The sequence below is a fragment of the Canis lupus genome, chromosome 21 (assembly GCF_048164855.1).
Source record: "Canis lupus baileyi chromosome 21, mCanLup2.hap1, whole genome shotgun sequence".
Classification (NCBI taxonomy): Eukaryota; Metazoa; Chordata; class Mammalia; order Carnivora; family Canidae; genus Canis; species Canis lupus.
In genome coordinates, this window is record NC_132858.1 from 51861862 (window position 1) to 51933950 (window position 72089).

Sequence of the window (72089 nt, forward strand, 5' to 3'; positions counted from 1 at the left end):
TCTTAGTAATCATTAAGAACATCTAGGAGAGAATGAGATTATCAGTAGCCTTCACCCTGGTAAAGGGAATGGAGGGAGAGTTCAGGTTTCTTGTGGTGGGCAGAAAGAGTCAGTGTGGGAGATGCCCAATGGGATGGCCCCTCTGGATGCTGAACTTTATGACAGGGATGGATACATGGGAATTAGGAGTGGTGCTTTGCAAAAATTTGGGGTATTATAAACAAAGTTACTCTTTTCCAGAAAACCATAATAAGCACTATCAGTGGGGAGAAAGGAGCATTCTTCCAAAATAAAAAGGCCCAAAGTAGCCAGGGCTAATACTACAGGGTCTTGAACAAAGTTTCATTTACTACTGCACTTAAAAAGGAAGCGATGGCAGTAGGACACTTTCCATGAAATTGGAAATCCCACATGCTCTGGTAAGATTTATAATTGATTTAGCTATCATTTAATTCAATTTTATTATACATGATGGCCAATTTTGTGGTTGCTGCTGTTGTTGCAGGATTAAAAGAAAGTACTAAGGTCTAGTTATTCAACCTAAAATTATGACAACATAATTTTTTGTGGCATTAAGAAACAAATGTATTAATAAGTGGTTATAAGAATGTGACATAACAACCTCAGAAATAGAGTAAAATGTAATTATAAGCATACTTGACAGAAACTTGAGTTTCAACTGCAAATTTCAGCATGCTACTGGCTTAAAGGAAGAAACAGATTGCCATGAGTAACCTCATGTCCATGAAAAAAACTCCCGCAAAGTAAATGGAGATCCAAATTTTTTATCACACTGCCTCCTGAATCAAAATCTGCCAAGAACAAAGATTTATTATACACTAAGTCCCTAATTAAGGGGCATTCTTTCAAATAGAAAAATAATTATACCAAGCTATTTTGTTAGTCATTCAATCAGGAACAAGTGAAGGGAGATGGACTATATTCTATATACGGGAGTAGATGAAGTGCCTTGTATATGTCACTGAAAGTCCTAATTGATTCATCTCAGGATAAGCTGCTGTCAACTTAATTACATGAGAAATGCTTTTAAAAGTCTAATCAGATTTAAAGTACTTGAAAATGCATTTAATAAATTGCAACTTTTGTCATGAAACAAAAAGCTTAATTTTCATTTATGTTCACATGAATGAGTTTAGCTAAACTATTCAAAGATTCTTCACAGGTTTGAAATTAAGAATACAAATTATAAGAACAAAGTTAAGAGAATAATACTTGACATGGGTTCATTATTTTAGTTATTAAGTGATGTATCAGATTTAAATAGAAAAATGAATTCAGAAACCAATATTTACTTTGTCAACCTCTTAGATAAATGTGCATTTGCAAGTCAGTTTCATGTTTACAGATCAAATTTGGTTAAGCATAGATTAATTTACAAATTAAAATATGATTGCAGGAACCGGTAGAGCTTTAATACAAACTACAGGCATACCTCAGAGGTATTGTGGATTCAGTTCCAGACCATGGAATAAAGTGAATATTGCAATAGAGTAAGTAATTTCTTTTTGCTTTCCCAATGCATATAATAGTTACATTTGCACTGTACTTTATTAAGTATGTAATAGCATATGTCTAAAAAATGTACATACCTTAGTTAAAAAATACTTTAATGCTAATTACTAATCATCATCTGGCCTTTCTGTGAGTCATACTCTTTTTGTTGTCAGTGGTGGGGGGGGTCTTGCTTCAATGTTAGTAGCAACAAACAGAAGTCCAAGGCCAGATGGATTCATAGGTGAATTCTACCAAATATTTAAAGGAGAATTAATACATAGTATCTTCAAACTATTCCAAAATGTAGAAGAGGAAGAAAAACTTCCAAATACATTCTATGAGGCTGGCATTACCCTGATGTCAAAACCAAAGAAAGACACCACACAAAAACATACTATAGGCCAATATCCCTACTGAAACATATACGCTAAAATCTTCAACAAAATAAAAGCAAATCACATTTCATGATACATTAAAAGGGTTCTTCATCATGATAAAATGGGATTTATTCAGGGGATGCGAAATGGTTTAATACTCACAAATCAATCAATGTGATACACCACATTAATAAAGGATAAAAATCATATGATCATCTCAATAGATAAAAAAGCATTTGAAAAAATCAGCAACCATTCATGATAAAAACCCAACAAAGAGGACTTAGAACATTACTCAAATAATAAAAGTTATATATGAAAAACCTACAGCTAATATACTTAATGGTGAAAAACTGAGAACTTTTCTTTTAAGATCAACAAAATGAAAAGGATGTCCACTCTCACAGCTTTTATTCAATATAGTATTTAGAAGTCCTAGACACAGAAATCAGACAGGAAATATAAATAAAAAAATCATATTGGAAAGGGGGAAGTTAAACTATCACTATTTGAGATGACACAATACTATACATAGAAAACTCTACAGACTCAACTAGAAAACTATAAGAAGTAATGAATGAATTCAGTAATATAGAATGCAATATAAATATAGTGAAATCAGTTGCACTTCTAAACGCTTATAATAAGGTAGGAAAAAGAGAAATTAAGAAAACTACTTTGTGTACAATTGCACCAGAAATAATAAAATATCTAGGAACCAATTTAACCAAGGAGATGAAAGACCCGTACTCTAAAATCTATAAAACATTGATGAAATCAATTGAAGATAACACAAATGGAAAGATATTCCATGCTCATGGGTTAGAAGAATGAAAATTACTAAAATGTGCATATTACCCAAAGTAATCTACAGGTTCAATGCAAGCCTTATCAAAAACCAAGGAATTTTTCACAGAACTTGAAAAAATTATCCTAAACTTTGTATGGAACCACAAAAGACCCTGAACAGCCAAAGGGAACTTGAGAAAGAAAAACAAAGCTGGAGGTATCACAATTCTAGATTTCAAGATACACTACAAAAATTATAATAATTGAAAGAATATGACACTGACACAAAAATAGACACAGATAAATAGAACAGAATAGAAAGCCCAGAAATAAACCCACACTTACATGGTCAATTGATCTACAACAAAGGAAGCCAGAATATATAATGGGAAAAAAAACATTATTTCCAACAAATCGTGCTGAGAAAACTGAACAGCTGCATGCAAAACAATGAAACTGGACCATATTTGAAAGCTATACATATAAAAAACTCAAAATAAATGAAAGACTTAAATGTGAAACATGAAACCATTAAACTCCTAGAAAAAACAAAGGCAGTAATTCCTTTGACATTGACATTAGCAGTATTTTTCTAGATGTACATTCTCAAGCAAGGGCAACAAAAGCAAAAACAAACTATTGGGGCAACACCAACATAAAAAACAAGGCATCTGTACATTGAAGGAAACCATCCGAAGAATAAAAATGAAATGCAAATTATTGAGTGGGAGAAGATACTTGCAAATGATATATTTGATAAGGGGTTAATATACAAAGTATATAAAGAACTTTGACAACTCAACACCAAAACACTCCAAATATTCCAGAATAGATATTTTTCCAAAGAAGACATATGGATGGCTAATAGACACCTGAAGAGATGCTCAACATCATCAATCAGGGAAATGCAAAACAAAACTCAATGAAACATCACCTTATACCTGTCAGAATGACTAGAATAAAAATACAAGAAATAACAAGTATTGGCAAATATATGGAGAAAAAGGAATCCTTGTGCACTGTCAGTGGAAATATAAATTGGTATGACCACTGTGAAAACTCCATGGTGCTTTCTAAAAAATTGAACATAGAAGCACCATGTGATCCAATAATTACTGACTATTTACCTAAAGAATATCCAAAAAAAAAAAAAAACAAAAAACAAAAAACAAAACTCACAACTAACTCAAAAAGGTAAATGCCCTCCTATGTTTATTGAAGCATTATTTATAAATAGCTGAGATAAGGAAGGAACTCAAGTTGGAACTCAAGTTCCACCAACAGATTAAAATAAAGTGAGATATATATATCACATATTCAGAAAAAATATATATATTCAGAAAAAAATAAAGAATATATATATATATATATATATATATATATATATTCAACCATATAAAAGAATGAGATCTTGTCATTTGCGCAACATGGGTGGACCTAATGGGTATATGCTAAGCGACATAAGTCAGGTAGAGAAAGACAAATACTATGTGATCTCACATATATATATGGAATCTAAAGAATAAAAAGTAAATAAAAAATAAACAGAAAGTGTAAACAGATTCCTAAACACAGAGAAAAAAACTGATGGTTACCAGAGAGGATGACAGTGGGGAGATGGGCAAAATAGTTGGACCAGAAAGGGAAATACAGGATTCCTTTTATGGAATTAATAAATTATGGGCATACAATGTACTTCCTGGGGAATATAGTCAACTATATTGTAATAGCACTGTTGGTGGCAGATGGCTACACTTGTGACCATTGGGTGAGCAAAATAAATTTGGGGAATCATTATTGTACAGCTGAAACTAATGTGACATTGTGTCAAAGATAATTCAATAAAAAAGTTATAGTGATGATTTGAATGAAATTGCACACACATACACAAACACACACTGAATCAGCAAATGGAAAAAAAATACTGATTTTCTTGACTCATTTCTCAAATAACTTTAAAAAAAGATATTTTATGTTAAATGTTAATGGAGAGTCTCTGGTACCAAGGACTAACTGGTATCCAGGGATGACAAAGCACCATCATCAACTCACATTTTACCTCTGTGAACAGATATAAAAAGACTGTCCTTGACTACTGTGCTTTAAATGGTTACACATTCCACACTTCATTATCTAAAGGCTTTTTTTTTCACTTCTCTTTTAATTTTGATAACATTCAGCTTATCATTATATTCAACATGCTGTCCCATGGTGACTCGGGTAATAAACAGCCTGAGTTTAATGCTTCTCGATGAATGGAGTAAAGTATCATGCTAGTCTCAAGGAACCAACCTGCTCTTTTAATCTACTAGGAAATAATCCATAAATTTAAAAAAAATAAAATAGGCATGCTGGTATGGTGAGGTGCACTAAGTAAATAAAAAGTTTATGCCCATGTGAACAACTTATTTTCTTGTTTCTTTTTTTAAAATATTTTATTTATTTATTCATGAGACACAGAGAGAAAGAGGCAGAGACACAGGCAGAGGGAGAAGCAGGCTCCATGCAGGGAGCCCGATGTGGGACTCGATCCCAGGTCTCCAGGATCAGGCCCTGGGCTGAAGACAGCACTAAGCTGCTGAGCCACCTGGGCTGCCCTATTTTTTTTTGTTTCTTCATTGCAGTTTGGTGTGCTTACACATATTGTGTATCTTCCTCAGATTGTTCTCAGGGCAATTATCCTGGAAATTCTTCTTTTTCACTCTAGGAATACCATAATGTTGTCCACATTTGTATCACTTAGCAGATAAAGTTGTTCCCATTGCCCAGACAAAGCAGTTTCTTTAATAATAACCATGACTATTTTGCTAATTTAAGCCCTTAATTTTAATGGAGAAATCTATGTACTGCTTTGAGAGTATTTTTGGTGTTTCTATTTCATATTTCTAAAGAGTGTCCCATTTATGCCCAGCTGCATCTCAAATTCAGTGTTTCTAAACTTAAATAGGTGACTTTTATACTACCTGTCCAAACCTGCACCTCCATCAGTTTTCCATACTTCAGCTGATGCAACGGTATCAGACAGTTGTGCTGTTCAGCAACATGAATTGCTCTTGTTACCATGTTTTGGACCCTTTGTGTCCAATCTAACACAAAGATTTAAAGAGAATATTGCCTAAATATCATTTGAATCTCTGTTCCTTACTCCATATCTATCAAAACTACCCATCAATAATAACATAATTATATATAAGCAATTATCTATATTTTCTCACAATAATTAACTATTTTTAATATTTACTCTCATCGGCACTGTTCTAAACATCCAAGATGTATCAACTCATTTAATACTCAAAATAATTATATCTACTGAAATACTATTATTATCTTCCTATTATAGATTAGGAAACTGAAGCACCGAGAATTTAGCTAACTCTCCAAGGGTTTACATGCAATAAGTGGTGTTATCAGGCTTCAAATTCAGGTGTCTTGTCCTGAACATTTGAATGTTTTTGCCACAAACCTTGTTTTAACACTTCTCATCTCCCTTAGGATAAAGTATAAATTCTAGAAAGAAAAGGAAACAAAGTCCTGTGGCTTCAATGTCTGATTTTCTATCTCAACTGGAGTGTCTCTTTAATTTTCTTCAATCCACTGAAATTGACATTTCCACAATTCCACCTGGCTACCAGCCAGGATTGTAGTCTTTTTCTCATCAGCCATGTTTCCTCAGCACTTTTTACACCGTGATGCCTACAACCGTGTATGATCACTCTCCATCGATTTCATATTTAACAGCAGGTCTGAACTTCAGCAATGGTAGTGTCAATTACTTATTATTCTATTCTATCACTTTCCAGCATATAGGGTTAGCTCTTTAGTATTCCAGTCCAGTAGTCTCTGCTTTTTAGTCCTTCCTATAGCCATTAACCTGGGAACTATTGATGGGCTAAAACTCTTGGAAATACTATTCAAAATATAGATAGATAAATGATGATAGAAGATGATGATAGAGAAAAAAAAAGAAAGAAAGAAAGAAAGAAAGAAAGAAAGAGAAAGAAAGAAAGAAAGAAGAAAGAAAGAAAGAAAGAAAGAAAGAAAGAAAGAAAGAAAGAAAGAAAAGAAAGAAAGAAAGAAAAAAAAAAGAAAGAAAGAAACTAAGAAAGAGAAAGAGGGAGGGAGGGAAATAGATATGTACATACATATTCAATTACTTTCTGAGCATAGAGAGTTCCAGATAGCCAAAGCTACAGAATCCTGAAAGAGGAAACGGAAGCCAGCCCACACCATATCCATAAACTTCCATAACTTCATCTATTTTTTTCCGGTTTTCCCTCAAGGGCATTCTCTCAGCATTTGTAGATTTAGACATCAACTCTTTCTTCTATAAGATCAGAGCTCAAGCAACTAGGCTGCTAAGCCACAGATTCTAAAGTCCCTCTGCCAGCTCTCTAACTGTTGCACGTCTTAGGAGCTAGATAGGATGTACCTCAGTTCCTCAATTAAAAGCTTTAACTAGACTTTAAAAAGCACACATTTCTACCCATTTTCAGGAATTATAAAGCTTTCTAAATGATGTGTTTATGTTGTGTTGTATTGTCACCCTAAGCTGTATTTTCTGCAACAGAAGTTCCCTCTTAGACTAATCGTCCTCAAGAGGTGCCTGATGTCTGTCTCTGAAGCACTCCTATTCATCCTTGGGTGCCTATCCTAGTTTTGTCTTTTGCCTAATTCCTCAGTGAAGAAGCCATGAGTATCCTTACACTCACTAATCACGGTTCCTAGTTTTGAGCTGACCCCCCACAGTGAGTTCCAGCACAATTTTTTCTATCAAAGCATAAAGTCATTAATAGGATATGCAAGCACCTACAGTATGTCTGTCAAGACAGCCCAGGGTCCCTAGAGCCCTCATGACACTGACCTTTCACACCACGCCACGTGTTAGTGTGGATAATCAAATCATCCCCACAGACTCTGTATCATATATGTCACACTTTTCCCTTCCAAAGACATATATTGTCCTGTTTAGTGCCTTCTGAGAAGAAAAAAACCAGGATGTAATTAGACATCCAAAAAATTTAATGAGGAATGTGGCTGTATTGTAGCTGAACTTTGCCTCCTCCCTATATGATGGCAGTTAGTCTTTGGGAAGTAATTAGGTTTAGATGAGGCCATGAGTGGGGTCCTCATGGTGAGATTAGTGTCCTTATGTGAAAAAGAGACCAGGCAGCTTGCACTCTCCTCTCTCCCTCCCAGTCACTTGAGGACACAAGAAGATGGCCATCTGCAGCTATGGAAAGGGCTTTACCAGGAACTAAATCAGCTGGCACCTTGGTCTCAGACTTCCCAGCCTCCAGAAGTGTGAAAAATAAATGTCTATTTTCTTTAAGCCACAACTCTCTACTATTTTGTTATAGCAGCTTGTACTAAGCTAGAAGTTGGTTCTGTGAAGTGGGCTGGAAGCAGCTTTGGAACTGAATAATAGGTGCAGAAGGAGACAGGAGGAATTCTGAGGTGCAACTCAGAAAAAGCACCTCCTTTCTGGGAAAGTTCTGCCAGAATGAAAATGGACATTTAAGGTGATTCTTGGGGGAGCTCAGAAGAGCTATAAAGAAAGCATCCATCTTCTTAGAGAAAACATGAATAAATCATATACAGAATCTTGGTAGAAATATGGATGCTAGAAGCAATTCTGATGAGATCTCGGAAGAAAATCATAAATATGAGCTGTGGGGTGATGCATCAAAGGAAAGAGGATTATGCTCAAGTGTTAAGGGTCTCATGGATATATTGTGCTAGGTTTGGGACTTAATTTGGATCTTGTCACTCCCTCCTACTTCTTCCTTTAGGAATAGGAATGTCTACCCTATGCCCGTCCCACTATCATATTTTGGAAACAGATAAATTTTTTGGTTTCATAGGTCCACAGATGGTGAGAAATTTTGGCTCAGGAGGAATCATACCTTGTGTCTCACCCGTATCTGATTTGGATGAGGTTCAGATATAACTTTGGACTTTAGACTTGAAAGTTGATGCTGGAATAGGTTAACACTTTTAGGGATGTTGGAATGGAATGCATGTGCTTTTCATGTGAGAAGGACATGGATTTTGGAAAGTCAGAGACAGAATGCCATGGACCAAATATTTTTGTCTCCCAAAATTTATATGTTGAAGTCATAATCTCCAGGGGATAATATTTGGAGATGGGATTGGGAAGGTAGTAGGGTTTAGATCAGGTCATGAAGGTGAGATCTTCAAGATGAGATTAGTGTTCTTATAAGAGGAAGACAGATCTGTCTTAGAAAACTCAGTTTTCTAAATTATAAAGTTTTCTAAAACACATGCAATGCACACACTCCCTCTCTCTCTTTCCATGTACACATCCCAGAAAAAGCTCATGTGCACACAGTGAGAACGCAGCTCTCTTCAACCCAAAAGAGTGTCCTTGCCAGACATTGGATCTTCCAGCACCTGGGTAGAGGACTTCCCAGCCTCCAGAACTGTGGGAAATAAATGTCTTTTGCTTGAGCCACCCAGACTATGAGATGACTAAGACAATCTATGAGTAAATATGAAGACAAGGCCAGACAATGCTGGGAGAACCACCTACCTGGATATTAGATAGATCTTAAAGGCTGGAAGGAAGGAAAATAAAAGAAGTTTGAATCAGAAGAGTTCCAGATGGCAGGTCAGTTCCAAGAAAATTTGTCAAGGCTGGACCATACCTGCATCGGCTTGCCTGCCATGCACAAATGGGGAGCAGCCTGCAAGAATGTGTTGGTACAGTCAGAGTGCAGTAGTCTAGGTCATCAGTCAACTGTCCTCTCCACAGTAGGAGACTCGAGGGACATACTTTCATGGATACCTAATGTGCATTGGTTCAGAAGATGATTTTTTTGAATCCGAAAACTCAGGGTTCAAGTCTGAAGTTTGATACTTTCTACCTGTGAGGCATGAAGCAGATAGGCTTTCAAAACTGAGTTTTCTTGTTTGAAAATGGACTAAAATGAAGTTCATCTTCTTGTGTTATTATTGTAAAGACACACATACATTTACATAGAGTAAAAAACAGTACCTGGTGCACTGTACAGATGCAATAAAGGCTATTAAGATTATTGACACACATTTTGTGCTATCAGTGCCTCAGAGTTTCATGTAAACAAGCAGAGTTCTGTTCAAATGCAAATGATTGCCAGTCCTGCTGGTGTCCTTTCATCCAGTTCCAAGAACCAGGTGGATTTTTAGCAGAACTACCCTCTATGTTTAGACACACACAGTTGCACAATTTTCACAGATAGGTTGCTTTCACCCCAGCCTATAGGTAAACTGAAATGCTTACAACTCTCTTGGTCAACATCAAATTCCTCAGAATTGTGAGTCCAGAGAGATATATTAAGACTCAATAATTAAGAAAAAAGTCCTTGGGGTGTCTGGGTGGCTCAGTTGGTTAAGCATATGCCTTCAGCTCAGGTCATGATCCCAGGGTCTTGGGATTGAGCCCCATGTGGCTCTCCCTGCACAGTGGTGGTGGTTGGGGGAGGTCTGCTGCTCCCTCTGCCTCTGTCTCTGCTCATGCTCTCTCGTTTTCTCTTTCTCTGAAATCAGTAAGTTTTTAAAGATCTTAAAAAAAAAAAGAAAGAAAAAAGTCATTGAATTTATTAGGGAGAAAAATAATATACTTATGCTTCTGAAGGCTAGATAGTGTAAGCTAGGCAACCAATGCTTTGAGGTAGATAAAGTTTGTGAAGTAAAGCAGTAAATAATAAGCTGAACATTATAGAATAGTTTATGAGATGACAACAGTCACAGTAGGATTCTAAGCAGAGGTTCACTTGTGGCTTAAGGCATCAAAATTGGCCATGCTAAAATCAAAAAGGTAAAGGACTCCATCAAATTGTATCTTCCCAACTGCACTTACAATTTTGCACAAAATTTCAAATAAGGAATTTGAGTTTTCCATGAATTATTCTTTTTAAATCCAAGAATAAAACAAGTCTTTTCAAACTCATTATCATAAAGGGTTCTCCAAGATAGCTGGTTGAAGTTTAAATCATTGAATCCTGTGTGATCCTTTCTGGATAAGGAGCAAACTAAGTGAACCGCCTTCCACTAAAAGCCCTAACTGATAATAGCAGATTCTGAGGAAGTTACCTAAGCATTAAATCCTTGTAAACTTGGAACCTCTCTAGATAAAACAATAGGCTGTAACACTACTCCACTGGAGATGTGTCTTTCCTGTGTGCAATTAAATGACTGTTTGGTTCCTTTGAAACCATGAGAAAATATATATATATATATATATATATATATATATATATATATATATATATATATACTTACATATGATCATATGGCTTTCAAACAACTCTATATAGGGCCTTTGGGCTATTAGGTCTTTTGAGCATCTTCTATGAAAGGATGAGAGAAGGTCATACATCTAGAATGAAAATCTACTGACACTGAGATGTTTGTGATGTGTTATTGGACTCGGAGTGAGAACTGGTCAGTTGGAGATGCCCACAGTGCCCAATTCCAATGGTTCAGTACTTCTGGAGTAAATGGAATTTTAATTTCAGATTTTCCACTTTTATTTCAGTACATAGCTGAGGAAAAACAATTATAGAATGTACAAAAATACAAGATAGAAGATATCCTCATCTGAAGATTTTTTTTTTTTAAAAGGAAGGGAACATAGACACATGCACACACAGCCTTCTCACTGCTACCAATATAATGAAGTTGATACTGTTGATAATTCTTGCCATTAAGATTCATTAGATGGTGGTTGTCTGAGGTCTGTACTAGCATATAGGTAAAGTTTTAAAACTGACTACTTCAAGCCCTTTTCCTTTTAATAGAGGGAAAGCTATGTATTTTACCATTTAAATTATTAAAATATTAAACTGTTTCATAATCTTTCAAAGACGTTCTGTGGTCATGAAAATGGCGATTGACCTATGCATTAAATTCCTTACTGTGAAAATATATAATTTTTATAAGCAAAAATCTTTAGTTTCACTGAGTGAATATTAAGCCAATATTTGAAAAAATAGTCTAAAGGACTGTCACAAGATTAGGTAGTCAAAGATTCTTAAGAATCTTTGATTGACCCTTGATGTTACAAGGACATGTCTTGATATAGGTGATGGCATATTCATTTCCAGCTCAGACTTCAAATACAAAATTATACTGCAAAGGAGGTTTAAAATGTCTAAGTTCCACTGTAGCATCAAAACACTAATTATGGCAGAGAATGAAGACATGAAAGAGAGGACAAGTTAAAGTTAAAATTGAATACAGAGGTTAGAGAAAACAAGAAAACCATTCTCTTATTATCTTAAGTAATAGTCTAGAGCCAACTCTATGCAAAATATATAAAACAAAGCCATTCAAAAAATTGTTAATGTCTGTATTTTAAAAACTGCTTAAAAAAGATTTTAAAAATTTTAAAGATTAAAATAATGCTTAAAAACTCTTACCTGTAGTCTTTGATTAGTAATAGGGTCCCTGCAGAAGGGGGTATGTGTTGTGAGACAAGACGAGGGCTGAAGTAATAATGCAGCCTGTCCAGCTTGGGGGCCACTTCCTGATACCACTGTGAAGTTTGTGATTCAATCCTAACTGACAGGGAACTAGAAATTTATAAGATTTCCTGGAGTGTCCTCCATAGTCTCGTATATATGTTGTTGTATTTATACTAAACTGTATGAGAGATCTTCATGATAATTCTCAAGAAAACTCTGTTTTCTTTGTAAAATGAAACTAAATAAATTTAGTTATATATGATTGTATTGGTATGCTAGGGATACCATAACAGAGTAACAGACTGGGTGGCTTAAACAGCAGAATTTCATTGTCTTACAGTTCTGAAGCTACAAACTCTAAGATCAAGATGTCAATAGAGTTGGTTTCTTCTCAGTCTTCTTTCCTTGGCTTGTAGGTAGCTGTCTCTCCTTGTGTCTTCGTGTGGTCTTCTCTATGTGTGTGTGTATATGTATATCCCGACCTTTTCTTATTAGAAGGACACCAGCTGTATTGAGATTAGGGCCCACCCTATTGATGTCATTTTAACTTGGCTACCTCTTTAAAGATCCCATATCCAAATACAATCACACTCTGAGGTACTGGGGTGTTAGGATTTTCAACATATGAAGGTGCAATTCAGCCTGTAGTAATAATTGATCTCTATATAACTTATATGTGTACACACACACACACACATACACACATATGTATAATCTATCTAATCTCTGTATATCTATATTGATATCTGTCTATAAGATGTATATATATTCATCTTGAAAAAAATAAGACTCTTCTTAATATTTATAAGATTTAGTGTGTTTTATAAGATTTACAATGCAATAGTGTCATAGGACTATTTTTAGAAATATAAGATTTATACGATTTTATAAGATTTAGAAGACACTAGTGTGATAGGACTATATTTCTAAAATAGTGTCAATGATCTTAAAAATCATAGATGATATAATTCAAGCTTAAAAAAGATAAAATTAGGTAATTTTAGAAGATAGAAGCCAGATTGCACAATTTATAAAGCAATCAGTTTGATGTAATCTATGGTTTATATTCTAGTTTGAATTACTAAAATCATATTTTCAGAACTCTCTATCAATTTATCATCTATCATCTATCTATCTATCTATCATCTATCTATCCATCATCTATTTATGTATCATCTATCTATCTATCTATCTATCTATCTATCTATCTATCTACCTATCTACAGTACCTAAATGTAAAGAGACATTTTTTATCACTAGGAACACATATGTATTCTTATACAAAGTACATTAACTTATATTTTTTATGATTTTGTAATCTGTGCCAGATAGACACGTATTTGGTGTACAAATTAAGTTCAGTTTCACTAAGGAATTGGATAAAATTTCTCTTCAAATCATGAGCAAAATGGAGGCATCCATGCTACATATTTTGAACAACTGGTTCATTCCTACAGTTGTAACTAGCAGATGTTAACCTCAAGGGGAAGGGCACAAATCATATTTTGGAGTTCTATCATTCATCAACCCTTCTTTATATTAGTGATTCAGTGCAGAACATTGATGACATTGTGTATTTAAGGATCATAAACTTGCCTTCTCCAGCAAACCAATTTCAAAAGTATGGGATCAAGAATACTTATAAGTGTGTCAAAGTAAGATGAAGCTAAATTAATATATTTCAATAGTGTGATGAGCCCATAGAATTTAGGTTATGTTAACACATAAAAGTATGCAGAAAAGAGATTTTTGGTTTCTCTTAAAACTTTGCTGATCAGACTGCATAGCATACAATATATTCAATTTGGCTTTGAATATGTTAAGAGTAATGTATAAAGATTTGTAAAGATTAAGAGAATGACAAGATTTCTTAAGACAAGAAGAAAGACTTGGGATTACTAACTCTGGTAATGTGAAGATACAAAGTCTATAGCTATTTAATCAGATTTATTTTCTGCCAAAATAAAAGGCTGAGAATGCTATGTGGGTAAAAAATGAAATTGATATTTGTGTTAGCTCAATAAAAAGATTTTATGAACCAAGTATCTGATAATAAAACATGCATGTCTGGGAGTATTCAAGGAGAAGATCTTTATAATGTTGTACAAGAAATTCAAATATTGATTGATTACATTTAAGTTTCCATCTAAACTTAAAATGTTATATTAATTTATGACATAGGTCAGAGTTGAGTTTTGATTAATATTTAATAGTTGCTTTCTTTAAATTTTAATGCATAAAAAAAAAAAACAACCTCAAGTTAAAACCCTGGACTTGCAGGATGATAATCAACTCTGGTCATTTTCATAATGCTCAGCTAAAGTTTTGCAAATTACAAATGTATGGCATTTATGTTCTAAGAACTGTATATTTTTAAAGCTTTTATTTTTGAATAACATTAGATTCAGAGAACTGCAAACATTGTACAAGTTCTCATGTAACCTGAAATCAACATTTTACATAACCATGACACAATTATCAAGATAAATAAATTAGCATTGACACAATACTATTATCTAAACTATAGATGCATTTGAATTTTATCAGTTTTCCCACTAATATCTTTTTTTTCTATTTCAGGAGCCAATCAGGATAACACATTAAATTCAGTCATCACATTTCCTTAGTCTCTTTTGGTATGAGAACATTTTTCAGTCTTTCCTTGTTTTCACGACCTTCAGAATTTTCAAGAGTATTAATCAGGCGTGTTATAGAATACCCATTAGTTTGGATCTCTTTGACATATTATTGTGGGTAGACTCGAGTTACAGATTATTAGGAAGAATGCCACAGGGATGAGATGTTCTTCTTATCACATCAAATCTGGGAATCCATGACATCTGACATCCATGACATCCGTGATGCTAACTTTGATCACTCAAGTTGTCGTGTGCTAAGGATCTCCAACATAAAGTTACTATTGTTCACTTCCTAAACTCTCCTCTTTGGAAGAAAATTACTAAATGAAACTCAAACTCAAAGGTAGAAAAAGTAAGCTCCACTTTGTGCAGAAGGGTGTATTTACATATGTTATCTAGAATTTTCTGTGAAGATTTATGCTTTTTCATATTTATTTATTCATTCAATAATCTATTTATAATAATAATATAATGGATACTTATTTTATTCTTTAAGTTCTAATACAATGCTTATTTATTTCTTTGCTCAATTTATTACAGCTTTGACCATTGAGGGAAATCGCAGGTTTTTGTCTTTTAGATATTTCTATGCCCTTATATCCTTCTTTTGTAGTGGCTGGAAACATTCCCTACTTTTTGATATAATGAGACACTCTCGGTTCATCTTGCATTTACCCTGTCTCAGCCCTTTCTCCAAAGTTCTTTGATTCTTTTTATTGCAGCAAGGCATTTAGAAACCAAGATCTAGACCCTAGGTGTGCTCATTGCTCTTGGGGGTTCACTACTTGTAGGCCCTCTCAGCAGACAGAGTTAAAAGATATCTATATGTATAAAAATCCATGCATACATTTATATCTGTATGTATTTATGTATGAATCTATCTGAATATATATTACGATAAATGAGCTCATACTGATACTTCCAAAACTAACCCAGCACTACAAGATTCATTTGATTCTTCCTTGCTTGTTTATTAGTAACTTCTTGCTCTGACAGTGAGGAATCTGGGTCCTTTCATCTATAATTTATTTATGTATTTGCTCAACACTGGCATGTATGTAAAATAGATTCAGAATAGGTAACCCACATCCCTGTGAGAAACCCATTTATTACAGCACAGAGTTAATGTACCATTCCTTTTATTCTTAGCCTTAAAGTATCTAGTCAAAACACACTTTTCCAAAAGTATTTAAGCAATCCTTTCTTCTCCCACCACCTTTGGGGACATTTTAATGAACTTAGGTTTATTAATTGCTGAGTGCATTCTACTCTAGGATCTCCTGTTGTTGATTTAAAAAAAAAATTGCACGTATTAACGTTCGCTATTTGTGGTGTACATTTCTCTAAGTTTTGACAAATGCATAAAGTCATGTAACCAGCACTATAGTACCATATAGAATGGAGTTTTTACCCATTTTAGATTTCCTTCTCTAAATTAGTCCATTCACCACTCATCTGTTTTTCACTCTCATTAAATAGACTTTCTTTATGTGATACAAATGTAATTAGACCACATGCATGGCCTTTGTGGTTTAGCCTAGGCTAAACCACTTAGCTAAACCATTTTGCTTTCCATTTAGCAAAATACATTTAATGCTCACCCATGTTGTTGAGTGAGCAATAGCTGATTCCTTTTTATTTTTGAGTGGTATTCCATTGTATGGATATATGAGTGTTTGTTAATTCACTTATCTATGAAAGATATCCTTGTTTTTGGTAACTATGAATCAATCTGCTATAACCATTCATGTGCAGGCTTTTGAAGAAAAGTAAGCTTTCAATTTACTTGGGCAAATAATTAGGAATAACACTGCTGGAATTTATTCTATTATATTTTATAAGAAATTGCCAAGGGGTGTCTGGATAGCTCAGTTGCTTAAACATCTGCTTTCAGCTCAGATCATGATCCCAGGGTCCTAGAATCAAGTCCCTCCTTGGACTCCCTGCCCAGTGGGGAGTCTGCTTCTCTTTCTCCCTCTGTCCCTCCCCCAACTTGTAGTCTCACTTGCTCTTCCTCTCAAATAAATAAATAAAATCTTAAAAAAAAAAAAAAAGAAATTGCCAAATGATCTTTCAAGGTGTACCGTTTTGTGTTCTCACTAACAATGAATGAGATTTCCTGTTGTTCTCACATAAATAGACTTTTTGTTTTGCTATTGATATATTAACACACAAAATATAAGTTTAATCAATATTACATAATTTTTCAAATAACAATAGGACCTTAAATCTGTTAAATTTATGTTTTGATTCTCTGTGAATAGAATGATCCGATCAAGTGTCATTGTTAGTTATTTATGGTGATATTCCCCCCAAAATGCAATACTTATAGTATAATGCTAATCTTAATACTACAAAAAATTTATTTGTGTTATATTTTCAGATTATGATTTTACTAATCATTTATACTATCAATTTATGTCCCCAATATGATTTTATAATACTTTGAATTTATTACATGTCCTTAACATACAATTTCAGAAACTGATAAGGGTAAACAAACTATTATCATTATAATCATTTTAAATTATTTAATCATCTGTCCCCAATTGTCAGTTTCATTCAATTTCATCACCTATCACCAAGAAGATACTCAGAAGTTAAATATATATTCATTTTTAAGGAATGAATGAATATATGATCACTTTTTCATGTGACATTTTTAAGGACTTAGACCATTTTCATGCAGTATCAATTTCACAATAAATCCTAATCCATAGTGCCAACAGGATCAGGTAAAAAAAAAAATGGGCTGTCTTTTTCTGTGTGATTCACAATTTATACTAACAATGGTTAGATATAAATCTTGCTAAGATAAATGTTTGTGTGCTTTATGTTGTTCTAATTCTGTGGTTGAAACTATGCCTATTGTGTGAGGAGAGATGGAGATAAAAGTTGCTAGGAAGACATTGATTGAGGTAGGAATTGAGCTTAAGATAATAGAGTATATTCAGGAATAAGGGCAATTTAAGGTTATGGAAGAAAATAGGATAAGATTAAAATTTTTAAATGGTTTTGAATGCTTTCTGAGAAGAATGACTAGAATGAAAGAAACATGGTAGTAACCAATGACATTTGTAGATAGATAAGATCAGGACCCATTGCTGAGGAATTTGAAAACCAGTTTTGAGATTTGAACTATACAATAAAGGACCTATATTAGAATAATTCTAGTTTCTTTTCCGCACTGATGTATTTATACTCTGAAATCACATTCCCTTCCTATTAATCAGCATGTCTCATTATTATACATACCATTTTGGCAGGAGGGATTTGTACCAGGCCCATGCAGCATTACACTTAATTCACATTAGAAACTTTGGGATGCCTGGGTGTCTTGGTTAGGCATCTGCCACTGGCTCAGGGCTTGACCCTGCGGTCCTGGGATCAAGTCCCACATCAGGCTCCCTGCAGGGAGCCTGCTTCTCACTCTCCCCATGTCTCTGCCTCTCTCTGTCTCTCATGGATGAATGAATAAAATCTTAAAAAGAAAAAAAGTCATTGCGGAAGCTTCTATGCTGCAAGACAATCAGTGGCCCCTCATCTCTGCTGACTGGCAGGACTGTGACTAGGTTTAAGAGCCAGCATCTGATGGCTAGTAGCATCATGGCCCTGATATGAGGGAAGACAGACTGTACACAAAAGGAAAATCTTGCTGCTAAAGTGGATTTTGGGAGACTAGAAGAGACAATGGTCAAAACAAAGTCACATGGAAATGCCTGAGTTGTCCTGGGAGATGTTTGAGGAAAGACTTGAGATTGAGAATGGAAATTTTGGAATGGATCTATCATGTAAGAACAGAAGATTCACAATTTCACGTTGTAAGAGAGGCCTCAGAGGGTGTACTGTTTACCAAAGCCATCACAAGTGCTCTAGACAAAGGACACCAGAATCATTAAGAAATTCAGGATCACTCTGTCCTCTGAATGACAGAGGTGGTAGTGTTAAGGCAGTTCTATTTCAGGGCTCAAATATCCATGGGGAAAATATGGCTTCAAAGTAGTTGAAGCCTGGTGGCAGCAGTACTTGACTGCCAGCACCCAAGACCTCTATGTCTCTGCTTCTCTCTGTGTCTCTCATGAATAAAAAAATAAAATCTTAAAAAAAAAAGAAATTAACTTTTTTAGAAGATTATTTATTTCTTTGAGAGAGAGAGAGAGCGAAAGAGCGAGAGAACAGGAGTGGAGTGAGGGCCAGAGGGTGAAACAGACTCCCCACTAAGTGGGAGCTCCATGCAGGGCTTGGTCCTGGAACGACCAGATCATGACCTGAGCCAAAAGCCTGACACTTAACCTGCCGTGCCACCCAGGTGCCCCTAGAAACTAAACTAGGTGATGGTGTAGTAGCACTATGTAGGAGAATAAATAGTTTACAGTGTTACATTAGTTTCACGTGTACAAAATAGTACAAAATTTAATAAACTATACATTACTCAGTGCTAATAAAGTGTAATCTCAATCACTTTCACCTATTTCACTCTTCCTCCCACCCACCTCTTCTCTAGTAACGACCACTTTTTTCCTCCATATTTGAGCCTATATTTTTATCTTTTTTAGTTTGTTCGTTTGATGGTTCTTAAACTTCACATATGAGTGATGTTCTATGGTATTTGTCTTTCTTTGACTGATTTATTCACTTCAGATTATATCCTCTAGATTCCCTCCATGTTGTTGCAAATGGCAAGATTTCATTTTTCTTTTTAACCAAGTAATATTCTGCAATATACATATATAACTGCAATATATATATATATATATATATATATATATATATATATACACATATCCCCACATGTTCTTTATCCATTCATCTACTCATGAATATTTGGGTTGTTTCCATATCTTGGCTATTATATATAATGGTGCAATAAACATAGAGGTGCATTTATCTTTTTGAATTAGCATTTTCATTTCTTTTGGGTAAATATCTGGTAGTGGAGTTACTAGATCATATGGTAATTCTAGTTTTAATTTTTTATGCTATAAATGCTTATATGAAGAAAAAAAGTTCAAATAAACAGCTTAACATTATACCACAAAAAACTAGAAGAAAAAGAAACTTATCTGAAATTTAGTAGAGAAAGGAAATAGCAAAGCAAAATCAGAAACAAATAAGATAGAGACCAGGATAAACAATAACATAATATTAAGAGTAATGAATGATTTTTTAAAAAATAAACAAAATGGCAATTCTTTAACTACATTAACTAAGAAAAAAAAGTAAAGAAGATTCAAAACCAAAATGAGAAATGGAAGAGAAAACAATTAAATTTCTTGAAAATTAGGAAAACACTGACTTTCACTTCTTCCTACTCTTTCCCTACTGATTTAAATTTTGAGCCAACCATAATTAACTCAAGGAAAAGTACAAATAAACAAACAAAAACAGAACTAGCAGAACTGAAGGACAGGGTGATTCTGAGGAGAGTTTACCTGAATTTTCTTAGCCACTGCGGCACTGCCAAAGGACTAATGGATCACCTCATTAAAACAATCAGGTTGGCATAGCAAAAGTGGGGGATTATTAATTTCCTTTCTCTTATAACAAGTTATCTTTGAGCTAAAATTATAAGGTTCACATATTATTATTGCGAACATAATGGCCACAGAGCACACTTAGGTTAAATCTACTTTGAGGATAACACCTGAGTGCACTAATCAGAATACACTTCCAACTGGAAGATTCAAACAGCTATGGGAACACTAGTAAAAGCAAAACATATTCAGTAAGTAATATACAAGATTTTTTCCTTAATATCCAGTTTGTAAAAAACACAGATGTAATGTGACTTTTTAAAAATTGGGTATAACAAAGCATCAACAAAAGGTTCACTGCACAATCTGAGTTCCATTGCTCTCTTAGTGAGGTGGAAAGTGTGTTTCAGTGTTTTTGTTAGGGCTTTCTTAGCTGTTTAACCAACAAAACCTGGAACGCTTATTACAATGGAAGTCCTTTTTTTTATCTGATGAAATTATAAAACCAAAATTTGAGAGCAGTGAAAAGTTCTTCTTTAAGTGATACAATAAAGACACATCTAGTGACTCTACCACTTGTATCATATGGCTACTGAGATTGTGAAGCAATTCTCACCCAGACAGGAAAGAGAAAGAAGCCAAAATAAGACAGGTTTACAGGTTAGCTTTGGAAGTGGTGCAAAAACTAACTTTAGGTCTATGTAGTCTTGATGTGTACTTAGAAATGAAATGAAATGGGATGGATATTTTTCCCTCATATTTAATGTAATTTTGATAGCAATTATTTTCCTAAAATTTTTTATGAAGTTAATCCAGCATTATTAGCCATAACCAGTAGCAATCAGTTTAGGCCCAGCCTTGATCAGCAGCACAGATAGGCCCCGCAAACAGATAGATCCTTGCTGTTAAGAAACCACAAATGAGGGATCCCTGGGTGGCGCAGCGGTTTGGCGCCTGTCTTTGGCCCAGGGCGCGATCCTGGAGACCCGGGATCGAATCCCACGTCGGGCTCCCGGTGCATGGAGCCTGCTTCTCCCTCTGCCTGTGTCTCTACTTCTCTCTCTCTCTCTCTGTGACTATCATAATTAAAAAAAAAAAAAAAAAAGAAACCACAAATGGCTAAATTCACTTTGGACCAAGCCAGCAAGGGAGAAATATCCCTAAATATGTTATGGTAGAAATTTCTCATATCCTCTTGGTTTTATTATTTGCCTGTAAATATCATATTGACTTCCTAAGGAAAGTCTTTTAACTGCACATGCATAAGTGGGATTCTCCTAGGGTTCAGAGTGTGCTCTAGAAACACTACCCTGACTCCAAAATGATAAAACTAAAACTAGTAAAATGTACATTTGTTCTCTATTTTATCTGCACTTATATCCCTGGTAAAGTGAAGTCGAAAAAAAGTTACTCTGGAAATGACACCTTTTCTAAAGATAAAGACAACATGTTAACCGTACAAGGAAACCTGTGTCCTTTTGCAACCAGTCAGAGCCCGAGTCAATCTTTGTATATGTGAAAAAGATCTTCCTAAAGAAAAGATCTTCCTAAAATGAATGAACAAGTTGAAAAGGTTCATGAATATACTGTACCCATATTCTGGTTTCCCATCCTCTGTATGGAGGGGCACATGAGAGGGAGGATAGACAAGGGCAGAAGTGGGCCCCTTTGATCCCTGCAATGACATCTGGACGACAAATCTCCTTGGCATCCCAAACCTGTTCTCAAACCATCCTGATTTAAAAATCAAGAAATTAAATTTCCTTTGTACTAGTCTGACCTTGTAAACACATCTCCAGGGTGATTGCAGAACTCCTGCATTACTCCTGTGTCACTCCCTAAGACATGGCCCTTGCAGCATTGTTTGTGATAACATGACATCTCTGCCACAAATTCTGATGTGAGTCATGCTTGACATTCATTTAGGGCAGAATGTGTTGTCCCTGGGCTGGCTCTGTGTTTTTTAAAGAGACACACATGATGACAGAGCTCCGGAATCTCAGCTCGTATATCAGACCTTTTCCTCTCCTCCTGTCATCAGCCCTCCATTCCTTCCATCATGCTTGTGTCTCGGAGCCATTCTGAGCTCTAGTTCAGGGAGCTGCCTTCGTCCCCATGAGGATCTGAGCCTTCTTTCTACAGTGGATCATGACTCTGAGTCCTGCTGTACATTCCTAGTCCCTAGCTTCTCTAAAGATAGATGGGACTGAGGGGGATTTCCTAGTGGATTGTTAAGAGCTGTCCTCTGGATCCCCTTCCATGAGTGCAGGGACTGTGGGTGATTATTCATTCAATCTGTCCACTCTCCTGAATCCTGCCCGCTTGACTGAATAATCCCAGCTCTTTGCACCTGGTCTTTTCTCTGTTCCTGAACACTACCTTCTGTTGGAAAAAGCAAGGGAAGACTAATTTTCAGGCTAATTCAAGGTATAAATATTAAACAGTTGGCTGAACATAGATTATTTGTGAAATTTCATCAGTTTCAAAAATAATGCAATAGAAAAACCACACAGAGAACCAAGACTGTGATTCTAGAATTGAAAAAAAAAAAAAAAAAAGGCACTAAACACAGGGATGAAAAACTGAAATGGGAGACATACACCTGATCTCTGTTTTCCCATCTCTAGATATAAGTACATATAGACCACCTCTCGAGCTACTTGGCTCTCCCCAAACTCATCCTATTATCTTCAGCCACTTCAAAGCAATGTCCTAAGATCAAAAGTCTCAATTCTCTGTATAGCAGTGATTTTCGCAAACTGCTAGATGTCTGAAACATCTTCATCACGGTGAATACACAAGCTACCCCTGCAGCAGAAGATCTTCTAGAGTTCTTACTGTGGTCTATTAATTATACAAAGAGTCAAATCATATGTAAAAAAAAAAAAAAAGGAAATGTTTTATATACCCTGACTTACTTCTGCAGGTTCTTACTTGGGTAGGCTCTTTTAACTGTCACTATGAATCATTCCAAGATGCATATCTATTTTCCAATAATGTAGATGGAATTAGTGCCTGGAAAGGAATGATGCAGAGATACCGTTTTGTCTTTCTCACCAAATAATTACTGATGTGGAAGTTAGACTTTGACAGAATGAACAGTCATGAGCTACTTGCTTAATTCACCCGAACAGGTAAAATCATTACAGAGCAGATGTTGTCTGTGGGAAGCAGCCCACTTACCAGTACAATTACATCCATGAAAGCAGGATCCTCAGTACATGGGGTCTCACAGAAAACAACACTCTGCAATATCCTTGCTTTTGATTTGCCACCAGCCTGTGGCAGTCATTGGTTCTCGTTCTCAGAACTGGAATTCAGCATGGGGAGTGCCAGGCTGCAGTTTCAGGGAGAAATGCTTCCTCTGTCTCCCAGCTCCTGAACCGAAGTATTGGTGCACATTAGATAAGAAACTGGAACGTCTTTGTACTTTATATCTTTATTTGTGAGATGAAAAGATTCATCTTTGCCATTTGCTTTACAAGGTATGACAGATAAATGAAATTTTAATATAGGTACTTTCATATTTTCCTCATGGGAATAGATAAAGTTCCTGCTAGCAATTTTTGTCACCTTTTCTTACATCTAAAAATGAATTTTAAGCACTTCAAAATGGCTATAAAATTATTAGAACTCCTTAAATAATGCAATATATACGTACTACTGTGCCTTTATATTCCATTTCATGAGTAAAATGATTAAATATTCCCAGCACTCTTAGAGTCATATAACAGAAAATATTAAATTTGAATTTGATGTACCACTGCTGCTCCCTTGATATGTTAGTGTGTGGTATGGACTTATAAATTAATTTTAATGTTTATCAGGGAAGCCAGTATTTAGGGCCAGTCTTTTAAGCTCATGTAAGCATACAGCAGGTGCTTAAGGCCTAAGACCCACAAGTGTTTACCTCACTATTGTTCTGTTTTCTTTACGACACCTCTGTTTCAACTTCTAGATGTCTAGGGTGTATTGGAAAGCCTGGAGCTGATGTATTAAGTTGAAAATATCTAGAATATAATCTGTTGAATGAGGAGGCACATGTCACCCACATGAGATCAACAAGTAGCTCTCCCAGCATCCAACACCCACTTTGGGAAAGTGAAGACCCCAAAGCCATTGTGAGTGAAGGCATCATTTCAGTACACTCACACGATGGAAATAAAGTCCCTGGATTATTACTTATAATTCCCAGAATGGGAGAATTGGGCAGTCTTTCATGCCAGGTCACAAGCGAGCAGGGCAGACGGTAGGGTAGCAAGAACCTACTAGTTATAAGGTGGCTGAGGCAGTGGTACCTAATTTTTCAGAGGCTCCACTCTGAATGGTCATTTTAGAGATGTTTAGAGAAGTCCTGGGAAAAGCAAGGCAGGAACTGATGGCAGGAATTTTAGGCTTGGGTCCTTGTCTAAATGTCTATCTAGCCCCTGGGTGTGAACAGGGTCTGTAAAAGTAAAATTTACTGTAAAATGCCTACACAGCAGCTCTAAATGTTTGTTTTCTCATCACACAGAGTCAGGAACCTTAGGCTGACCTTCCACTGGATTGCTAACATATAAGCAATATGTTCACGAACTTCTATGAGCTCCAAAGCTGCTTCGTTCCATAATGCGATTCACTTCCCTTCAGCCAAAATATTACCCTGGTCTCTCTCTTCTCAAGAAACAGAGGCTTCTCTTCATGGTTTTCATAGTGGGAGTAAAGTCCTTGATGCCACACTCAAACTTAAAATCAGCCAATTTCTAAGTATGGTCATTATATTAGGGGTCTCCAGATAAACAAAACTAATAGAATATATAATTATGCATACACACTTAGATCTACGAAAAATTTATTTTAAGGAACTGGTTCATGTGATTTTAGGGACTGGTATATATACAAATACACCTATAATTTAATTATGCTACTTACTACCAGGAAAATATAACAGGATATTATAAGAAAGATTAACAGGGTTGAAGAAATAAGGAGGGATTAGCTTTTATCTGGGTGAGCTAAAATATGCTTCTCTGAGGAAATACTTCCTGAGTTATAAAGAATGAATCTTACTCTATCTTCAAGTGTAGTTATCAGGGAGAGGCAGGTTAGGTCAGATGCAGGAATTTGGGATCCCAGAAGAAAGGTCTATATGAGGAGACAATCTGCAGGTAGGACACATACTAAATGACAATAGTAACTCAGGCACCCGGATGGAGTGACTTGAACTTCCTCCACACTGTTTGTCACTAGTATGGCCAATTTATCGCCACTATTAATCCCTTTCAGTTAAAAATCTCAACATGATTTTAAAGATTTAAAGCCATTTCAATGATAGGTCTATTGATTTAATATTTTACATTGGGGTTATCTGAGGTCAGCAAGATGTTCAGATAAATCAGTTTGGGAAAATTAAATCAAGTCATTCACTGTCTACATTTAGATTCACATACCAAAAATATCTAAAAATTGAGTAACATATTGAGTGCTAAATGCCTAAAAAGCTACTAGACTCCTTCTCAGTGAGTCCTATACTTTTCTTAAAACTTTATCAAATTATCACTGACAAAATAACTTTTCTAAAGGATGCTTTTTTTTTACTTTGCAACATTTATTTTTTAAAAAAAACTTATTTTTTTATTTATTTTTTTAAAATTTTCATTTATTTATGATAGTCATACAGAGAGAGAGAGAGAGGCAGAGACACAGGCAGAGGGAGAAGCAGGCTCCATGCACCGGGAGCCCGACGTGGGATTCGATCCCGGGTCTCCAGGATCGCGCCCTGGGCCAAAGGCAGGCGCTAAACCGCTGTGCCACCCAGGGATCCCTAAAAAAACTTTTTAAAAAAGATTTTATTAATTTATTCATGATAGACATGGTGGGGGGCAGGGACACAGGCAGAGGGAGAAGCAGGTTCCACGCAAAGACCCCGACGCGGGACTCAATCATGGGTCTCCAGGATCACGCCCCGGGCCCAAGGCAGGCACCAAACTGCTGAGCCACCCAGGGATCCCCTTAACTTTTTTTTTTTTAATTGAATGTAATACACATACAGAAAATCACATACTGTAACATACCCCAACCTAGTGGTACCAGTACCTACCTGGATGGATTTGCTGAAAAAAGCTCATTCATGCAACTAGCAGCAGATCAAGAGACAGACTAGTTGAAAGTAAACATAAGCACTCCCATCTGGACTGTAAGGACTTTCCTAATAGCACTAGTGAGTAGAATAAATATTACTCTTCCAAGTCGACTGGGTTATAAGTTTCATCTGTGGAAAACTCATTAATGCCGAGGAAAAAACCAAAAGGTCAGCCATGAATTAAAAATCAAAAGTCAAAAATCTTGTGATAATGCTGTCATATGAAATACGATGGTGAATATTTACTAGGAGCACTACTGAGGTTGAATTTTTGGGAAACTATTGTAGTATTGTCTATTTTTACCATTCTAGTAGTTCTTAAATGAAACACAGTGCAGTAGTCAAGGCTTTATTGTGCACATTTTTTCCTATAAAGGAAAATGCATTGTTTAACTCTACCTGCGGTACTTAAAGTTGAAACGAAATGCATACCATTTTTTCTGTTTATAGAGATGTTCCTAGTGTGCCCACCGCATACTGTTTGGCTTTATGTCAATTAAAGAAATTTCAATCCCGGTGCAAATAAGTTTGTCTCAGAGTTTCTGGAAGTTTGCCACGTTCCCTGTTCCTGTAATTGTGTGAATTTAGACAAGCTAATTCATCTTTCTGAGCCACTGTTTCTTCCTCTATAAAAGGACTAAGAGCACTTGCCTCCGATGGACTTTGAGAGTATTGGATTCAATATTACAGGGGCAAATATAAAAACATAAAAATGATATTACAAAGAGTTTATTAATTATTTTGTATTACGTGGTGCATATTTTTTCATTCAGAGCCAGGTCTAAATCAAGCCAAAAGGGGCATGATAAGACCTGGATTCGTAACATACATCAGGGGCAATTGCCTGGCTTATTTGTGATCCTACTGAGTGAATAGCTACATATCTAGTGGTGGGGGTGTAGACAACTGATGGAGAAACTGGCATAATTCCATTCACTCCGGGATTGCTGTCCTATCATTTGATTGCATAAATTCTAGTGCTAAGGGAACCATTAACTCTCATAACATGGATGTGAATCAGGATTATATAGCTGATACGAAGCCATCAGCACAAACCCAGTGATAACTTCCAGTTTCTGTCTTCTCTGAATTTAAGATAATAATATTTACAGCAGTATTGATTTTCTTGTGGCTGCATGAGGCCAAATTTCCTGCATTTTATTTCCACATCTTCCTGTTAATAAGCCTGCAGAACATTCAAGTTCATCTAAATATTCTGAATAGCCACATGGATACAGCTAGTCATTATTATTCCATGTTTCACTGGCTTAATATTCACAACTGGAGACAATGAAATCATAACACATTAGCTTAAAACATAAAAACAATTTTGTACAGTATTATTCAAAAGATCTCGGAGCATGGTCAAGTAGACATTAAGAGTTATTTGAATAGAAGCCTCCACCTGAAGAATCTGGCTCCTGACTCCAAGGCTATATGTCTGACTCCAGGACTCGTGCTCACATTACACTCCCCCTCCCAAACAAAAATCCTTTTTTTTTTTTTTTTTGGTCTAGGAATATTACTAGTGCAATTTAATTTTTTGTGTATGTGAGTTTTTGTTGTTGTCGCTTTATCTTTCCTGCAGAGGTAGTTCAAATGCTATACCTGGCCGATCTCATGGGAAGGCTGCTCTCTGCACACGAGGCTTGGTGCACAGCCCATACCCAGCCTATGAAGGAGCTACAGTCAAGGACTCGGGGGTGGTCTTTACATATGTGTCTTGCTAGTTGACCCTTAAATTCCAGGTCTCTTTATTTGAGGTTCTAGGTAAAAGGTCTTCTTCAGGCATCTCTGCTGAGATCTACTTAGGGGGCAGTCGGGAGAAACCTGGAAGTATTTTTCCTCACTCTGACTCAGTTCCAGTGCTCAGAGTCCATTGAACTGCAGGAGCTTTTTTGTTTGGGGTCCCTTCAGCAGTGAGACACCCCCACATCTACTTAGGGGTACTGCCATGGGGGAGAACAACACACGGGAGGCAGGTGCTTACCCAGTTTTAGACTCTTGTATATTCCTTATCAATGAGTGGTTAGAGGGTAACCACTCTATTATTGGTTAATTACTTTAATTAATTAATATTAATTAATATTTAATTAATATTGGTTGTTATTTTCAGGCCACTCTGAAACCTGACAGCTCAGACCTCTCCCAGCTCAGCTGAGCTCCTGACATCATCAGCTTTTCTTTCCTTTCTCTTCTGATAACTGGGATATTCTAAGGACATTTTTTATCAATAGTATGGATTTGCCCATGTGTAAACCAGTAAGAAAGTAAAAGTCAAGGCTTTCTTCTGATCTATTTGCTTCATCAAACTCATGATCATTGTGAGAAATCATCAAATGGAAATAAGAAAACAAAAGAGACAATTCTAAGACATTTAGAAAAATACATTTAAAATAATATTTTAAAGGATTTTTAAATTTTTAAATTTTAATGATTCTTTTAACCTAAGTTCATGAAATTAATATTACTAAATTTTAATATATGGGTAATAATTAATAATGTTGGAAAATTAATAATGTTGCTATTAATAAGATCATTTATTCAGGGCAGCCCGGGTGGCTCAGTGGTTCAGCGCTTGCCTTTGGCCCAGGGCATGATCCTGGAGACCTGGGATCGAGTCCCACATCGGGCTCCCTGCATGGAGCCTGCTTCTCCCTCTGCCTGGGTCTCTGCCTCTCTCTCTCTCTCTCTCTCATGAATGAATAAATAATATCTTTAAAAAAAAGATCATTTATTCATAAATGAGTATGCTGAAAACTAGAATGCAATGCTTTATACAGTCAAATTTCTACTGTACAGATTTAAAAAATGAAATTTGAAGAATTACCTTTATTTGTGGAGAGTGAGATAGAGGATTAAATATTTTATTGAGTAAATAATGTTCCAGTTAATTTTATGATGGCAGCACAGTCTGGACTTACAAGCAAGATCACAGGAACCAATCTGCCCGTGTACATGTCCTGGCTGTGCCCCTTTCTAGCTAGATGAGCTGGAGAACACACCCCAATCTCACAGAGCCCTACATCTGAAGTAGGAAGCCTTTGTGCCTTTGTGATGGGTCTGTCAGGAGTTAGTTATTATGTATAAAAATCCTGAAATAATTCATTTAAAAATTGAATACCTGTTTGGAGCAAAACCTTATTTTCTTTCTGCATTGCAACATCCTTGACTCTGTTTTTCAATTATTTATATTCCACAGATGAGATGTTGTGTGCTCAAAAATAAATGGTATGGATTATTCTGGTGACTTCAGTTAATATATATTATATATTAATATATATATATATTATATATACAAATAGTAATATATATAAATAGTACATATACAATTCATGTTTTGGAGTCTATTCTTGCTTGTGATTAATATTTTTATGCATATAATACAGATCTTATAATTTATTTTACAAAATGGGACACCTTTGAGAGTAAAGGGGGGCAGTTAATAAAATTCCACGAGGATAACTGGTGTAACTAGGAATCTCTACATGGATTTGCGTTTGTCCCTGTGTATTTCAGGTTAAGTGTTGCATTTGTTCTTTGACATCATCTCCTTTTTTGTGGGGACCCATGTATGCGAATACATTTATAGACATACATGCTATGGTAGATACTGTTCATGCCCTACCTGCATACCCCTGGATCTCCTTCTGTAATAGGTTGTATATAGCAAACACCTGCAATTCTTACTGATTTGGTTTTGTTTCCGCAGAAGCACACAAGACAGAAGGTAAGAGTCCCTGGAAGCGGCCTATGACCAATGGAAGGAGAGTTGGAGAATAAGTAATCCTGTCTCCTCACCTTTCAGCTGGAATATCCCTAAACCCTATTTCCCAGGCTCTGCAACAGAGTCGAATGGTTGAATCGTCGTGTCTACACAGCACATTCTCATCAGCCCCCTTCTCTTCCACTTCTCGCTTCTCTGTGCCCCCCTTCCAAGAAAGCACTTATACTTAATCCATGTCTTGGAGTTGGCTTCCATCGACACTCAAACCAAAACACTTGAATAAAAAATAATGTATTGAGCAAACCTCAATGATTATCCCACATGGCACCTCAAATAAAATGAAAGCCTTCGCCTTGTTATGGCACCTGTTATTTAAGGTAGAACGTTTTATGCAAAACTCAGCACTGTTAAGGGACAAGTAATTAGTTCCTGTGTGGGGTATATTGATGTGGATTGAGTGAGTGTGCGTGAGAGAGAGAGGGAGGGAGATGATATCAGATCACTAAATGTTAATCATAAATTTGGCTAACCCGAATGAATCAAAACTTTTGACAAAGAATAAATTAGACGAATGGCACTAAAGAAAGTGTGTAAACAGCATTTCTTTTGATGCCTTTTTTTTTCTTCTGTTTTCTCTCTTCACATCTAATGGTTTCATTCACTACACGTCTTCCAGCACATAATGAGGAATCCTTAAATCATGATAGATTAGCCTCTGCAATCTTGACAACTTTCACTCCTCAGAAGTCAGTGTTTACTGTGTTTGTGATCTTCTTGCAGTTGAGCTATCTCTGAACTAAATGAAGCAGATCAACTTCAGAATCATCCAGATTTTCTGAGTTTGGACTATTTTGTTTTATTTCATTTTTAATTGAGATATAATTCACTCATCATTAAATTCACCATTTTAAAGTGTACCAGTCACTGTTATTTTTATTATACTCACAAGATTATGCAACCAGCACTACTATCTTTTTTTATTTAAAAATCAATTAATTAACATATTCTGTTTTATTAATTTCAGAGGTAGTTTAGTGATTCATCAGTTGGATATAACACCCAGTGCTCATTACATCACATGCTCTCCTTAATATCCATCCCCCAGTTATCCCATCACCCTACACTCCTCCTCTCCAGCAACTCTCAGTACGTTTCCTATGGTTAAGAATCTCTAATGATTTGTCTCCCCCTCCGTTTTCATATTATTTTATTTTCCCTTCTCTTCCCCTAATTTATCTGTTTTATTTCTTAAATTCCACATATGAGTGAAATATGAATTTGTCTTTCTCTGACTTATTTCACTTAACATAATACTCTCTAGTACTATCCACATTGTTGCACATGAAAGGTTTTACTCTTTTTGACAGGTAAGTCCATATCTATCTATCATCTATCTATCATCTATCTAATCTATCATCTATCTATCTATCTATCTATCTATCTATCTATCATCTATCATCTATCTATCATCTATCTATCTATCTATCTATCTATCTATCTATCTATCTATCATCTATCTATCTATCATCATCATCTCACATCTTCTTTATTCATCCGTTGATGGACATTTGGGCTCTTTCTATAGTTCAGCTATTATAGACATTGCTGTTATAAAGACTGAGGTCCGTGTGCCCCTTCAAATTACTAGGTTTGCATCTTTTGGATAAATATTGAGTAGTGCAATTGCTGGATCATAGGATAGTTCTATTTTTAATCTTTTGAGGAACCTCCTTAGTGTCTTCCAGAGTGGCTGAAGCAGCTTGCATTCCCACCAACAGTGTAAGAAGGTCTCACCTTTCTCCACATCCTCACCAACATCTTTTGTTTCCTGAGTTGTTAATTTTAGCCATTCTGACTAGTGTGAGGTGGTATCTCATAACTATCACCATTGTCTAATACAGAACATTTTTATCAGCCCAAACAGAATCCCCACATTTATTAGAAATCACTCTCTGCTCTCCTCTGCCCTCCTAAACCCTGACAACCGCTAATCTACATTCTGTCTCCATGGACTTCCTATTGCAGACATTTCATATACATGAAATTGTATAATGTGTGACCTTATGTTTCTGAATTCTTTCACTTACAATATTTTCACGGTTTATCCATAGTATAACACATAGTACCATAACTTAATTTTCCTGGCTCAGTAATATTCCGTTGTATGGAACTATCACTTTTGTTTATTCATTCATCAGTTGATGGACATTTGGATTGCTTCCACTTTTGGCTGTTATAAATAATTCTTCAATGAACACTCATGTACAGTTTTTTTTTTAACAATTTTTATTTGACTCTTTTCTTCTCCCTGTCCCCCTTTCCTCACCCACCCCAGTTTTATTGAGAGAAAAATTGACATATAACATATTAGTTTAAGGTGTACAAAATGACTAGCACAATAGGTTAGTTAACATCCATTGCCTCACACAGTCACCAGTGGGCACACATGTTTTTAATTTTACTTAATACCTATGAGTGGGATTATTGGATTCTGTGGAAATGATATTTACCTTTGTGAGGAACCTGCCAAGTGTTTCCCACAGTGGCTGAACTATTTTACATTCCCACCGGCAATACATGAGTTTCCATTTGTCCACATTTTCCCTGTCACAGGTTGAATTGTGTCTTCCTAAAATTCATATGTTGAAGCCCTAACCCTCAGGACTACAGAATTTGACTGTATTTGAAAACAGAGGCTTTAAAGAGGTGATTAAGCTGTAATGAGTCCCTTAGCGTGGGTCCAAATTCAATCTGACTGGTATCCTTAAAAGACCAGGGAATTTATAACACTTTGAGAGTTTGGAGTTATTTGCCCTTTCCCTGTTCATTTTATTCTATCGATGACCTAAATAACCACAGTATAAAAGGATCTTCTTATTTCTGTCTTTTTGTCTACCTTTGTCCAGCACCTTCATTACCCTCTTTTGCTTCTGATCTTTACATTGAGTCTTTTTCCCAAGTCCTGAGTTCTTGAGGTCAACTTAAGGGAAAAATAAGTATAAATATTTTCTGCATTGTTATTAGGGCAATAATCCTCACTGGCATGTATGATTGGTTCAAACCTTCCATTTATCTTGATTCTTTTACATCAATTACCAAATATAATACTTTCCTAGTCATTAGAACAACCCATCAATTTTCACCATCTTGGTTGGTTCATTCATTGAATAGTTTGACATGATTTTAGGAAAGGAGGCTCTAATGACTATTTTAATTTACACTTACTTGCTCATCCTTAACTATATTTTAGTAGGCATACATAGATCTCTTATCACCTACCAACACTGAATTTGTTATTAACTGGAAAACATTGAACACACAGGTAAGTAACTTCAAGTATTAGTTCTAATATAAATATTTTATAATTATTTATTAGCATAATCACCATGATGGATGCCACTTATTTCTATTTTCTTTGAAAATTAAATGATCTAAGTGGCTTGAATTTTAAGTAAATAAATACATAAGTATAGTTTACTTGGCAAGTTTTGTTAATGATACATTAGTCACATTTTTAAGATTGCAATATTGCTTTGATTAAAGTACAAATAATAAATCATCTGAATAACACTTTATATTTTATAGTATCTCAACCATCATCTCATTTCATTTTTACAAAATTTTCTATCATAAATATTATGCTAGTTTTAAATGTAGAAAATAAAAGCCTCAGAGTGTTATCATTTTTTAAAGTACATAGATAATAAGGAGCTTAAATCTTCTCTTTGTTTTAAAAGACTTGTTTGTTTATTTGAGAGAAAGAGAGTGATCAGGGAAGAGGGTTAGAGGTAGAGGGAGAGGGAATCCTAAGCAGACTCCCCACTGAGTGTAGAGCCTGAGGCAGGGCTTGATCTCACATCCCTGTGATCAGACCTGAGCCAAAACAGAGTCCTACCCTCAATCCAGTAGGCCACCCATGTTCCCTATAAATCTCTTTTTATTTTATCTTCCCACCTTCCAAAGATATCAAGATAGCATAGGAACTACAGTAGAAGAGCAGACCATGATGCAAAGAAGCAAACTATCAAGCTGTTCCCCTGGGAGGTAAAGGAGGACTGTCATTTACTGACAAGATAATATATGATAAGGTGGCAGCCTCCTACTCCTTATATGTTACCACAACTAACTTCCACAAATAATGTGTAGCATAAATGTAAATGTTCTTTTTTTTTTGCAGATAGAATATAAATTACTTGTTCAACATTTGAGAGTAAGAAAGAATTAGGATGGGAATTTTAAATCATACTGGCTGGACTTCAAAGTCCTGTCTTATTTTGATTGTATCAGAAATAGTTACATAGTAAAGGGAAATACTAATTATATTATGGACCTTTTCTAGAAGTCTGCACTTTAAGGCCATAGAATAGCATAACCCAAAGATAGAAGTTCTATCTTATCAGTGAAAGTTAAATAATATGTTTTAATTTCAGTGAAAGTTAAATAATATATATTTTAATTTCACTAAATTGTTCATGAAAACTTTCTACTCTCAAAGCAGAAAACAGTATATGAGAGAGTCATAAGCAATGATTATTCAAGTTTGTATACATTTATCAATGTATAGTGTGCTTTTTGCTCTAATATGTATACCAAAATTTTGGCACTGATTTTTTAATCACTTTTATTGAGTATAATTAATATGCAGGAAAATACTACTTTTTAGTGTATGGTTCTCGGTGTTTTGATAAATGTATACAATCACATACCTACTACTGTAATTGTGACATAGACCAAATATATCAATGCAAGATACATGAAGTCAACCCCATGTTCCATATTTAATTGCTAGTGATCTTTTGTGATTGACTGAGAAAATTCTTTGTCTATATTCTAGATCTTTGTTGTCATTTTGTAACATTGCCTTTCAAAAAGTGGAATATTTTAATTTTGATGAGGTACAGTTTAACAATTTTTTTATTTCATGGATCATGCTTTTAGTATTATAACTAGGAAATCCTCCTCAATCCAAAGCTAAAAATATTTTCTGCTATGATTTCTCTAGCAATTGTATAATTTTAGATTTTACACTTAGGTGAATGATTGGCTTTGAGTTAATTTTTGTATTGAGTGTGAAATATGAATTGAAGTTTATTACTTTGCATATGGATGGCCAAATGTTCCAATATATTTGCTGACAAGACTATCTTTTCTCTATTAAACAGCCTCTGTATCTTTGGTAAAAAACAATTAGCTATATATGAATGCATCTATGTCTGGACTTTATTATTTGCCATTGATTGATACAAATATTACTTTATCAATACTGGCTTATATTCTCCAAAATATATCTTATATAGGCATGATGTTATATTACCTAAAATTGTTACATCGTCCAGCTTGCCTTTCAGTATGATCTGGTTCTGACTCATTTATCATGAAGCTCTGTCATTAGGTGAATACACATTTAGGACTCTAATATCCTCATGATAAATTGATCTTTTTATTGTTAAATAGTCTCCTTCTTTATGTCTGATAAATTTTCTTGTTCTGAAGTCTACTCTGTCTGAAATAAATATACCTGCTTAGCTGTCTTGGTGTTAACATTTGCAGGGTATATCTTTCTTCATTCTTTTAACTTATTTATGTCCTTATGTTTAAAATAGATCCCATAAGCAACATACAGTTGAGCCTTTCATTTTTTAAAACAATTTAGCAACTTCTGTTCTTAAATTGGTAAAGCTTAGTTCATTTTATTTAATATATTTTTTAATTTATTAGATAACACAGCTACTATGATATATTTTTTATCTTTTCCTTATTCATATGTCCCTTTTTGTTTACTTTTAGATTGAGTAATTTTCTTATAATCTGTTTCTACATTACTAGCTCATTATTTATATATTTTTTTAAGTTTGGAATTGTTACCTTAGGATTTACAATACATGCTTTAATTAGTCATAGTCAACTTTTAAGCATATTATGCTACTTCATGTACAGTATAAAAATCTTAACACAGTATAGACCTAATTACTCTGTTTATACTATTTCTCCACATATTTTATTTTTATTTTTGCCATAAAATTTTGCTACTGTTTTTGCCATGGACAATTATTATTGAGTAATAAAAAAAAGTTTATATTTACCTTTATTTTATTAGTTCTCCAAAGTTTTCATATCTTTGTGTAGATCCCAGTTCTTGTCTAGTACCAGTTTCTGCTTAAAGAACTCTCTTTAATATTTCCTGTAGTACCAACCTTTTGGTAATATTTTTTTTCAGTATTTTGTTCATTTGATAAAGTATTTCTCATTTATTTTTAAGCATGTTGACAGTTTTATTTTTCTTTTAACTTTCCACTGTCTTCTGGGATATATGTTTTTCTGTTCACTTCTACAGTTCATTGGTGTTCACATGGGAACTGAGGGATGCAATGTTTTAGCCCTTGCCCCGGTGACCTAAAGCCTTTACTCTTTAGGGGAGATGGTCCTTAGACAGGGCTTCATTCTGATAGTGCAGTAGTGACCACATACTCTTAAGGTCTGTACAACTGAGGGTGGTTTTCCCAGGTGTCTCACTTTGCCCCCTGCTTCCATTTGTATTACTTAATTATTACTGCATCAAAAACAACCTAAAGTTTAGGTGAAAAGAACATACATACTATCTCCCAGATTCTATGGGTAGGGAACACAAGCATGGCCAGGTTGACGTGTGGTTCCACATATCTTAGAGCAGTCAACATTTCCAGAGACTGCACTTTTACCTGAAGACTCAACTAGGGTAAATCCACTTCTGAGCTCCTTTACAAGGCTGTTTGCAGGATTAAATCAGATGGATCATTGAACTGAGGGGCTCAGTTTCCTGCTGGCTATTGATCAGTAACTGCTCTAGTCTTTTACCATGTGAGGATCTCCAATTGCTTCTTTAGAGCAAGGGCATAAGACGAGATCCAGAAAGAGGGTGTGCAAGCAAGCAAGACAGAAGTAATAGTCCTTTATAACCTAATCTTAGAGTAAAATCTGTCTTAGTCGGCTAGGTCTACCATGACAAAACACCAGAGACTGGGTGGCTTAAAGTGCAGAAACTTATTTCCTCACAGTTATAGAGGCTAGTAGTCCAAGATCTGGATGCCAGCCTGGTTGGGTTTTGGTGAAAGCTCTCTTCCTGGCTTGCAGACAGTTCCCTTCTCAATGTGTCCTCACATGGAAGAAAGAGAGAGAGAAAGAGAGCAAGGGTATTAATCTCATCATGGAGGCTCCATATTTATGACCTCATCAAATCCTAATTTCCTCCAAAAGGCCTCCAAATACAATCTCATTGAGGTTTAAGTCTTTAATATATGAACTTTGGGGAAATACAGACCTTCAGTCCAGAATAACATCCCATCACTTTATCTGTATTTAAGTACTGGAAACAGATCACTAGGTCAGACCACAAAAAAGAGATTACATAAGGGAATAACTACCAGAAGGTGGGGATCACTGGGACCCATTTCAGAAGCAAAGTTGCCATAGTCAACTTTTTATCCTCACAGTGATTCCACACCCTTTGTTTTTTTTTTTTTTGAGAAAGAAAGATCACACGAGTTGGGGGTGGGGGGCAGAGTGTGAGAGAAGAGAGAGAGAGAAAGAGAGAGAGAGTGAGTGAGAGAATCTTAAGCAGGCTCCATGACCTGAGCCAAAATGAAGAGGCAGATCCTTAAATTACCCAGGGGACCCTGGTTCCCTCCCCTGCTAAAAGCAAAATGCATCACTCCCTCCTGAAGACCCCATAATCTTATTATTTAAATCAAGTCCACATCTTAGAACTGGTTCATGGAAAAGATCCTGCAAAAGGAAGCAAATTTTCCTTATATCTGTTGTTACCAAGATTACTGCATTTTCATACTAAACTACACTTTGTCGTTAGCAATTTACTAAGAAAAAAAAATACCTAAATTCTTACCTGCTTATGGATGTCACCCAGGTCTTCTTTCTATACTTTTCCACTGGTGAGCCAGGGTTTGCATCTTATTACTGTTAGGAGGAACTTGTCTTTTTTTGAGATTTTAAAGTATTTCACTGCTTTATACCTCAGTCTCTGATAGATTCACAAAGTCATGGAGTTTCATGTCATTCTTTTATTATTTATGTCATTTTGATAGAAAAAAAAATACCTTTTTCCAACTCTCTATTACTTTAGTAGAAACCACAATTTATGGCAGCAATTATTTGACATGATGATCCAGGATTTTAAAAATCAAAGTATACAACAGACTTATTTTCCTATTTATTATTTTGACTTTAATATTAAAGCACTATGCCTTAATGACCTGAAATAAGGTCCCATCCTTATTTCCCTTCCTTAAGGTCCCCATCCTCCTCCCACAAAACTAAACGTGCTAACACATGCCTCTAATATGGAGACACATGGGATTGTCCTGATTCTGCAGTTCTCAAGAAAGTTGATGCACTCTGCAGACTTACTTAATGGCCAGCTTTGATTGAAACAGTTCTGTTATGGAAATAAGTATATTAAGGCATAAGTGTCAAACTAGTTAATATATTTCTTTTTACTGTTCCTGGAAGGATTATGAATATATCTGGAATACATTTTTTAAATTTCAATTTATGCCTTATTTTATTGAGTGCTTTTAAAAATTATAGGTTGACCTAATTTCTTAAAGAATGGCTAAACTGATAAGAACATATAGCATGTTGTGTCTAAGGATGTAGAATTGTAGTAGCAGCAACTAAAAGACCCTATAAAGTATAATTTAAGCCTGAAGGGGATGAATAAAACATTTTAACAAAATATACAATATGATATGCTAAAATATAATTTATAAAGAAAAATCAATGTTGACTAAATAAATAATAAATTCATTATAAGGGAAGACTTTAAATAAATGTCTGAATGGAATTGACAGTTTATGTTACCAGCCTGAACTCTTAATCCCTGATCATGAAAAAGAAACTTACTATCTTCTAAAGCTGTCCCTTGACAAGTGTTTAGCAAAATGAATAAAATACACAGAATTTTTAAAAGGTGAATTTTTAAGATGGACTCTGTACTGTAACATGCTCTTCACCTGCGCATGATGTGGATGCTTGAGAGCTGATAGGTAACCGGACACCCCCACTTTTCAGCCTCTCTAACATTTAGATTTAAATCAGACCTACACGGTCATCCAGATCAAGTTGTGCCCAATTCAGTCTTACAGTTTTTGTAAATGTTTTTGTTTCTTTTCTGAAGGACTTTGGCATTTTCACTAATACGTATACCAGCTCTAGGTCTTGACTACAGAAACTCCTGAAGTTTGCCATAATTACAGCGGTTGTTTGTTTCTGAACCTCATTCATCTCACCAGTTCATCATCATGTTTCATACCAAAGTGACACCACAGCAACCCTTTACCCCAATAAGGAGGTGAAGATCATGTGTTACTCTGCGCTCCAGACAACACCCCAGGTCCTGTGCATGGTTGTCGTACCCAAGGTTTTCTCCCACAGTTGTTCCTACATCCAAGGATCTCCCTCTTGGGATAGATAGTACTTAGTAACTGGATTTCCACACTCTCCTACCAACATTTTATTTGTGAGGGATCTCATAAGTCATTTGCTAAAAACATTAAAAATAGCTAACAAAAGAAATGCTGTGCTATAAAAGCATTTCACTTTTCATTAAGTAATGTACTAAATGGTAAAACTAATTGAGAAAAATAATTTAAAAACATCCAAGAAATAGAAGTCTGCCACTGTGTAATAGAGTGATGCTTAAAATAGTTTATATGTGAAATGGAAATAGACCACCAGCACACTGAGTATTGTGATAAATACGTGAGGATGGCTTAGAAAGGAGAAGAGTTGTGGTTAAAATCCCTATACGTTTAAAGGTAATTACAGGGATCCCTGGGTGGCGCAGCAGTTTGGCGCCTGCCTTTGGCCCAGGGCACAATCCTGGAGACCCAGGTTCGAATCCCATGTCGGGCACCTGGTGCATGGAGCCTGCTTCTCCCTCTGCCTATGTCTCTGCCTCTCTCTCTCTTTCTGTGTGACTATCATAAATAAATAAAAAATAAAAATTAAAAAAAAATAAAGGTAATTACAGGTGTAGATATATTAGACTCAGTCCTACAATAAACTTTTGGAAGTAATATTTATACTCTCTTCAATTTATTCTATATATAATATTCTACAAAGTAGAATGATACATTTTTTATTAAAAGGAATTGAATTGTGGGACACCTGAGTGGCTCAATGGTTGTTTGGCTCAGGTCATGATCCCAGGGTTCTGGGATCGAGTCCCATATCAGGGAGCCTGCTTCTCCTCCTGCCTATGTCTCTGCCTCTCTCTCTCTCTGTCTATCATAAATAAATAAATAAAATCTTAAAAAAGAACTGAATTGAAATGGTGCAAGCTTTAAAGTGTACAAAGCCTATAATTATATGAAGACTTAATGATTCATAAATGCAAATGTTATCTGAATTTAAGAGCTCCTGTCTCAGACCAGTCTGGCACCTATGCAGTACAACAATAGATTTCACCTACTGCAACTTTGAACTTCAATATATTGACTCAACAAGTTGAGAACACATGTTCACATCCCCTTAACTCCTCCTTAGAGACTCAGAGGGCAACAATTTGGACCCTATTCCCTTAGGGATAAAGGAATGAAGATACTGGCAACAATTATAACAGCACTTGGGAAGGCATCCTATCTTCCAACCATAGCTACAAACTCTATTTTTCTACCTTCTTAAATAATCTTATCACCACCATCCATGCCTTTTAGGGAAGATTATTTATTTATTTATTTATTTATTTATTTAGTATACCAACAATTTTTTTTGGTATACCAAACAATACCAAACAATCCCTGTTACATAAATGCCTATTTTGAGTGTGAATTCCTGAGAAAATAATGGCATTATATTTTAATTTAAGTATCGTTATTTTCATCAATAGTCCTTAATTTCAGTGTCCTGAACAATCCATACTGTTAATAATGATATTTTCTGGGACTTGGATACATTGGCATTAATGAAGTCTGATGTGAGTTCTTCATTTGGGGAGATAACTGAAAATAATGCTAATGTAGTTCTACACTGTGAAACCATCACCTAGTAATATATAGATGCCCATTGAAAGGAAATACTGCTGTTTTGTGGGAGACCGCGTACTGAGCAAATCTGCAGCCTTGGGATTAAAGCAAAGGAGAATCACTAAATCCAAATCCTGACCTGTCATAGAAAGCATGTCAGGTATCAGTAGGTAAGCCCACTGTGTTCAGATTTGACTTGTAGGTAGGCTTACCCATAAGCAAGTTGACATATGAAAAATGGATATATAAAAATTACTGAATGAGGAAAGTAAATATATATATCTTCGATCGACAAAGATCAGTAAACATCAAAGTGATGCTTGGTAGCCATAAACTATGCCCATAAATGTAAACCATTTTGATTTCAGATAAATTTAGTTTCTCAAAACGAATTTATCTCTGTCTTGTTGCATAAATATGTATAAACTTGCACTTCATATTTGAAAATGAAGCAGCTATACAATAGTTTTTTCCATAAAATGAATATTGGGAAAAGTTTGTTCTGCCTTTATGTTTATATTTTTACTTTAGTATGCCATGTCCTCCCACAAGAAGTACTAGGGCACTTTTTTGGTTCAAAGTGGAAACAAATGTAAATGAATGGTTAAACATTTAGATGAAGTCGTAATTATTAAAAGCTATGCTGTTCATGGCATACTAAGACTAGCTTTCTAAGATAGTAGAATCTTATTGGTTAGCAGCTTCTATTTTAAAAAACAATGGACCTCGTGACAAGAGGGCTTAGTTTGAGCCCTGGCTGCGTTAATTTATAGAGGAGTGTCTGACCTTTGATGATCTTTGTAATTCAATAAGCCTCCAGACATTATTATAAGCTGAATTGTTCTCCCCTCCTTCCACCAAATTCATATGTTGAAGTCCTAACCCCCGGAATGTGTCCGTATTTTCGGATGGAAACTTGAAGGAGGTGAATTGGTTAAAATGAGGTCAATGGGGTGGCCCTAGCCAGAAATCTGAGTCCAGATGCATGCAGAGTGAGACCCTGCAAGGATGCAGAGGGAAGGCAGCAGTGACAGCCGAGAGAGGGACCTGCAAAGAAGCCAGCCCTGCTGACACATGATCCCAGACTTGCAGCCCCAGGACCCTTACATGTTGTCTATTGTTCAGGTGACCAGTATGTGGCACTTTGCTAAGACAGCCCCAGCATGCACTGGCCCAAGTATCTCCTGAAAAATGGGGAGTAGTGAAATTATCAGTTTCAGGGCCAGACTATGACTAAGCAAGTTATTACTCACACTCATTTTTTTTTCCACCCTTCATGTTCCATAGTTTTGGTTCTCACACTTTGCCTGTCTGTTATCACTTACATGTGATAATCTGTGGCTCCAGTGGCCACTCCACCCATGTAGGGATAAACTGACATGGCTCACGCTCCATCACTTGCAGCAGTTTATAGCCAAAGTCTGATCGTTTGGAAACTGCATCTAGAGTACTTCTAGTTGTATCATGATCACTCAACTCCAGATATACAAAATCTACAGCTGTGCTGTAATCTATACAATTCAGATATAATAAGGTTAAAAAAAAACCCTCTCTGTAAAAAATAATGTTAATAATGCCTAATTTGGCTAGTATAAAACAAGATAAAAAATTTTTGAATAATAGTAACTCATAAGATTAAAAGTGCGAGTTTTTATTATATCAGGGAGAGAGAAAATTATGATTTTAGAAATTGCTAAGTTAAAAAGGTACGCAAAAAATCTGAAACCATCATTCATCAACTAAGAATAAGTTGTATATAGCTTCTAAACTACAGGCATAAAAAGTCTTTTGAGAATTAGAATAAAATTTTAGAAGTCACCAATAAAGGAAAATATGACAGGGCAAGAAAAAAAGCTAAAACAATAAAATTTAAAAATCACAAGATAAGATGAGATAAATACATTCAAATATATCATCAATGACAACCAGCATACATTTACTTTCTCAGTATGAAACTTAGGTTGATCTATTCCACTCCCATGGTGACAGTTCTGGTTCCCCAGATAATTCTCTATTTGATATTTAAGAATTTTAGACTCTCTCTCTCTCTCATTCTCTCTCTCTCATCTATCATCTATCTAGCATTTATCACCTATCACCACAATCCGCATGATTATTGAAAGGAGAGAGTTTCAGATATTTCTGTAATTCTTTTGTTTTCAGGTTGCTTTCCATACATATTGCTCTTGAAGGGATTGCGTTTTAAAGGCATTGGGGTAATTCTATTCTGTAAGGTTGTGCAACCAAACTGATACACTTCCAGTCCATTTCTTTTTTATTTTGAGAGTTTGATTTTAAAATATGCTTTTTTTTTAATATATGTAAAGATGTCAAGTATTTTTTTTTCAAAATAAATCTATGGAACAAGGTGTGCTTAAAAAATATTAGTTTTTATCTTACTGCTCTTGACTATTTCCTTATTCGTTGTGCAATTATTCAAAATTCTTTATTCTTCCATTTTTAAATATGAGTATATATACATGAACAGTAACATAGTCTACATATTTTCATCCAATTTACTTGTTTCCTTGGAAAACAATTTAGAACAGTATACAGAAAACATAAAGCTGTATGGCTTTTTGGCTTTTTAGAACTGTATAATACCCAGTATGTGAGCTTATTCCAATCTATTGATTGACATTTTAATTGTTTCCAAATTCATCTATTACAAATAGTGCTACGCTAATGAGAAAAGAGGTGTATTCACTTGTTCAACTGAATAATTTTAAATTTTATTTTATCCCCTTTGAAACATATTAGCTACATTCTATGTTTTATTTAGTGATTATCTTATCTTTAATATGAATCTTAACTTATATAAGTCCACCTCCAAATAATACTGCCCACATATGAATCATTTCTGCTACTCATTTCCTTAGTATAGATTCAGGTTTTTGTCTGGTAAACTTGCTTTCTTCCTGAAGATTTTCCTTTAATATTTCTTATTACAAGTCTGCTGATAGTTAAGATTTCTAGACTCTGTACCACTAAAATAGTTCATGTTTTTCTTTTTTGGAAAGATATTTGGTTGTATTAAATTCTATTTTCTTTTCTATTTTTTAACTTTGTTAAAGGCTTTGCTTCCCTATATTTCTGGTTTGCACTGTGTCTAATGAGAAATCTGTTTCTCTATACATAATGTCTTCCCCTTCCCACACTCTGTGCTTTTGAGATTCTCTCTTTTTCTAATATTTTTTTCTTTTTCAGTAATTTTTTAAAATCTGAGTATGATGTCCCTGGATCTAGTTTGTTTCTTTTGTTTGGGGTCCATTAAAATTCCAGATATGTGGAATTCATAGTTTTTAACATTTTCTTAAAATAGACAATGTCCTTCAAATATCTTTCATGCCTAAATCTTCTTCTTTGGGGACTCCAATCACAACTATTCTGCTGCTCAAAGTTGTCCCAGGGATTACGATGTGATGTAATCATATTCACACATCTTTTCTTCTGCAATCTATTTTTCCAGTCATCCATTATATGTTTTAACTCCTAAAGATTCCATTTTTTTATCTTTCATGACTCTAATATGCTTAGTCTTCATCTTCTTGAAAAGCATGCAGAATAATGTAATAATATTTTTAAAGCCATTTTCTGGTAATTCCATCATTTGTGTCTTTCTGTATTTTCTTTTACTTATCATTTTTTTTCTCCTCATTGCACATCATGGTTTATGTCATTGAATGACTTTATTTTTTTGACCAGTTACCAAATCTCATGAATTATACCCAGTTGGAAGCCTGAAAGGCAAGACAGCTTTACTCTAGGAGTAATTTTACATTAGTGTCAAAGCAATACACTTCTGAGTATCTAATGTGTTTCTGCTAGACTTACAAGGCTTTCCACGGTGGTGAGGGAATATTGATAATTTCTATGTGAACTTTCAGATGTGTTTCCTCTGCCCACATTAGAGTCTCCTTTCTTCATCTCATGAATTGATCACAAACATGCTTAAGTCTCACCAGGGACCTTCCAGGATGCTGAAGCCTTGTCACTGCAGCTCTTTATTCTTCACCTTCTACTCAGGCATCTCTAGTTGTCTTGGCTCTCCTAGACTCTTTCTCTATATTTTGAGTTCAGAGTGACTATTGGTCTCTACTGGGTGTCCTATTACTGATCTAAGGCCTGGAAATTCTCTCTCAAAAGTTCATTGGAAAAATCACACAGCCCGCTTTGTTACTCTCATCCTAAGGATCAGTGTCCAGAGTTGCCTAATGTCTGATATCTAAATACAATTTTTATATCTTTTCTATGTGTTTTCAGATAGTTCCAGTGGGAGATAGTTTTTTTTTTTATTGGACTTTGAATATAGGTTGACGGTATTGTTTTGTTTATTTCCTTTCAGACTTTATAAAGTTATTAGTCTTTTTTCCAGAGTGGTTGTGCTAGTTTGTATTCCCAACAACAATGTAAGAGGGTTCCCTTTTCTCTACATCTTTGTCGATATCTATTGTTTCCTGTATTATTAATTTTAGCCTTTCTGACAGGTATGAGGTGATATCTCACCATAGTTTTGATTCGCACTTCCCTAATGATAATGATATTGAGCATCTTCTCATGTGTATGTTAGCCATCTGAATGTCTGCTTCGAAAACTGTCTATTTATGTCTTCTGCTCTTTTTTTAACTGGATTTTTTGTTTTTTGGGGTGTTGAGTTTTATAAGTCCTTTCTGTTTGTTTCAAGTTTTTATTTAAATTTTAATTAGTTAACACATAGTGTAATATTGGTCTCAGGAGTAGAATTTAGTGATTCAACACTTACATATAACACCCAGTGCTCATTCCAACAAATTCTTCCTTAATACCATCACCCATATAGCCCATTCTCCATCCACCTCCCTCTAGAAACCTTCAGTTTGTTCTTTATAGTTATGAGCCTCTTATGGTTTGCTTCCCTCTTTTGTTTTTATTTTCTTTTTCTCTGTCCCCTATGGTCACCTGTTAAGTTTTATAACTTCTTTTTATATTTTTGAATTATAATTATTTATCTATATATCTAACGATATATATATGTGTATATATATGTATATATGTATATATATATATACAAAATCTCACCTCTTCTTTATCCATTTATCTATCAATGGACATCTGGTCTCTTTCCATATGAAAGAACACAGACACACGAAAAAATTCTCAGCATTTCTTGGCAATAGGGAAATACAGATCAGAATGAGATAACACAATGAGATAACACCTCACACCTCACACCAGTCACACCCATGGCTAAAATTAACAAATCAGGAAACAACAAACATTGGGGAGGATGTGGAGAAAGGGCAACCCTTTTATACTGCTGGTGGGAATACAAGCTGGTGTAGCCACCCTGGAAAACAGTATGGAGGCTCCGAGAAGTTAAAAAAAAAAAAAAAAAGAGCTACCCTATAACCCAGAAATTGCACTACTAAGTATTTATTCAAGCAATGAAAGAGCCCATACATTATCATTCTAGTTATTGTTACTCTGATTTTTTTCTTTTTATTTTCTTATTGTTTGCTTGGTTGTTTTGTGTTAATTTCACTGTAATTATGTATCTTGCACTATACTTGTTTCAAAGACAAACAACATTGGCTTTCTCTTTTTATACTTGTGTAATTTTACTCTTTTGCTCATATTTATTACTTAAGATTTTCTATTTAATTGTTTTTGGCTTATTGAGATGGATATGCAGGTAATCAAGGTTTTAATAAACTTCATTTTCAGAACAATTTTATATTTATAAAATATTTGCAAAGAAAGTAAAGAAAATCCCCCTATACCGTGCACTCACTGTCCCTATTATTAACAACCTACATTAAAGTGGTACATTTATAAAATTAAACAAAATATGTATTAGTACACTAATAACTAAAGTCCATACCTTATTCAGATTTCCTTAGTTTTTCCCCAGTGTCTTTTTTTTCTGTTTTAGGAGAACATGTTACATTTTGCCAATTGGTCTACTTAGGCCACTCTAGGATCTGACATTTTCTCAGATTTCATTGCTTTTGATAACCTTGACACTTCTGACCAATATTGGTTAGGCTTTTTGTAGAATGAGTCTCAGTTGGAATTCTTCAGATTTGACATTGATTATTATTATTATTATTATTATTATTATTATTAGTCATGTGTTTTTGAAAGAAAGAACACAGACATAAGTGCTATACTCATCCTATCATATCAACGGTATAAATTATCAACACAACTTACCACAGTTGATGTTGGCTTAGATCAGGTGGTTCAGGTAGTGTTTATTAGGTTTTTTCAAGTAAACACCTCTCTTTTCCATATACACAGCTCATATTTAAGGAGTGGGGAGTTATGAATCACCTCCTGAGAGCAAAGGACCTACATAAATTATTCAGATGTATTCTTCAGGGGAGATTTTTGGCTTTTTTCTCATTTTTTTGTTTATTCAATTATTTATTTATATCTGCATGAACTCATGATTTTTTCATACTTTTATTTAATAATCCATTGCTACTTTCTTTATGTTGTTATTCAGATTGTTTCAGCTTTGACCATTGGAACTTCTTTAGTGAGTTCTTAGGTCTTTTCATCATGCTCCATTGTATTCTGTGTGTGTGTGTGTGCGTGTGCAGTGTGAGCAGTGCTTCCTTACTTACTGAGATTGCAAAATCTTCCAGGCTCATTATGTATATTTCATGCTCAAGCTCTAGAATCTTCCATTTTTCCAGGGAGACCTACTAGCATTTATTGGAGAATAGTAATTGACACCATGATTTAGGTGCTAGATAAGCATATGTTAGTGAGGTTTCATTTTTTTCTAGGCACTCATATTACAGCAAGGAAATATATGTGTGTATACTAACCCATGTATGTACACATAGTTATAAATATTTCTACACGTAGCCATCTGTATCAATATTTAGCTAAATGTGAATCCATATTAATGTAGCCAACTCTGATTCATTGCCATATGGACAATTCCAGCTTCCTCATCTTTCTTGTCCATAAACTCCCAACCCAACAGTAAGAAACCTTGTTCTACCATATACCAGCTCTTTACATAGCTGTTAAATTCCAAAATGTACCTACTGGAATATCAAAATTGTTAATTCATACATCTTGGAATGACTTTATCAATGTAACTACGGTGCTTATGTAATTTTATTTTATTTTTTTGCCTTGCCCTATAGATTCCATTTATTTTCAAAGTTGTGAGGGATTTTTTTCTAGTTTTCTTCAATGACAGCCAGCTTAAAAAAAAAAAAAATGACAGCCAGCTTCTCATAGTGGTCTTAGTTGAACATTCTGGTTTATATTTTTTATTATAAATATAATGCATATTATTCAGAATATTTTTCTTTTCAATGTATTTTTGTCAATATCTCATATATTCTTCATTATTTAAAAAATCTACTTAAGATTCTGTTATGGATGCATTTATATATATAGATAACATTTTCTCTGTAACTTTAATTATTTGATACACATTATTTTATTAAAAACTCATGCAATAATATCCTTGTTTATACAGAAGTGATTTCTTTTTTTTATGATTTTTAAAAAAAGATTTTTATTTATTTATTCATGAGAGACACACAGAGAAAGAGAGAGAGGCAGAGACCCAGGCAGAGGGAGAAGCAGGTTCCATGCAGGGATCCCGACATGGGAGTCAATGCAGGATTCCAGGATCAAGCTCTTGGCCAAAGGCAGACACTAAGTCACTGTGCCACCCAGGCTTCCCAGAAATGATCATTTCTATCTGGAAGACACACTATTAGAAGTGGAGTTACTAGATAAAATTTACCTGTAGTAAATATTATGGTATAGAATATTAGCTTTCTATCTAAAGGAGATTATATTAATTTACACTAATGCATAATGAATAAGACTGTCAATTCCATACAATCTGGCTCAATTCTGCATAAGATCCTTTTTCTCAAATTTGTGGCTAAAATGATAAGTATATTTCACTATTAAATCTGTATATATTCAATTATAATCAGTATTTTAACATTGGATATCTAGTGTTTTTATATTTCTTCAATTATCTTTTAAAGTCATTGTTTGATAAAGATAATTTTAATAAAATGGGAAGTGGCCCACAACTGTGGAAAATATTTTCTCAGCTATTTCCTAGTTTTAGATATCATTTTAAACATTTTTGAAAAAAAATAAACATTTTGGACATGAATTCTTTAAATTATGTAATATACTCATAAACCTTTTCTCTTTAAGTCTTAGGCTCTGTATCATGTTTGGACAGTCTCCAAAATATTTAAATATTTTGTTCTTTTTTTAGTAATGTTAACATTTTACTTTTATTCCCATGGCATTGTAGTAATTTTAGGATGATCATATATAGTTTTAAAAATCATTTCTAATTTTCTAAATTTTCTATACTGAATACATATTAATATCAAATTCAGGTAAACAAAGCATTATTAAAAGAATAAGTAGAAGTCAATAAAATTGAATACAGACAAATTTCTATGCTAATTTTATTTCCCTTAACTTTTAATTTTTTACATTACATTTAATAGGATACCATTTTTTGAAAATGCTGCATTTTAAACTTTCTTGTGACCTCCAGTACAGAGAAACTATCACATTTAACTTGATTTGTTGACTACTTATCTCGCTTAAGTTAGAAACATGGAAACACATCCCCTAGTAAGTGGAACTTTTTTTTTTTTTTTTTTTTTTTTTTTTTTTTTTTTTTTTTGTAAGTGGAACTTTTGTAAAGTTTTATTTTTTTAAGTTTGAGCCAGAAGTTCTTCCATTCTATGGTGTTTATGTTTCACTGATGAAAGAAAACATATGTAGCATTTGATGCTAATTCAAAGTTGACCTCTAGAAACATAGCCTGAATTGGTAATAATTCATTTAATGGATTGTCCAGTTAATCAGACAAAATTAATTTACAGTCTTTGGTGCAGAAAGAAATTCAGAGCGATAGAAGAAGCCGGTCTCCTTTTGTAATCGTGCACTTGCATTGCACTGCAGTAACTCACAATCAATAGGTAGTCACATCTGATTAGCATCCTGGACTTAGAGAGTGCACTGCTATCTCAATCTCAGTGTTCTCAGCAAATGAAAGTCTTACACAGATTTGGCAAGTGTGAGAAATGAGCCTGTATTAACCAAAGTACCTTAGTCGAAACAAAATTCTCAGTTTAACAAATAGGTATTTTCTAACATCCAGACATTTTACTGCATGTCCCAAGATATTCAAATGAATATAGAGAATAGTTTACTCTCCCACTTTACTCACCTTTCCCAACATTCCAGTCCCAGTTATAATTCCTAATGTGGGGATCCCTGGGTGGCGCAGTGGTTTGGCGCCTGCCTTTGGCCCAGGGCGTGATCCTGGAGACCCGGGATCGAATCCCACATCGGGCTCCCGGTGCATGGAGCCTGCTTCTCCCTCTGCCTATGTCTCTGCCTCTCTCTCTTTCTGTGACTATCATAAATAAAAATTAAAAAATAAATAAATAAATGAAATGGAGAATAGAAAGAAAGAAAAAAATCAACATAAAAAAAATTCCTAATGTGCGGGTAGAGGGGCTTTTGTAATCTAGCACCCCAGGTGCTTGAGCTCATCTTCTCCAATATCCTTGCCCTCCTCCCTACATTAGCCAATCATTCCAATGGTTAAACCATAGGACTTTATCATGCCTATTCAAGTCTCTCAGAATATCATTTCAAAAATGTCTCTTCCTTCTGACTCCTCTCTTTTCATATCACTTCCTTCTGCACTGCAGCTCCAATGAAAGGTTAACCCCAAATAACTTGCATGCATTAACCCTGCATTTATAATCCCCACCTCCTTAACTTTGCAGGTCTCTATTTATCTATTTTAAATTCAGGCATCATTCCTTAACCACTTCCTGCGCCCACAATCAAGACGACTTTAGCCTTCAATAGGACAATACAAACTCTGGCTAAATTCATGTTTGATAATCCCATCCCCTCCACCCTGGTTTTGTATTGCTATACGCTTGTCCCTTTTAATCTATTCTCAGCACAGGACCCAGTGGAGTCTGTTAAGAAGGGAATCAGATCGTGTTGCTCCATCACATTATTGATAAGTGAATAAAGAAGAAATTCTAGTTTATTTATCATTAATCTGTTTTGTTTTGAAATCTAGCTTCCTCATTATCAGTGACCTTGTAATGATCCATTTCAATTGGTCACTACGATGGATACACGCGCATCCTATCCTCCAAATCTTTTCTACTTCTGAATAAAAATGAAAGTCAAAGTCTCTAACTTTAGCACAACATTCTTTATATGTGTGTATTAGTATAAAACACACACTCTCTCTGTATTTATTACTTGCTATTTCTATTTTCCAGTCCTGTACAACCATGGAGATTCCAAAGGCCGGAGTTCACTTTTCCCTCTATCTTTAGGTTTTTTGCTCATATCCCTGCAGTGTACTGACAAAACCTCCCTCCTTGCTGATTTGACTGACTTTATTCCTCAAGCTAGGCTACCAAGTTCTCTTGGAGAATGTCACCCAAAAGCTGACATTTATGCTACTATAAATTTATGATAACAATTTCCTCTGGGCCCTCCTGTCAAACTTTTACTTTGCAAGTCAGTTCTCCTCCTCATTGTCTGTAGCATCTTTCTTGCACATCATCTTTATTCCTTACATTCAAACATTCTTTCCTCACTCTCAACAAGTTATGCTAATTTCTTTGCAGTGAAAACAGAATCTTTAGGTAAAAACTCCAAAATACCCCATTACCTGCAAGTTCCCTTTTAAATACCTCTTTCTCCCCATTACAGGTGAAAGTGTCTCCTATGCAGAGCTAATCCTTTCTTTTAGTTCTTGCCAGAACCCTGCCCTTGTGGCACCACATTTTTGGTGCTAACTCATTCTCCTTGTGCTGCTATTTCTCAGCTTCCTTGCACCACCACATTCTCAGCTTGTCCCATAAACATCTGTGGTCCCTCCCCTTCCTGCCTCATCCTCTCTTCTTTTCTCATTGGCTTTCTCCTTGAGCAGTTTCACCCATGTCCCTACTTTCAGTTACCATCTATAAATAATACCTTTGGGATATGTGTCTTTAGCCACTCTCTCCACAGAGCTTCTGATCTACGTTTTTACTGTTTCCATACTTGAACGAGTTGTATCCACCTCAACCAATCTGAAACTGTACCCTATCTAAAATCAACTTTTCTGTTTCCTATTGTAATAAAAGCCACTGCCATCTCTAAATTTAGTCAGATAGCAGCAAAGACATTATTTTTAACACTTCCCTCTTTTCATATCCAAACCACAGGTTGCAGTTTCTACATCCTAAAATGCTCATATCGGGATGCCTAGGTGGCTCAGTGGTTGAGTGTCTGCCCTCAGCTCAGGGTGTGATCCCAGAGTCTGAGGAACAAGTCCCACATTGGGCTTGTTGCAGGGAGCCTGCTTCTCCCTCTGCCTGTGTCTCTGCCTCTCTCTTTCTCTGTGTCTCTCATGACTAAAATGCTCATATCCATCCACTATATTCACTCCATACTAACCCTGCCTTAGAACAGACAGCATCATCTCTTACTGATATCTCTATGCCACACTCAAGACCCTGCTCCTGGCCTCAAGTCTTTCCCTCATTCTGCTCCTGATTCAAAAGGCATCCAAAGTAATTTATCTTTAACCAAAATATGATAAAGTTACTTTTAAAACACAGTGATGATCTCTTGAAACTTCAACCCAAATTAAAACTTGTTGACATGGTTTACAATTATCTACATACCCTGCTTCTTTTTATTTCAAACCTTGCTCATCCTTGCATTTCCTGCACACTATCCTTAGATAAAACAAACTCTTGGTGTAATTCTCCAGTATGTCATGTTGTCATTTGTTTTTGGAATTTATTATATACTTTATATCTGCCTGGACTACGCCTACTCATTCTCCCACCCCTTTTCAGCAATCCCTGTTCACAGCTGGACATGTTTACCTAGGTGATACTCAGGTATGTGTGATTAGATTGTCTCATTCTGTGCTCCCCTAGCATGCAACATCCCCCTCACCCCGTTTATCATATCTGTTCTATTTGAAGAATTGTGTCTAACTGACAACATCACAATCTCTGTGAGAGCAGGAACAATGCTTCTTTTGTGTATCATGTTTATCATTACACACTGACAAAGAGGAGACAATAATTATTCACAGGATTAACTGATTTTTTCCCAGCTAGTAAATATAAAACACGTTAATCTAAAGAAAATATTTTCACTTTACTTAAATATCTAAATAGCTTTCATAAGAAAATAAATTTATTGTATGGTTTTACATGCAGAATCAAGATTAGAAAGCAGAAGTTATAAATAAGAACATTTCATTTGAAAACATTGAAATACTTCCTAATGGTCAGGAGTACTCTACAAATAGGATGTCTTAGCTCATGGGAGAGTAGCCCCCAAATCAGAGGCTGGACTATGACAATGGAGAAATAATGTGAGGCAATTCAGTTATATGGTCAGCCTCATCAGCATTTCACAAAATTGTGCTGCATTGCAAATGGTTTGGAGGCATCGAAAATGGTCAAGGATCACTTATATAATAGTATTCAAAATCTATATTTGGTTTTGGCAAAGGTGACAGTGTGATCTTAATCTACACATATGAGGAAATAGTGCCAGTACCCCTTGATGGGTTACATTAATATTAGGTCTCCAGTATATGACAGCATTAGTGAGAATAGGAGCAGTCGTGTGATTAAATTTGTAGTAAGACATCTCTAAGACATTTATAGTTGAATTGTGATTTCCATGCTCTGGAAATTATCTTTCAGGAGAGTGTTTTAACTTTTTCTGAGACAATTGAGGATATAATCCAGAGGAAGGATAAGCTTCGTATGTTGCTACCAATGCAGTTACATGGGGACCTGGGCTGCAAGCCTTGCCCCATGCTTATGAGTCTAATGCTCTGTCACAACTTTCTGAAATTCTTAATACTTTCATTTTTGAATGTGTGTTTTTTAACTTAAATATGGTATAAAATTGGAGCATGTGCTAGAGACTAGGAGCTTCGGTTCATGTGCAGTCTCAAATATCATTGCCTCCCTGTCTAGGTTTCTCATCTGCCTCCCCCTTCCTGATCCCTCCTCCTGGAACAATGACCAGGAAGTTTGGGGGCATGAGATGGGAATGGACACATTTTTCCATCATCTTCTGGGTTTGCAAGGGGTAGCTGGTCTCCAGGAACGTTTAATGTCACACGTGTGGCCCGTGGTATCTCTCGGCAGGTTGAAGCAGTGGACAAATTATCCTAGGCTGATAGGATGATGATTTTGATGGACAACTTTACTATGACCTCCCACCAACCCACAATCTAGGTATGGACAGCATTAGGCAGGAAGGTTATATCTTGAGGTCACCTATCCATCATGTATGGGGGAATAGGGTCATAAGACAGGAGTGTTAATTTCTTTTCCTCTACCTGGGGAGGATTTTCATTTTGCACTGGGTTGGCAAATTATATAACTAGCACTCTAGAAGCCAAGCATATTCCGGAAGCATATTCACTTAAAAAATAGTTTCTAAGTCAATGGCAGTAAGTTAATGACATGTGTAAGTGTGATTATATATATAAATGCTATAGATATGCATGCATATTTGGATTTAATGAGATTAAATTATATTTTTATATGGATAAGTTTGGAAAAGCAGATGAGAAGCTTTATTTTTTATTTTATGTTTATTTTGCAAATGAGAAGTTGAATATACTAAAACAACAATAGATTCTGTAAGGAAAGAAGTAATTAAGCACCAGAAATGTGTAACAAATTCATGCTTGAGTTTGACATAATAGCAAATGAATAAATGTATATTTTAATCAGTCTGTTAACCAAACACCCTCAAATATTTTGTGGTACTGCGATCCTAGGCTGTTTCCGTACTTCATGTTCCTCAATAATGTTATTCCACAGTAAGACAGTATCAGGTTAATTGCACTGATAGCTTTCGCTATTTCAAGTTTCTAGAAGGTTATTATGGTACATAGTATGAATAGTTGTCTCCCAGGTGGTGGGACTAATATGATAAACTCTAGCTTCTTGAATCTGTTTCAAAAAATTAATAAGAAAATTTAACCTTTAGTTCACATTGCTATAGATTCTTTTTGCTTCTAGGGGCCCAATAATACTCTCTCTCTTCTGCTCCCACCCTCATCTGTAAGGTTTAAAAGCCCTTGGATGTCTCCTATGAATGCAAATAAACCAGAATTTGTCTGAATAGGATGCATTCCAGTAACTTCCTGTGAAATACTAACTGATTAAATTTCAAGTGCCCAACCACTTTTTTGGTCCATTACCCCTTGGGACTAATTCGTGGAAATTAAATGATACATTAACTTATAGGTCAAAGTCAAATGTGCCACCCCAGGCAGGAATTTTTGCTCAAATTTGCCATTCTGCTTGAAATAAACCTCTTACACTTCATCAGTCTGAGTCCAACTTCCAAGCTCTGTGGGGTTGGACAACATATCCTCTAAGATCCTCTAAGATAATAGATTCTCCCAGTAGAGAAGCATGTGCTGACATTTCCCTAGGAAATACTTGCTGTCATGAGTACTTTCTATTATAAACAGTGGTCTTCCTAACAACCCGAAAACTATAAGGATTTTGTCAAAATCAGGGTCAGGTTCACTAGGTTGGGAGCAGTTTAGTTTATGTAGATATTGCCTTTCATAATTTTACAATGGTGATACTTTCCAAAGATATTATCGGCAGCTATGGAGATGTGAAATGAGAAAGCAAACAGGTTGGCCAAGACTCTCAGGACATTTTGTATGAAAATAAATGATCTTTTCATTTCAGAGTGATTAAGATATACCTTAGGGATATATTCTAATATATAAACACATTTAAAAATCATGAAAGGGGCACTTAAGTATCCATAAGAGTAAACAAATGCCAATATTATATAATACCTTAATTTCAGCTTATAACTTAGAGGCCTTTTCTCTTCCATGTAGATACCTAGATTTTCCTAATAGTATTTCTTTGCTTTAAGTTCTTAAACAAATTCAGCTGCTTTGCTCTGGTATAGGACAGGATTTTCACAGACAACCTTCAGATAAGTGTTTGATAATTTCAATTTCTGGTGATTTTTTCACTCTGTAAGTTTAAGACTTCTCTATGGCTTTTCTTTAAAATTGGTGGAGTTTACACTCCTGTTCAATGTCCAGTGTGCATCTTCCTCTGCACTGGTTAGATTTCCGTATATTTTTCAAGACTTATCTTTCTTGGAATTCACATCAAACCTTTAATTTGTTGATTCTCTACATCCCACACTTCATTCACTCAGATGAATCTAGTAAACACTGTAATTTGAATAGATTTTTCAGAAGGAAGAGTAGTTTAGTTAAATCATACACCTTTGATTCCTTGGGTCAAATCCCCTCAGGCTTGCTCTGAGTTCAGTTGCAGTGGTGGTAAAGTTGCCAAGATGCAGACTCAGGATAAGGGCATCCTAATTAATGGCTATTCACTTCTGTCTAAGAACCATCTCTAACCTTCAATGATCAGCACATTGCAGACACAGTCTGAAAATGAGAAGACAATTATTTGTCAATAAATGCTTCTGTATCTCTTTCTTCATATAGATAATTCTAAAAGGCATTATGTCTAGGTGCAACTGAGTTCGTTAACATGTGACTCTTAAACTCATATCACCTACTTTTATTGCACCAATAGGTGCACTAAGGTCATACTTCTTGCTTCTGTTGATTGCCAAGAGACAGAGGAGAAATAAACCCAGTCTAGGTTCCTAGATGGGTCAGCTCAATATGTCTTGAATGATCTGTTTATGGATTGATGCCATTCTAATCTCCAACAGGAAAAGAGAACATTTAAACATCAGTGGTGAGGGAAAATATTCCTGATGGCTAAAATGGGTAACAGTTTGTAGCAGTTCTTTCTTTTATATGGATCAACGTGTGATTCGAGAGTAGTATGTGCATGGACTTCTGCGATGTGACAAATAACTTGGCAATTTTGTCAGGAGCTTGGAAAGAGCAAGATTAATGAAGGCCTAAGATAAAGGAAAGAGGCATGTGGCTGGACTTGAAATATAGGTATATAGAGAGTAATTATTAGGTCTCAAATCAATGCCTATTGGAGAGCACTGAGGAATAGGAACTCGACTGTTAAGTTGTCATCTTGTCCAGAAAATGGCAGCAAAATTCTTTGGCCACCCTAGTGCTTACAGATGGGTTAAGAAATGAAGTAGCCATGAGATGATATATGAGCCCTGCAGCAAAAGCTAACTCTTATCAAAGCTAATTTGTTTATTATCACAACTATTCCTTGAGGAAACCAAATAGGCACTGAGTAGCAGTTTGATTATTTTGGAACCCTTCAAATATGGAATTTGTACAGAATGGACTTCATCTATACCTCATAAATGTGAATTTATTTTCCTATGTGACTTTTCTCTGATCTTATCCTTATGATGCATAACATTGCCTCCCTATGCTAAAGGAGGTACAGTACTGTGCACCTGACCAGGGCATCCCCTGGAAGTTAACCAAAGAGAACATTGGAAAGGCTTATAAAAAGCTCAGCTAGGGTCCCATCACACACTTAAGGCTGAGGTAATGCTTCCAGAAAGTATTGTATGCACTGAACTAATGTTTTTATATATGCTGCTGTGGGTCTCAAAAGTAAGAATACATGACACCGAGGGGACACCTGGGTCACTCAGTGGTTGAGCATCTGCCTTCAGCTCAGGGCATGATCCTAGGGTCCTGGGATCAAGTCCCACATCGGGCTCCTCGGGAGAAGTCTGCTTCTCCCTTTTGCCTGTGTCTCTACCCCTCTCATGAATAAATAAATAAAATATTTTTAAAAAAGGAATATATGGCACTGGGAATAAAGAAGTAGAAGTTAGGGTGACCACTCAATCCCCTTCTTGTGAGTGCTCTGTAGGAAATGTTTTTGCTTTCTTTTTTCACATTTTGATCTTTGTTGGAAATTCTCCAGGGGAGGGAATGTGCATAAGGGTGATTAGAAAATTTTCCACTGAGTCTGAAGTTACAATTATCTGGTTAATTTCATCTTATCATGATAATGGGAGAGCAGGAAAAAAAATGATAATAACAATTAATTAATTAATTAAGACAGTATACTAATGGGGAAAATTAACTGTAATTATCATCAGGGCCCAGAGTTGCTGTTGCATAAGGGAGTCTGAGAGAAGAATATTTGTGAGACTTGGGCATTTCACGGTGATTCCAAGGCTGACAATCATCATAAAAATAAAATTGCTCAACCATGGCTTGATGTGAGCAAGGCAACCAAGGATCTTACTCCTCATGGATAAAGGCCCATTTCTGCTCACCAGAGAACCTAGACCAGTTGAAGTACTGAATAAATTTGAAGTGAGGTGATAGATATCAATTGTGCCTTGGGACTCTTTGCTGCAGCAGAGATGATAGATAATTTCAATAAATCTCCTACATTGAAAACAACAACAACAGCAACAACAATGCACAACCACTTCAAACAGTAAGTATCAGTGTAAAGAATGCAGAGCAAACAGAAATGAACAGTGTGAGGGGTGAATTGTACTGTAGGACTTTTGGGTTTCTTTCTGGTACTCGGTCTACCTCTGATTCCACAATCAGTCCTAGTGCAGTTCCTGTGGGATTGGATTCGTGATGACAGTCTTCTGCTTCAGGAGCATTTTTCTCTTTTTCTGCCTTCGGGTTTTCTCTGAAGACACAGTAACCCACATGACCTATGCAAAAGTAAAGCCAAGAAGAATGGAGAAGTAATATCTCTCAAAGGCAACCCCCAAAGAAAGGAGAGGACAGTCAATGGGTAAATGTCTCAGTTCCCCATCTCCAGGTAAGGAAGAGTGAGAAATATTCTGTAGGTCATGGTGGGGTAATGACTCCATGGCCTACTGCAATGGTCTCAATAATGTATCTTTGCCTTAGATTGTTCTTTCTTCTGCCTCATTCTCTTACTTCCTGGGATGACTTCTCAAATAACCCAGCTGCTTCCAAGTTCATTTCTAAGGTTCAGGTTTCAGACAATATTAATCACTACTCAAGATAGTTGGCTTTAATTTATTTTTTACAGGATGCATTCTGGAAATGATGCTTGTTTTTATTTTTAATGAATTGTCCCATATCTATGAAAATAACACTGTTTTTAAAAATGTCCTTAATATCCAGTTTCATTCTTAATATATTCCTGCCTACCACTTTCCTTTCATTGTAAGAAATAACAAATGCTTTTTTGTTTTGCTTTTTTATGTTTGTTTTTTAAAATATTTTATTTATTTATTTATGAGAGACACAGAGAGGGAGAAAGAGACAGAGACACAGGCAGAGGGAGAAGCAGGCTCCATGCAGGGAGCCCGACATGGGACTCCATCCCGGGACTCCAGGATCATGCTCTGGCCCGAAGGCAGGCGCTAAACCACTGAGCCTCCCAGGGATCCCCCAAATGTTTTTTTTTTTTTGAAATGATATGTTACATAACACATAATTTAAAATAAATAAATTAAAAAAATAAAAAATTATGTTGGTCCTAGAACATATTTGTTTTAAAGCATACATAGTTATGTATGTATCTGTTTCTCCTTCCCAATTGTAAATTCCTTGAGGTTAGGGGCATAGATCATTTATCCTTTTTTCTATTAAATTGTCAGGCAATGCAATTTTCTTGACGTCAAATTCAGTTCAGGTGCCCTACATTTTAAAGCAACTCTGACAAAAGTAAAGCAAATTCAACTTGCTGAAAATCCTTACTAAAATCTAAAATAGTATGTTTAAATAATATTTATGGTTAAATATTCAAATTACTGGTAAAATGAAACATTATATGCTCCAGTTAAAAAATAAGACAGACAAGAAATTTGGGGAAAAAAAGAAATATTTTAAAACGTTCATAGAATGAAAAATTTTCTGTAGATAATGATACAATTCCAGAATACCAACAGTTCTGGAGAAGTTGTTACTGATAAAATGCAACAAAACACTTAAACTTACTGCCTGCTTGAAACTAAATATTCTATATTCTCAGCTGTTGGTCTTGACATAATTAGGATGAAGGAATACAATTAAACTTATCTATTAAACTACTTTTCTCATCCCATAATTGTGTCAGTTGCTAGAGAAAAGCAATAGCCTGGACTTTAATCACTTAGATGAAGCAAATCTAACACACTTTGTTTAACCACCTTAAGCTGAGCAAAGCTATGGGAAAACAAAACAAAACAAAAGCAAGAAGGCACAAAATGAATGTTGTAATTTTGCATATAAAGGGAGAAGAGAGAAGCATTTGTTATTTGGGTTAATATATTTACAAAAGGATGTACTTGGACTGCAATAATTTAGGAAAGGCACCAAAAATAAAATATTGTCTTTGAAAGAAAATGCAAAGCACAGAGAGAAAGCTAAAGAGGGTGAAAAAAATGTGTAGAGTGCAGGAGATAATTTGAAGTCAGAAAAGTTTTTATAATAAATAATGATAGAAAAATAACTAAATACTTATAAGGAAACCTTTACAGATGTTGAAAATCAAACTGAGAGGTATGCATTTAATACCATAGTAGCAATAGTAAACAAATGTTAGTTCCATTAAGGTTGGGATTGGAAAGAATCAAAGATCACTACTAGTTAGCCGTTGTGATACTGGAAGAACATGGACCTCATAGACCAAGAAATGACCATTGTAGAGGGCAATTCATAATAGGCAAACTAAGAATCTCACCTAAAAAAGGTACCACCAATTCATAGATTATAGAAGTGAATTCATAACGAGGGGAAAGGCTGGAAACATTGGTCATATTAATTTAGAGATTGAATAGACAGAGATGGAAGACTTTATTAATGAATTGAATGACAATGCAAGATCAAAAGAACAGAAGCTCCAGCAGCATGCCTATTTAGAAAGAGAAGAAGAAACAGCAAAGACACAGGAGAAACAGAAGAAAAAAAAAAAAAAAAAAACTAAAGTAGTAAGAAATATATTTAGAACCAAACTTAACAAGTAAACAAAATAAAATTAGATTCATACCTGACATCAAACACACAAAAAATTGTTATGTTACAATATGTTATGTTATATATAGCATTTAAGGAATAAACAAAAATGTATTGTATGGATATCTCTTGGAGCTGGGAAGTTCATTACAGAATTGAAAGCTAGACTACTCAGGTTTATGTTATTACATATCAAGTTTAATTTCTTTTTTTTTTAAATTAATTATTTATTTATTTATGATAGTCATACAGAGAGAGAGAGAGGCAGAGACATAGGCAGAGGGAGAAGCAGGCTCCATGCACCGGGAGCCTGATGTGGGATTCGATCCCGGGTCTCCAGGATCGCGCCCTGGGCCAAAGGCAGGCGCCAAACCGCTGCGCCACCCAGGGATCCCACATATCAAGTTTAGGATCGATTTCTAGAGAAGGTATGGTCAGGACAAATATATACGTGGTTACACTGAATATTTGCACAATACCTCCCCCTCTAAGAAAAAGACCTGTTCTACTTTGCATTTTTACAAGCAATGTATCAAACTTGGATTTTTCCCCTTGGCTTCAGCTCATCAATTCATTCAATAATACTCTGTTGAGTGAAGTGACATATCTATGTATTTGAGATCTCATGCAGGTAATGTTTATCACTCATTTAGTTCAGTTAGCTGAATTAACAGCAGTAATCATGAAATGAACGATACTAAAGGAAAAACGCAGATGGTGAAGATTTCATTTTATTGAACTTATTTATTATGTATAATAATGACATTTAAAATAAACAATGTAGGAAAATGTAAGGAAACATGGTAGTACAATAATTAAAAAATGATATATCTGTTACTTAAGTGTATTTTTAGATGGGAAAACAGCAATACTTCTATTTTAGTCTGTTATTGTAACAAAGTCAAGTTTTAACTTCTGCAAATGTATTAATGACTGTCAAAGTTGATCTTTTAGTTTATCATTCTTTTTTGTTTAAGCAATTTATTTGTCAGAGAGAACGAACAGGGGTAAAAGCAGAGGTAGGGGGAGAAGGAGGCTCCTTGCTGAGCAGTGAACCCGACACAGGGCTCAATCCCAGGACCCTGGGATCATGACCTGAGCTGAAGGCAGATACTTAATGGACTGAGCCACCCAGAGCCCCTTATTTTCTCATTCTATATACATTATGGACAAAGTTATCAATATTTCTTGTTTCCTAGTGATTCAATATTGATTAAAATATTTTATTTTCTGTGTAGTAACACATACACAAGCATTAACAAATTATGAAACAGATACATTTGTAAAAGGCTAATTATATATTATCATATGTATTATATAATACATATAAATTACCCACATGTGCTGAAGCCATGAATTAAGTGAACTTTAATGATTTGGAAGCCTTAAGAAAGTATCTTGAGCAGTAATTGCCACTCAGGCTCTGTTTTGGGGGACTTGGCAGTATAATAAGGAGGTCTCTCTCTCTCTCTCTTTCTCTTTCTCCGTCTCTCTCTCTCTTTTTTAAGAAACAATTGACATATCTCACTATAAACTTAAGACATAAAATGTCATGAGTTGATTTTTATATATTGTGAAACAGTGACCACAAGACCACAATAGGTCCAGCTAATATACATCATCTCATACAGATAAAAATGAAAGAAAAAAAAGAAAAAAAAAATCTTGTGATGGGAACTCTTAGGATTTACTCCCTAACAACTTTCCTACATATTGCGTAGCAGTGTTAATTGTAATTTTATGTCATTACTAGTGCTTTTTTTGCATCTTTTGACTCTTTTTCTCTAATTCGTACAGCATTTGTCTTTCTCTGACCTATTTCACTTAACGTAATACCTTCAAGTTTCATGCATGTTGTCCTGAATGGTAGGACTTTCTCGTTTTTTACGTTTGAATAGTATTCAACTCTTTTATCTATTCACCCATTAATGGACACTTAGGTTATTTCCATTTTTTGGCTACCATAAATAATGCTGCTAAGGAACATGAGGATACAGGTATCTTTTTGAGTTAGCCCTGCTCAACTGCTCTGAATATATTGCCACAAGTGGAATTGATGGATCATATGGAAGGGTATTTTGAGTTTGTTGAGGATCATACTGTTTTCTATAATGGCCATACTAATTGACAATCTCACCAACAGTGCACAAGGGCTCCCTTTTCTCCACATCCCCATTGGCATTTGTTATCTCTTGTCTTTTGGTTGGCGGTCATTCTACTAGTCATGAGGTGATATCTCATTGTGGTTTTAATTTGCATTTCCCTAATGACTAGTGATGTTGAAAATGTTTTAATGTGCCTGTTGTCCTTTCCTGTATCTTCTTTTGAAAATGTCTATTCAGGTTCTTTGGCCAGTTTTAAATTGGGTTATTTATTTGTTGCTATTGCATTAAATGAGTTATTTATATATTTTGAATATTAATCCTTACGAGATAAAAAATGTTTTTTTCCTATTTTGTAGATGGTCTTTCAACTTTGTTAAAGATTTCTTTTGATGTTCAGAAGCTTTATAGTTTGATGTAGTCCCAGTTATTTATTTTTTTATTTTATTTTCGGTGCTTTAGGTGTCATATCCAAGAAATCATTGCCAAGACTCAGATCAAGGAGATTTATTGCTATATTTCCTTTTAGGAGTTTTATGGTTTCAGATTTTATAGTTAGCCTCTAATCCATTTTCAGTTAATTTTGTTATAAGACAGGGATCCTGTTTCATTCTTTTACATTCTTTGTGAATGTCCGATTATCCCAACACCTTTTATTGAAAAGACTCTTCCCATTGAGTATTCTTGGTTTTGTTGTCAAATACTAGTTGGCCCTATATGTTTGGGATTATTTTGTACTTTCAATTTTATTCCATTGGTCTATTTGTCTGTTTTTATGCCAATACTATGCTGTTTTAATCACTATAGTTTTATAGTATAGATTGAAATCAGAATGTGTGATGTCTCCTGCTTTGTTCTCTTTTTGTAGTATCCTTTGGCTATATAGAGTTTTTTGTGACTTCAAATAAATTTTAGAAGTGTTTTTCCCTATTTCTATTTTAAAAATGCTGTAGAACTCCTTTATTTTATTTTATTTTATTTTTTTGCCATAGAACTCTTAATGCGGATTGCACTAAATCTATAAACGGCTTTTGGTGGTACTGACATTCTTTTTAAATAACATAGTGTTCTTTCTTTCTTTCTTTCTTTCTTTCTTTCTTTCTTTCTTTCTTTCTTCTTTCTTCTTTCTTTCTTTCTTTTTCTTTCTTTCTTTCTCTCTCTCTCTCTCTCTTTTTCTTCTTTCTTTCTTCTTTCTTTTCTTTTCTTTTCTTTTCTTTCTTTTCTTTTCTTTTCTTTTCTTTTCTTTTCTTTTCTTTTCTTTCTTCTTTTCTTTCTTTCTTCATATATATTTTTTATCGGAGTTCGATTTGCTAACATATAGTATAACACCCAGTGCTCATCCCATCAAGTGCCCCCTTTAGTACCTGTCACCCAGTCACCCCATCCCCCCACCCATCTCCTCTTCTACTACCCCTTGTTAGTTTCCCAGAGTTAGGAGTCTCTTATGTTTTGTCACCCTCTCTGATTTTTCCCACTCATTTTCTATGTTTTTAAGATTTTATTTATTTATTCATGAAAGAGAAAGAGAGGCAGAGACACAGACAGAGGGAGAAGCAGGCTTCTCACAGAGAACCCAATGTGGTACTCAATCCCAGACCCCAGGATCACACCCTGAGCCACCTAGGCATCTCTGTGATATTGACATTTTAACAATTTAATTTTTTTTCAATCCACACACAGTGGAATACCTTTCCATTCTTTTGTCTTCTTTGATTTCTTATGTCAGTATCTTGCACTCTTCAGAGTAGAGATCTTTCACCTCATTGGTTAAATTTATTCCTATATATTGTATTTTGATGTTGTAAATGGGATTGATTACTTTGTTTCTTTTTCAGAAAATTCATTATTAGCATATGGAAATGCTCCAGATTTTTGTACATTAATTTTGTATCTTAAAACTTTACTGAATTCATTACCTCTAAGTTTTTGGTTGAATTTTTAGGATTTTCCATATATAAAATCATGTCACTTACAAATAGAGACAATTTTGCTTCTTCATTTTAGAACTGCTATCTTTTCTTCACCTCCACCTGATTTCTCCTATTCAACATAAAAATGGTGAGAATGGTTACCACTCTTTCTGAGCTTAGAGGAAAAGCTTTCAACCTTTTATCATGGAGAGGAAAGTTAGCTGTGAGCTTGTCATATATGCCTTTGCTATGTAGAGATTTGCTTCATCTATATATAATTTGTTGAATTTTTACAATGAATAGGTATTAAATTTTGTCAAATGCTTTTTCTGCATATATTGAAGTGATTATATGATTCTTTTCTTTCATTCTATCATAATGTATCACACTGATGATTTCCATGCATTGAACCATCCTTGCATCCTGGGATAAATCTCAATTGATGTGGTGAATGATCCTATCACTGTGCTGTTGAATTCAGTTTGCCAGCTTTTTATAGATAACTTTTGCAAGTATAATCATCAGGGATATTAGCCTGTAGTTTTCATTTCTAGTATTTTTTTCCCCTGGTTTTAATATTAGTACAATGTCGATCTCATAAAATGAGTTTGAGAATATTCCCTCCTCTTCAGTTTTTTGAAAGAGTTTGCAAAGATTGGTGTTGATTTTTTAAATGTTTGAATGTTCTAAAATTTATCAGTGAGGCCATCTGGTCATCAGCTTTTCTTTGTTGGGAGATGTGTGATTACTGTTTATATCTATTTGGTAGAAGATGGAGTTATGAATTAGCTTCCCTGCTCTGGTAGGACAGCAGGACAGGACCCTCTAAACATCACTGTTTGGTGACCCAAATCTGGCAAGAGTGCACATTCAATTCCCTGGTCATTCTAGTGGTTTTACTCTGCAGATGGGGAAAGCTGTCAGCTATTTACTCTGCTTAAGTGCCACTGGAAGCAAGGCTGTTGGATGGGCTATGCAGCTCCATGTGTACTCTGGTTAGGTTCCTGGTCAAGTGGGCTGGAGTCTGTGTCTGGCAATGAGTGAACTATGAAATAGTTTCCCTGACCAGATGCAGCAGGAGAAATAGCTCTAAAGCTGGTAATATTCTTTGTTTTAACTCAAGCTGATTTGTGCCCCAAGTGCCCTAATTAAATAGATCCACTGGCTTTGCTCTGAAAACTGTTGGCTTTGCCTGTCCTTTGGCTTGAGTGCAACCAGGCTGCACAGCTTCTAGACACTCTTGCTGTCTTTTCTGATAAGGTGGCTCCAGGAGCCACAGTGGTTGGAGCTGTTAGTCCCTTACTTGAGCAGAAAGTGGGAAAAGTGGCTCCAGGCAACTATTTCCCACATAGGATTTCCTACTGGAGGAAGTCAAGAGCACCCCTCAGCTTTGGTTATGAATTAATTTCTCCGTATATAAGTAGCTGTGGAACTTTCTACGCAAAGTCCTGGTTTTGCTCTAGGGGTGACCTGGTCTCGCTGATAGTATTCAGGCATTCTCATCAGGCCCTGTCATCAGATATGGGTTGGGAGACACTCTCTACAATAGGTGGGTTTATGAGTCACCTCTTTGCCTGAGTGTGAGCAAACTGGGCCCTGGGGAAGGCAAAACTCCTTGTTTTGAGGATCCAGTTGAGGCAAATCTGCATCTGCCAACTTCCCTGGTCAGAGTGCACCACCAACTTGGTTTTGCAGATGAGCAAAGCTGCTGGTTGGGATTATTACTTGGGAATATCAGGTATGAATTTGATCTGCTAAGATCTGTTTGTTGGTCATTTTAGGCCTCTCCTCACTTCACCAGCATAGTCAGATGCTCAGTGGATGAGCCCCACAGATCCCCCTGCGATACTTGTGGGACAAGATTAGAGGGATCTCACAAAGTGTTCACAATTTGGGGAAAATACTAGTTGTCTCCTTGGTTTCTCATTTCTCACTAGAGGCACTATAGGTTCAGAGTAAAAGAAGATCTCCATATTAACTTCTTTATAGAACATAATCTTTAGTGGACAATAAAAATGTGCCATTTTGAAGTTCTTGTACATATTATTAAAGTTCAACAATAAGAGCAGATTTGTTTAAGATTTAAACCATGATATGATTTTTTGAGGGAAGAATTATCACTGAAATGATTCAGAAATACCAATACTAAGTTACCATGAAAATTAAACTGTCTGTTAGCTGACAATTTCCTCCCTTACTCCTTTCTCACAGGAGTGGACCACACCCATGTTTACTTGTGGTACATTGGTTTCATGGCTCAAGACCTCTACAATCAAATGTTAAAAGCTAAATTTTATAATTTATATATGTATTAACTAATCATTTGTTAAATAATGTATCAGTCAAAAAGTCATTGTTTTTGGCACATGTAAATGCCCTTAAATTTCATTTCTTTATTAATTCTACATACTTAATTGATTACTGTGTACCACACATTGTATAAGAAACTTTATTCTTAGACAAGAATAATGTCCAGCTCAAGTACACTCCCAGAGCCATTGACACCTCAATAATATATATTTATATAATATGAAAAGTAGGATTGAGATCATTAAGCCCATTGTTCCTTCTCTACTTCTCCATACCTGATTCCACACCAAAGTCACATACTAGCACGGAAAAGGACAATATTTTAATGCATGATTGCTATTTAGACCTTTGGCTGAACTTCACTGTGTTGGAGGGAGAATTAATCTAATCTAGGGCTGGAGAATGTCCCATCTGTGGTGATTGGTATAGATTGTCTTAGGAAGACTGTGTTAGTAGCTTGCCCATGGTTACATAGAGGCTCGTTGGCATGCAAAACCATATTTGTAGCATGAAATGAAGTAAATCACCAGTCTTTTGGGACACTGAGAATGAATCATTTCAAGCTCAACAAGGATGAGTTTGGTGGGTGGTCTGATTTTCTGCTCCACTAGTGAACTATAGAGACAAGTGATACAGGAAGAGGGACTTACTGTAGGCCACCACATGCACTGATTGCATTGTGCAGATAGCCCTTGAGGAATGGAGAGGGAGACTCTTGTGAGTAGCCTAAGCAACTTTCTTTCTTTATGAAAAAAGAAAGAAGACCTTTCTACAAAGGGTAAAAAGGACAACAGACTAGGAAACTCTCAGAAATAGCTGGGGGCCTATTAGATGAGGCTAAGTCCTGGTGAGGCACCAAGTAGTTTTATATTTATCACGTTAATAATTTTGTATTTTCATCTAAAATAAAATGAATTTTTTGCTTCAGATTTAGAGAATAAACCAGCTGCACATGGATTATAATTAATTATGGTATTTCCTCACTTCACAAATAAGGAGGCTGCAATAATCATTGCTTCCTTTTAGTGATGTTTTCTGATTATTTTGCTTTTTAATGGGAATTTCTTGATTTTACTTATTCCCATGTTAACAGCTTATTTCAGTCTCCAATCATGACATATCTGGAGAATCACAAAGCCTACCTTTCTGTATACCCCATCTAATAACCAACATTTTAAAAGCAAAATAATCACACATCTCTATAAGTATGCTAGAGATTTCCCTTAAGTTTGTTCTCTCGATGTCACACAATGTCAAACACAAAGTAGGGAGTTTCAGACTCTAGTTTTTCTTAAAAATACTACATTCCATCAGTTTCATCTGATCTCATAAATTATAGTCTGTTTATGCTAGAAGTGGAAACAAAGTAAAGCATGAATTATTGAAAAAAAAAGGCACTAGATACATCAAGTGTTTTGAGGTTCCCAAACACATAGATTCAAGAGTATAGAGTTAAGAAAATTAAGTAAAGAAAAAATAGCAGTGCACCTTGATAATGCTATGGTTTGCAATTTGTACTCTCTCATGAGATGATTTTGAGATGATTAGCATCAAGAAGTTTATTCAGGAATATTTTTAGAATTAACACCTGTGAAAAGGAATTATGGATAAAATTGAGCTATGACTCTGCCCTTGGTAAGCAAGCAATTGTAAACAATATTCCTAGGTTGGAGCAAAGAGGTCAGGATGTTGTTTCTCATGTAGTTTAGTCATTAGATGTGGGCCATCCTGTAAGAAGACACAGCTTTGGGTGAGGCCTTACCCCTCAACTGGGCCAATCCTTCAGGGAGCTGATAGTGGAGGACTTTCTGATAGAAGTATTTACAGTAATTGGGTGGGATTCATCTTTCATTCCTTTAGGAATATCTGGGGGGCACAGCTTGGCATTAACTACTTCATGATAGAGTTATTTAGTCAAGTGGAACCTAAGGAAGAAACATGTTCCTGTCATTTGGGGAAAGCTTCAAAATTGAGGAGAGAATTTGATACATTTGGAAAATTTCCAGGACTTCATGTAGCATGACCACAATAGTGAGAGACAGTTGATGAAATTGGAAAGACTATAGATTTTGTTAGGACTATAGAAAATGGTATGTATATTCCATATTTTTTTTCATGTCAACAATGAGAAGTCGCTGAATGATGAGTAAAACTGAGATTAGAATATTGTAATTTACATTTTAAAGACATATCTTGATTTATTTACAGTTTTTTAATGCTTCTGAGTCTTTTCATTGCAAACTCTGAAAGCAATAAGATGTTTATCTCTTGGCCTTGTTTCCGCATCACACTGTCTGGTGCAAACTAGTTTTCAAAAGATTTGTGGAAAAGATTAAATAAATGGGACTGTTCTCACAGTGAGGTAGTGATGGGTTTGGTTTTAACATGTTGGGCACCATGAGAACAATATCACAAAGATCAATAATATACAGTTTAAATTGCATGCTGTGGGGCTGGTCAAAATAAAAATAAAATATTTTAACAATTATTTTTAAATTAGAAAGAGCATTAGGCAAAATTCAACATTTTAGAAAAGCTCTCAGGAATTCAATGGTTTACATTCATTACAATAGTTTATGATCCTTATTTCACCGCTAATTAGAAAATGTTTTATATATATATTACCTAATATGGTTATTATGTTTGAACACATGCTCAAAAGACTTTCAATCTAATTTTTTACTAAGGACAACTAAGGTCAAAAAAGAGAGGCAAACAAAAACAAAACTTCTTATAGTAAATGCTATCATCAAAAAGGTTAACCCCTCCAAAAAAAAATCTGAAATGTTCAAAGTTATTCTTAATTATTGAATAGTCCTTTTGTTGAAAGGTACTACTGTAAAATGTATATCTAGTTACATAGAGAACTTATGTGAATATTTAGCCTGCCTTGTATAGGCATTTTCTTAACTTTTTCTGCGTTGATGTGCTTTTAATAGTGTTTTTAAAAAGTTTCCATGACTATAATTTTAGTGTCAGAAGGCAGAAGGTGAGAGAATAGGAAAGAAAAAAATATTCCTGAAGGAATAATAGATGAATATTTAACAGTTCAAATTTGAAGAAAAAAAAACAACAACTAAATAAGTCCCCAAAACTCTGTGAACTCCAAATAGGAAAAAGAGGAATCCAGCAGCTACACCATAGTCAAACTTCTGTAAGTCAATGCTGTAGGAAAATATCTGAAAAATCCATCACAGAAAACGAATGTATATTGCATTTAAAGGAACACTGGTTTGAATAGAATTCATGTGTGTTCTATTCAGAAACAGTGGAAGCCAGAAGACACTGTAGTGAAATGTTTAAGCAACTGAAAGAGAGAAAAAGAAAATAGCATTCTATAATTCTTTATCCTGTCTTTAAAAAATAAGGCAAAATAGACATTTTATATAAAGCCAAACTGACAGAAATCATTAGCTGTATTAAAATCTATAAAGACATTTTTTTTTGACAGAAGGAAAATGACCTCTGATAGGATTTGGATCTGAAGAAATGAAGACAACATGAAATGAAAAACACGGTGTAAATATAACAGGTTATATAAATAAATAAATAAATAAATAAATATATATATATATATATATATATATATATCCTCAACTTTAAAAATTCACAACTAACAGTTTAAAACAAAAAATATAAACACTGTGAGATATACAACATATGTAAATATAAAACACATGATAATAACACCAAAATGGGAGATAAAAGGAATCACACTGTTTTAAGTTTCTTATCTTTTATGTGAAATGATACAATATTAGGTCTAAGTAAACTATGATAAGTTAAATGAAACCATTCTAATATGTAAAGCAATCACTTGAAAGTCAAACAACTTATAACTAAAAAAGGAAGAAATAATATATCTGTAATGCTAAAAATAATAAAAAATGAAAGCCAGTGTGTTGACTTCCTATTGGTGCCACAATAAATTACCAGACCTAGTGGCTTCGAATAATACAAATGTATGCTTCTGCAGGTCATTAGTCCAAAATAAGTTTTAAGAAGCTTTTAAAATCACGGTATTGGTAGGACTGGTTCCTTCCAGAGTCTCTGGGGAAGAATCAATTTCTCATTGCCTCCAGCTTTTAGAAGCTGCAGCATCCCTTGGCTCCTGGTCACGTCACTTCTATCTGCTTCTGTCACCACACAACTTTCTCCTTCTGATTCTTCCTGCAACCACTTTATAAGAACCTTGTAATAACATCAGGTTTATCTTGATAATCTGTAATAATTTTCCATATCAATTTCTTTGACTCCTTCACATCTGCAAAATTCTCTTTGCCATAGAAGGTAAAATTCGTAGGTCCTGGAGGTTAGGAACTGAACATATTTGGGGGTTAATTAACCTGCCACAACAAGAAAGCAGGAACTAAAGGGGAAAAGTGAATAAATATATAACAGCAGAGTGGTATACTAAAACTCAACTATATCAGTGATTGCATTAAATCTAAATGAAGTAAATAGTTCATTACAGGGAAAAGATTACCAGAATGGATAGAAATATATGACCCAACTATATGCTACATTTAAAATATAAACTTCAAATGCAGATATGAATAGGGATTATAATAAAAATTAGAAAAAGTGATATATTGGGACACCTGGATGCACCACCAGCTGTTGGGTGCATCAGCCTTCGGCTCAGGGTGTGGTCCTGGAGTACTGGGATCGAGTCCCACATCGGGTTCC